The 72,089-nt window shown below is 41.4% G+C and overlaps 1 protein-coding gene across 3 annotated transcripts; it reads right to left on the bottom strand.

Moving 5' to 3' along the window:
- Positions 1-19,550: 19,550 nt before the first annotated feature.
- Positions 19,551-48,194, bottom strand: LOC147450843 (binding protein). 3 transcript variants are annotated; one of them, XM_086519852.1, is made up of 11 exons: positions 46,063-48,194; positions 45,000-45,755; positions 28,154-28,687; positions 26,899-26,990; positions 26,600-26,687; positions 26,417-26,531; positions 26,206-26,335; positions 25,940-26,114; positions 25,684-25,874; positions 24,684-25,616; positions 19,551-20,192 (listed from the first exon to the last, which is right to left on the bottom strand). In XM_086519852.1, the coding sequence occupies exons 1-10, from the start codon at positions 48,052-48,054 to the stop codon at positions 24,689-24,691; spliced, it is 5,001 nt and encodes a 1,666-aa protein (XP_086375978.1). In that variant the 5' UTR covers positions 48,055-48,194; the 3' UTR covers positions 19,551-20,192; positions 24,684-24,688. The 3 variants fall into 3 exon arrangements, with proteins under 3 accessions (XP_086375978.1, XP_086375977.1, XP_086375979.1); XM_086519851.1 differs by lacking the exon at positions 19,551-20,192 and having other exon boundaries at positions 24,485-25,616; XM_086519853.1 differs by lacking the exons at positions 19,551-20,192; positions 28,154-28,687 and having other exon boundaries at positions 24,485-25,616.
- Between the last annotated feature and the right edge of the window lie 23,895 nt (positions 48,195-72,089).

The following is a 72,089-nucleotide window of genomic DNA, read 5'->3' as shown; positions in this document are numbered from 1 at the left end:
CAAGCTCTCTCTCTCTCTCTCTCTCTCTCTCTCTCTCTCTAAGGGGTAGATATCTAAACTACCCATGTACTTGACTGCATACTGCATGTGATTGGCTAGGGGGAGAGGGGTCCAATGAGATTGAAGCATGTGAAAAAGCTAGCACTCACCCAAAGCAAGGAGGGGGGGTGCTAGGGGGATATACCCCACATACACACTGAGTTGCAAGGGCATTCTCACTTGGTGAAAGTTGAGGAACACCACCTCCTTCTCCAAGCTTGTGAGAATTGAGAGCCTACATCAACACTCTTGGCTATGGAATGCAAATCCAACCAAGAGCCATGCTTCAATGCTTAAGCTTGCCATCTTCTCCATCTCCATCACAATGCTATTATGTATGCTAACAAGAAGAGTAATGATAAGTGAGGAACTATTTCTTTCTCCTATGGAATGTTTCTTCTTTCTCTTCCCGACCCTCATTCCCCGCTAGCTCTCTCCACCTTCGAAGGTGTTTGAGGCCTTGGGATAGTTAATGCTTTCTACAAGTTAATGTTATGCTTGTGATGCATGAAGCTTTCCATCTTCATTGCATCACGTACGTCACAAGGAACACAAAGATTGTATTGTACCAAGTCTCTCTTGATGGGAGAAACTATAATACAAATGCCTATTGGAGAGGGGACCGGCTCCATATCAATCCGGTCCTCAACTATTGTCATGTTCTCTAAACTCTCTCTCTTGCAAAAGTATTGTTCATGCCAAGTTAACTAAGTACCATGTTTATGTTGCTACCATCAATTAAGTTCACCCGCTATGCTCACAAAGTAATCTCTCAAAAGTGCTTCACCTAATTTCCTAATTCCGCTACTCTCAAAGTTCATAGGCCATTTTCATTACATTGGTATCAGAGCATTTGGTTTCTCTTTTCTTGCTTAAGAAGAGAGGTCCTTAAGTAGCCTATTAATGGTTGATTTTGTAAATTATATTAGGATAAGTGGGACTGGGATCTATTATCAGTTTTGTTGAGCCCACTATGTGGGATATGGTGCACACCTCGGGAGCTTTGGACTTAATAATGGAGTCTTTTTGGACTTGCCTACGGCTTTACTGTTATTGAGCCATAAGAAGTCCGAAAGGAGCTATCCCTCGGCAACTTTGCTATGTTAGATTCACTCCACTACTCTCTATAATTAACCAATTCGAGCCGTGGGTGTAGATACTTAAGTGTCTATTTTCAAAGGCTAAGAGGAGTAGCAACTAAGGTTTTGAATCGCCAATGCATACACTAAGTAAACATATAAGTTATTAACATGGCTGACAATAACCAAGAGAGTAGAATGAACATTGACAACTTTGATTTTGCACATGAAGGTGCCAATGATGATGCCCCCATGTTTGTTAATTATCTTGTCACTAGGTTGCAACAAGCTATGGGCAACCCCACTTTGCAAGCCGAAGTTACTCAACAACTTCGTGCTTATGGGATTTCCTTTCCTCTCCAAGAGGTGAGAGAGCTTACGAGGCCTCTTGAAGAGACCCCCAAAAGAAGACTCTCTCCCATACGAGAGGAGGAATCCAAAGATCAAGAAAGCAATGAATCCCTAAATTCCTCCGAAGATGTGGCTCCACAAAGAAGGAGGACTAAAAGAACGCCAACTCGTCCCAAGAGGAAACGGTTAACCCATAGTAGTTCTCCTCGTCACTCCAAAAGGGAAGAGAGGAAACCAAGGAAGAAAAGGGCAAGAAAGAGGTCACCCTCTTCTCCTTCTTCTTCACCTTCCTCCTCTACCGATGAAAGCTATGGCTATTCTCCTAGAGAATATAAGAGGGGAGGACATCGCAAATCTTACCTTGCATGGCGAAGCCTTCATCCAAAAATTTGATGCGGCCTTTGGAGACGAGGGCTTCACGGAGTCCTCCAAGCTACGCCATGTAGCTATGCACTTCCAAGAATCGGTTTGTCAATGGTGGGCTAGCCTTTGTGGCAATTTCGAAGCCCCAAAGACATGGAAAACTCTACGAGTTTCCATCATGAAGCAATTCCTTGCAAGCGATGCGAAGGACAAAGTGCTCACCAAATGGCGGAGTTTGAGGCTTCTCTCTCATGAATCTATCCACAAATATGTGGACAAATTTTGGGATTTACATCTCAAGGCTACTGTCTTTCAAAAGATAGACTTTGCTGAGGAAAAACAACAATTCTGTGCGGGATTACCTGAAGAGATAGCCGAGTATGTCAACTCTCAACAGCCTGACTCTACCATGGTTGCTTCACGCATCAATTTCCAAAAAGGGGTTAGATAGAATGTCAAACCCATGGAAAATAAAGACAAAAGTGATGCAAAGGGAAAAATTAATGCCCAAATTTTTTCCCACAACCATTTCAACAACAACAACAACAATCGGTCAAGGAGAAAGGAGTTTACAAAGGTAAAAATAAACTCTCTCCTGAAAAGCTTGAAACTTTTCGCAAGGATCATAAATGTTTTAAGTGTGGGAAGCAAGGACATGGCTATCGTTCTTGCCCCGAAAGTAATGCTCGCAATGAGACTCCTAGAGCTTCCACTATCGAAGCTCCAAAAGAGAATACTCATTGCAAAGGATCACCTCTCTCCTATGCTTGGGGAAAGGTAAGGGAGCATGATGCTTTCATCTTGTTTGACCCTGGTTCTACTCTCAACTTCATATCAATGGAGTTGGCCACCAAGTTGGGCATTCAAGATTTTAAGATGGGAGATGTTGTAACTGCCGATGCCGCTTTCAAGGGACATCAAGCCTCCGTTACTCCCTTGATTGGGAAGTTGAGGCTTCATGTCCAAAGCTATGTCGACAAAGAAGACTTTTTTATCTCTCCTCTCTAACATGAGGATGCTATCCTAGGAATACAATGGTTCAACCGCATGGCTGCCAACATGAAGTTGCCTGAAAAGAGAATCTACTTCACCTACAGGGGAAAGAATATGTATATAGATGCTAATGAGTCTGGTCATACTATACCACTTGTAAATCCTCTTGCCCTTGATAAATCAATGAAAAGCTCAGTTTCTGCGTACATGATTTTTGTCAAAGAATGCCTAAAAGGTCCTAATGTTTCATCAAAGGTGAATGGTAGGAATCAAGAACAGCTAGACTTGTCTAACTTTCTAAAAGAATTCCAAGATGTGCTCATTGACGATATCCCTATGGACTTACCTCCAAAACGAGGGGATGATGACCATCGAATTGAGCTCCTATCAGGAAGCTCACCGCCTAACAAACCTCCCTATCGAGTTTCACAAGCTCAACAAGAGGAGATCATGAGGCAAGTAAAAGAATTGGTAGACAAAGGAATGGTGAGGCCTAGCTCCTCTCCCTTTTGCTCTCCAGTCCTTTTAGTGTGCAGAAGAAAGATGGTACATCCCGCATGTGTGTGGACTATCGCGCACTAAACCATATCACTATCAAAAACAGATTTCCCGTACCTCGGGTAGAAGATATGTTTGATAAGCTACAAGGCTCTACCTACTTCAGTAGGATTGACCTTAAAAGTGGCTACCATCAAATAAAGATAGTGAATGAAGATATCCTAAAGACCGCGTTTCGTACAATGTTTGGCCTTTATGAATATCTAGTCATGCCTTTTGGCTTGACTAATGCACCAGCTGCATTCAATCAATTAATGGAGAAAATTCTTTAGACCCTACCGCAAATTCACTGGAGTGTTCTTTGATGATATCATAATCTAGTCCAATTCCTTGGAGGAACACAAGCAACATCTTTCAAGCATTAAGGGAGAATAAGCTTTTTCTCAATCAAAAGAAAAGAGAATTTTTCCTTCAAGAGATTCAATACTTAGGTCATATTATCTCTCGAGATGGTATCCGTATGGATCCATCAAAGTTGGAGGTAATAAAAGCATGGCCTAATCCAAGGAATCTACATGAGCTAAGAAGCTTTATGGTACGTGTGCATACTATAGACGCTTCATAGCAAAATTCTCTCAAATAGCAGGACCATTACATGACTTAACAAAGAAAATCGTTAAGTATTCATGGACTGCTAAGGAGCAAAGTGCTTTTGACAAGCTCAAAGAGAAGCTTATCTCCCAACCAGTCCTTATGCTTCCGGATCTCTCAAAGCCATTTGAGGTCCAATGTGATGCTTGTGGTGATTGCCTTGGAGCAGTCTTGCTTCGAGAAGGGCATGCCATAGCATATGAGAGCCAAAGGCTCAACACAGATGAACGGGTCTTAGGCATTTATGAGAAAGAGCTGTTAGTTGTTCTACATGTCCTAGACACATGAAAGCACTATCTATTGGGGACTCCATTCATCTTACAAACAGACCATCAAAGTCTCAAGTACTTCATGAAGTACTTCATGATGCAAACAAAGCTTTTCGACAAACAAATGAGGTGGGAAAATTTTCTTTCACAATTTAATTTTCACATTGCTCACATTGCTGGTAAGCACAATCAAGTGGCTGATGCACTTTCACGACGACCAAAAGTTAATGTTGTGTCAATAGGCCCTCACAATGATCTATCTTCTGTGATAGATGAGTATGCTACTGACCCTGACTCTAAAGACATAATGTTAGCCCTTGCTTTGGGGAAGAAAGAGGAACCATTCACCTTACAGGATGGTTATCTTCTCCATGGCAATAGGCTATGTGTTACCCACTCCCTTCGTGAGAAAGTCATGTATGAATCCCATGCTCGTCCCTATGCGGGGCATAGACGCATTCAACCTACTCTTCAAGGAGTAGAGACGTACTTTTATTGGCCTACCATGAAAATGGACATACAAGAGTATGTTTCAAAATGTGTAGTATGCCAAAAGACCAAGTATGATAGAGGGAAGCAACCTGGATTACTCCAGCCATTGCCAATTCCTAATTTACCATGGGAGAGTATATCCATGGATTTTATCTTTGGATTACCAAAATCTATCCATGGAAATATGGGAATATGGACAATAGTCGACAGGTTTAGTAAGCAAGCACACTTTATCCCTGCCAAGAAGACTATTAAGGCACACCAAATGTCAACTCTCTTCATATCATAGATTTTCAAACACCATGGATTGCCAACATCCATAGTGTCAAATAGAGATCCTAAAATGACTAGTAATTTTTGGAAAGGTCTCTTCGAAAATCTAGGTACAAGATTGAATTTCTCTTCGGCCTATCACCCACAAACGGATGGCCAAAATGAGATAGCTAATCTTACGATTCTTGATCTACTAAATACCTATGTTACAAAAGTAGATCAACGCTCACAATGGGAAAAGTACTTACCTCTTGTAGAGTATGCGTATAACAAAACTATCCATACTTCTACGGGAAAAGCACCTTTTGAAATCATAGAGGGAAGACCTAAACGTCCCTTGCTACTTAAAGTACATGGGAAAATCTTCATACTCGATGAGTATAGCCGTGACCTGCAAGCATCTTTTCAAAAGATTAAGGAGGCTATATCCATCTCCCAACTAAGGCAAAAAGCTGTTGCTGCTGACAAGCACAGAAGGGCCTTAACATTCAAAGAAATGATTGGGTCTTACTTAAGTTTCCTAAGGCTCGATTGAGGCAAATGACGGGCAAAAATCCTATGGGCCATCAAAAGTATTATGCTAAACTAGCAAAAAGATACTATGATACTACGATTGAGGCAAACGACGGGCAAAAATCCTATGGGCCATCAAAAGTATTATGCTAAACTAGCAAAAAGATACTATGGTCCTTTTCAAATTTTGAAGCCAATCAATGAGGTGGCTTATCCACTCAAGTTGCCTAACCATTGGCTCATACACAATGCTTTTCATGTGAGCCTACTCAAGCCCTACAAAGGAGAGCCTCCAAATGAAACAATTATTGAAGACCCTCCCTAAATCGAAGATCAAGAAGAGGTACTACAACCCGAATCTATCCTTCGGCATGAAGACAAGGTACTACGACATGGTAAGATTATCCGACGGTATCTTATTAAGTTCAAAAATTATCCTTTTGAAGATTCTAGATGGATGCAAGGAATCCAGCTTAAGGATAGTATGAACCTTGTCAACGCTTACAATGCTACATTAGAGTAAGCAAATGTACACGTTTCTTTTAATGATCAATGTTTTGTCTTATAAGACTAATTCTCTCTTTATTGTGCACAAATTTAAGTAATATGCATACTAAGAATCATGTGTGGGATGACGACGTCTCTCAAACACCATGTAGAATTTGTCACTCTACTTGGGAAGATGAAATGGACTAAAGAGCAGACATGCTTGCGGCAGCTATATCTCCCAAGCACCAAATGGATTAGTCATCCATCTTGGAATGATGTCGTAGGTAAAAAGGGATCCTCTACCCGCTAAGACAAATTGACTAATGACTACGAATTTATCTCTTTTACCTCATAATGAGGATGACTATGATTTCAAGAGAGAGGTAATCTCATTAAAATATCTAATATCTAACCAACCCAAATGATTTTCTCATATTAAATAGATCATTTAATGTGGGATAATAAACAGGAAAAAGGGTTAGAATATAGACATGTGCTTATTGATCAACACGGGGCCAATGGTAAAGGGGCCCAAATGAGAGATGGTGTGTCAAAGAGCAAGGTTAACTAATGGAGCTTAAAAGACCTTAGGGTTAGCTTCATTAAATACCTCCAATGGTTAGTGTTAAAAGTCCTTCGACCTTAAGCAAGCTAGGGCTGCGCTTGAGGTGGGAACCCGACCTAAACTTGTCTTTGACCTTAAGCAAGCTAGGGTTGTGCTTGAGGTGGGAACCCAACCTAAACTTGCCTTTGACCTTAGGCAAGCTAGGGTTGAGCTTGAGGTGGGAACTCCACCTAAGATGCTTGTCATGCTTGATGACTAAGGTACTTAAGTACTTGTCATACTTAATGAGGAAGTTGCTTGAGAAGCTTCCTATGCATGGGGGGTAAGATGCTTGAGTCAAAAAGAGACCCTACACACTTAATGAGGAAGTTGCTTGAGAAGCTTCCTATGCATGGGGGGTAAGATGCTTGAGTCAAAAAGAGACCCTACGCACTTGATGAGGAAGTTCCTTGAAAAGCTTCCTATGCATAAAAGTCCCAAAGTTAGGGGAATCTTTGACCTAACCTTTCACTCACCCAAGGGACACCCATTTTCTAAAAGGGCACATGGGACACATGTCAGACTCTCACTAAGCTTAACCACATGGGGTGCTTAAATGCTATTGGTTGGTCTAAAGAGGGGTCCAATGAGCTTCTACTTCCATCCAACAAATACCTAGATATTTTTCAAGCTCTCTCTCTCTCTCTCTCTCTCTCTCTCTCTCTCTCTATAAGGGGTAAGGAGGACACTTGTCAAAAGACTACCCATGTACTTGACTGCATGCTGCATGATTGGCTAGGGGGAGAGGGGTCCAATGAGATTGAAGCATGTGGAAAAGCTACCACTCACCCAAAGCAAGGAGGGGGGGTGCTAGGGGGATATACTCCACACACACACACACACTCATTTGCAAGGGTATTCTCACTTGGTAAAAGTTGAGGAACACCACCTCCTTCTCCAAGCTTGTAAGAAGTGAGAGCCTACATCAACACTCTTGGCTATGGAATGCAAATCCAACCAAGAGCCATGCTTCAATACTTAAGCTTGCCATCTTCTCCATCTCCATCACTATGTTATTATGTATGCTAACAAGAAGAGTAATGATAAGTGAGGAACTATTTCTTTCTCCTATGGAATGTTTCTTCTTTCTCTTCCTGACCCTCATTCCTCGTTAGCTCTCTCCACCTTTGAATGTGGTTGAGGCCTTGGGACTGAGGCTTGGGATAGTTAATGCTTTCTACAAGTTTATGTTATGCTTGTGATGCATGAAGCTTTCCATCTTCATTGCATCACGTAGGTCACAAGGAACACAAAGATTGTATCATACCAAGTCTCTCTTGATGGGAGAAACTATAATACAAATGCCTATTGGAGGGGGGACTGGCTCCATATGAATCCGGTCCTCAACTATTGTCATGTTCTCTAAACTCTCTCTCTTGCAAAATTATTGTTCATGCCAAGTTAACTAAGTACCATGTTTATGTTTCTACCATCAATTAAGTTCACCCACTATGCTCACAAAGTAATCTCTCAAAGGTGCTTCACCTAATTTCCTAATTCCGCTACTCTCAAAGTTCATAGGCCATTTCCATTACCAAAAGTGTAGCATATTGTCTACCGGAATAATGAAACCCTAAGCACATAATAAAGACACTCTTGATATATTTCTTATAGGCCTTCCAATAAATATATGCATGGCATGTACATACATTTACCATAGTGATAGTCGTTTTTTCAGCTTCCAGTTTTGGAAGAAGAAGCTACCGCACTTCATCCTAGAAATAAAACCTATGCTCTTGGGTAGGCTACCTTCAAAAGCAACCTCAAATTTTACCCAAGGCATAAGTTTAGCAAATTTGCCTTCTCTCCTTATTATGTATAGGTATGTGCGAGATATCAATCATTCCCAAAAGTAAAAAATAAAAACCCTACAAGATATTATATTGGGCCCCCAATAAATATTTTCTCTTACCTTACGTCTAGCTATATTATAATCTTGATAAATCCACTATGTGAGAGTTAGGTATATACTATATTTAGGTGTGTGTTTTTACAAGCTTAAGTAAGCCATTTTGTATTTTTAACTATCCATAAATATGTTTTAGTTCTATTGTATATATATGTTATATCATCATATCGCGTGCATTGTTATTCTTAATTAGCTTAGTGTGACCCCACTCTAGCAAACACTACAAAAATCTTTTCACTCCCTCAAGAAATTTCCAATGCATAATTTTTCTAACCTATTACTTCTATTTTTTCCTCACAAAACTCACAATCACCTACTACTATAATTAATAATTGAGGGACACTTCTTGTCTTTTCTTTTTACATTTTTATCTTTTTAGTTCATTTATCATATTAAATTTCTTAATCTCTAGATGCCATGAATCATCATCTTAAATCCCATCATAAATCAATGCACTAGGGTTGTTTGTTTTTCCATTTTGTATATATTTTATTTTACCAACAATTCTCATCCATGCATATGTAAAGGGCACTTCAATTATCTATGTCTCGTGTCATGATGCAAGGAGGGGCTCACTTTTGGAGCCTTATGAAAGTTCAGATAAAGGGGGGGACACTAAAAGACTTTTATAGTGGGAGAAGACACATGATTTGGTTAAATTTTTTGCATCTAGTTTTTCTCCAATTTTCAGAATGACGTGGACGACAAAGTTGTGTCATATGAGCTGAAATTTATGCTCAATTTTTTTCATGATTTCTGAAAGTAAGTACAAAATTCTATTGAATTTATGGTGGATCCCAGCTTGCCTCATCATGCTTTGGTGTGTCATCCTCTACTCTCCTCACCTCCATCATCATTTCACACACACACACACACAGACACACACACACACACACACACACACACACACACACACACACACACACACACACACACTCAATCCTACAAATTTCACCTTCTCTCTCACTTTCCTCATTCCCTCCCTCCTTACTTCCATAGCTTCAAAACCATGTTTCTATGCACATATACAATCTCATCTCTCTCTATAATCACTCCCATCTTACCACTCCCTCTTCACCCTTTCCATAAATCATTAAAAATCACCAAAAATTTTCAAAGTTAACCTATGAAAATGAAAGATTTTCAGCATCAAGCACCCAATGTTTCTACTTCAATGCGACTTTGCCGACAACTATAAAAGCCACGTGGAGGACTAGATTTACTAATGACTTCATCCAAGAGTGTATATAGGTGAAATTTTTTATTTTTCATAGCTTTTCCACACTCCATAGATTGATCATACCTCTCAAAGAATTTTACCATTGTACACTCCCATGTGATACACTTTGCATGCATACTTAGCCATTTTCTTCTTTCAAGCTACTAACCTACAAACACAAATAACCATTGACCTAATCATAAAAGGCACATCACTTCAAGAGATGTACATAGTGAAAATTCTCTCTCTCTCTCTCTCTCTCTCTCTCTCTCTCTCTCTCTCTCTTTTACACACACACACACACATTTCATCTTCTACTACCATCAATAATTCCCTTCTCTTGAGTTCACATCCATGTCTTTATCAAACAAGGGAGGCTCGCCATATTTTGATAATTTAAAAAATCCTAATCTTGGTTTGTTAGATTGTAAAATAGGATTATCAATAACCTTACTGAGGGTTCTCTAATCTAAAAAAGGGTCCATTCCTTGTAATTTATCTTTCACACAATAGACCCCTAACAGTATGTGCAGTATGTGCGTGAGGAGAGACTTGGGTGTAATAACCACTTTGTGAGCTTCACATTTTGGTGTGAAAGAAGCTTTGATGCTACACATTGTATATGAGGGAGAGTTAGAGTGCACATCTCAAGTTTCTTATTGTACATGCTCTTCCATCATCAATAAAATCAAAAGGTTGGTGCACAAAGGCATAATTTGGCTTGCAACATCTCCCTCCCTCCACTTGAGCAAGTTGATTTAATGAACACAAGGGTGACTTGTATCTTTGGATTTGTGTCATTTAAGCTCGTTCTTGTGCTTTCTTCATTGTCAAATTGATCCATTGTAAGAGGGTAATATGGTGAGAGGGCTCTTGTGACCCTAATACAATGTATGTGTGAGGGCAATGACTGGCATTAAGCATGTGTTTGCATAGTCTCCGTACAAGCTCACTGATAGTGATAAAGTGCATGAACACATTTGCAAGTAAAAGACAAGTCTTGCATGAGTGGTTCTCTCTATCTCTTATTCTCTTTAGTTGGTGTGTGGTGATGCATGGTTTTTAGGACCCCTTCTGAAGATGCAATAAAGGCACAGTCAGTTGTTGGGGAGATGAGGATACTCTAGTCCAAGGGATCTCGAAAGAGAAGAAAAATCTACTTCACAACCACCAAAGAGTAAAAAGTGCCATGGACAGAAGATACGTGGGAAGGAGCTCTTATGCATGCCTACAACCTATATCTTACAGAATAGCCCATTCTAGATGTGAATTTCTAGTGAAATTTACACGAGGATGTTCGTGTGGACTCACAGCACAGCATACTCCGTTTTCACTTTTTTACCGACTGTAAATATTTTTTACCTACAGTAAATATTTTTCACCTACATGGTAAATACAAATCACTTTTTACCTACATTAACTTTTTTTACCCATGGTAAATATTTTTTACTGCACCATAAGTATTTGGTAGGTAACAGTTCACTGTTACTAGAAGCAGTGATTGGGCATCAACAATGCAGTTACAGGAGGAGAAAAGGGGAAAATCTTATGGTAAAGGTGAGTCAACAGGGATAAAGACTTTTGAGTTGAAAAGAGACATGCTGATTTTTTCAAAGAACACATGTCAAAAGAAGCCATGGTTGAGGATTTTTTGAGAATTTGATATTCAGGAGGACCCAACAAGTCCCCCCCTGACATGTGCAGAACCTCCAGTTTCAACAGCCACCTACCTGCTCTTAAATGTTGGTCAAGGCCTTATCCCCATGTGTCACAATAAAAAAAATCAGCATTTACCCTCCCCTCTCACATCACTCTAGAGAATATCTTGATGGTGACATATCAGGTGACCTCAATCTGTTGACCACCCTAAGCAAAAAGTAACCCCAATCAACGGATTTAAGCATGTTTATCCCTAATCCTAAATCCTCTCAGAAACCTATATAAGGAGGCCTTCTCTCACTCAAAAACACAACACTTCACCCACTTCACCAAGCAACGAAGCTATGACGACATTGCTCACAACGAGGAGCTATGGATGGAGCTCTACTCTCTCTCTCCCTCTCTCTCTCTCCCTCTAGTATGCTACATTACTAGCCCTAAAACCTAAATAAGGAGTCTTCTCTCATGCTCCATGGCCACCATCCTTGTCATCATTCTCTAAGGTATTGATGTGTTGCTAGTAGGATCATACCTACTTGCTGGGTTGATTGTTTTTGACAAGGGATTATGCCATCCTTGGCTTGCTTCTCTATATCCTTGTTATGTATGATAAGATGCCGTTGTATTGTTAAGCTGATGTCTTGTGTATATATATGCTACATAAGGTCCCTAAGCTTCGTTTCTATGTGTTTTGCCATATGTTTTGATGCCATCATAATGCCAGAAGTCTCACTTGCCTATGTGCACTATGTGTGAGGTCCCTAAACCTCAATTTAGGGTGGTGCCCCCTTTGTTTTGTTCTTTGCTTGTTTGCATGAGGCGTGATTTGTGGAGTGTGCACGAGTACAGAGGCCACACGATTGCACTGCTCTTTTTCCCGCTATCATGTGGATGTGTGTGCATAAGAGTATGTTGCTTGTTTCGTGTGTATTTGTTGTGTCTCCTTTTTTGTTGAAAAGGTAACTCTCTTGTATCCTAGTTCATATCTACAATTAGGGTGTTATGCCATAGCCCTAATTGAGCAGCACGGGAGCTTAGAAGATTGTCTAGAGGCGACTCTCCTTGTTACCTGCCCAAGATCGCCTCAATAGCACCCATGTTGGGTTGTTTTATAGTAGTCATGTGTTGTAAATTGACAGGCAATGATGGATCTCAACTTACATCAGAGTTGAAAATTGAAGCCTAAGGATGAGATTCAAAAAAATGCCCAGACACCTTGCCCTTAAAAAAATGGACTCCAAAAGAAAAAAATTCTAGCTAGTTTTAATCTTAAAACTGGTATTTTTACATCACAAGAGTAAATTCTTGATTCTCTTCTCAAAATAGTTTTAGGTGAGCACATTTTGGAAGCAGATGCCAAAAATAATTCCTCAAATAAGTTTACCCCCCTCATCGCTACACCTTAATGCAATCCAAAAATAAGACATCACACAACTGAAGTATCTAAATAGTAATGGCATGTTAGCAATTGCTAATCAATATTTAGCTCTTTCAAGAAGACTCCCTCAAAATTATTCAGCCCCTCACATGATCCTACAAAAAGACATAGTAGAGTCAAAGAAATCAAACAAAGATGGCATGTTGACCACTTATAGTGAAGACGGTAGTTATACCCTTCAATAATGTACTACATCAAGATGAGATGACTTGGGCAAGATGTAATATCTCGATGAGGGCATGCCCTTCTCCACGATGCATTCACTTCTCAGGGAGGTCACTTTATATAAAATCTTCATATCACGTGCATTCGAGACCTGATTTAAAACTCCCTTATCTACACAATTTTCATAAATTTAAATAACCCTTTTTTTATATCGAGGCTACAATGGATTAGAACTGGCTTAGTTATCTAAGTATACATATGATGGAACATGAACAGGCCCATCCCCTCATATTTGGATCTCAACATGGAATGTTTTGGAGCCTTTTGGCAAGAGTTGGCGTTTGCCTCCTTCCATAACACATGTTACAAGTGTCGTTGAATTGGCCATTATGCTAGGAATTTCCCTAAGGCAGTGATCGCTTGCAAACCGGTGGTTAAATCCGATTGGAGGTGTGTCTTAAGGGATGTGTAGAATCATCGATGAGGTGGTGAAGGCCAATGAAGCCCTCGGTCACAACCCCATAGTAGGAGATAATTGTGGGCATAAAGATAGACCTCCTTAGACACCTTGTTGATGTATCTAAGTCTACTACCGGTACGAATCTAATTAAAAGGAAGATGAAAAAGAAGAAGTGAGTTCCTTGCCTTTTTTCTAAGGATATGTTTATATGGGTTGTTGGCTCCATGCAAAAGCCAATAACATTTCATCCTTCAGTCGGCAAGGCTCCTTTGCATGGATTAGCTATGTGTTTTTTTCAATTTAATACAAATATCGCACATAATGTGGGAATTGCAAAAAAAAAAAAAAAATCTTTTTCTATTCAATTTAAGTAAAACCCCTTTTATGAATACCTTTCTATATGTGGAAAATGTGAGAAATTTGGGGTTAGATAATAGAATACCATTTCTATTGAAGTTACATGATATGTTACATATTTTGTTAGTAACCCCGCCCCTTCGAGATTCGCTTATTTTTCATCTTTTTACAACCATCCTTCCCTTCACCTTTGTCATACGCTAGCGAAGGCTAGCAATCCACATAAGGTGTAAAGAGGGAGAAGAGAGACCTTGCCACCATAGTGGTCATAGGGATGAAGGGTGGATCGGATAGTTATGGATAAACTTGTTTAAGAATGTGTAGACACTACATACCATCTCATTAACAGATAATTAAAGTGTCTTGAAAGGACAGAAGAACCAAGCACGTTGCTAACCATAGCTTAAATCGATGGCACTAGCACGTAATTTGCTAGGAATAAATGCTTTCAAGACACTTACTTGATTCCTATAAACACTTGCAATGCTAAAAGGTTGGACATCTCTACCAACTATGTCATGTGCCGTAGATAGACTATTTGATAAAGAGGAAGTTGAATCGGAGGGAAGCTACGACCATCAGTAGTTTGATGCTCATAATAGTTATTACCCAAATCTTGGAGGAAATTTTGTGCTCTGCCTTCGGTTTCTGGGTGCATAGTCCTGGTCGTTCTTCTTGTATACTTTTTTGGTGTATGAGGGGAGCGGCCGGGCGTGCTCTACCCGACTCCGAAAACCAAAAAAAAAATTGTGCTTGTATGTGAGTGGATGATGAACCTATTTTTTAAAAAAAGGTTCTTAGGCCAAGCATTTTGGCTATAAGATTCACAAAATTCCAAGTGATTATCATAGATCCCCTGTGTTTGTATATCTACAAAAGTAGAACCTTCAATCTATCAAGGAATTTCTAGTTTTGCATGGTAGTAAGTTGAATAAATCCTTAAAGCATGAGGAGAGAATAGTTTCTCACAAGTTCTTTTAGCCACCCATCCAAATGGACCTGACTAGATTCTTGAGTGTAGGGATCATCATACTAGGCACAAGGTATCTAATTAAGTTAAAGGACATATGAGAATGCATTTACTTGGTGATGTCATTGTGCAATTATAAAGATATCTTCCTTGTTTCTTTCTTAGGATGAGAACTCTTTTAGGGTTTGAGGGTGGTTGCCCTTATAGCCGATGTAATTATAGTCCCTGGATGATGTCATGGCTCAGCAAGAGCATGACAAGACCTTGTAAATTTTTGGGTTGTTCAATATAATTCACTCACAATTGTGAGTTTTGCTATTAAAAAAAAAAGGATGGGAACTCTTTTAGGGTTTGAGAGGGATGTCACATAGCTTGTCGAAACTACAAGTGGGAGCTCAACCAGAGCGGTAGTTTGCACACCACCCAAGGCAAACAAGGAGGAGGCCCACAACATACCTTGACATTATTATTAGCATAATTCATCATATTGCTAAATGCAATGGATTTGTAAATATTCTCAATCTTAAAATTCTTCTTCTTTTGTGGGCAATACATCCTATACGTAGAAAACGGTGTTTACTATCCTTATTGAAGGCCAACGAGAGACTTTTTTTTGCTCCCACTATTTTTGAATTATCCACTTGTGTAAAGACTTCCCATTGCCCAAGCCTATCTCAAAGGGATCTCTAATGAATGCACATACATCCAAGGAGAATGCTTGCCATTCTCTCGGTGGTGATCGCAATGTTTGTTCTACCAACAATGCCACCTACTAATGCTACAATCAATCTCGAGGAAATCACACCTTACTACGCTACATGTAAATTCCCTACAACTAAACAAGGCGAAAGGTTACATGAAAGGCTTAAACTGAGAAGGCAATCAAGTTATGTAAGGATCTAAATGAAAAGAAGGGACACATTGACAAACTAAAAACAAAAGGAATATTTCCATCCTTTCACACATGAAAAGGTAAGTCCGAGATCAATCATCATACGAAATAACAAGGTGAGGAGTGACCAAGGCTTGGTGAAGTTAGGGGGGGATAAGAGTTATGGGGAGTAATTTTTTTTTAAAGCAAAACTCACAAGTGTGAGTGAATTATATTGAACAACCCAAAAAATTACAAGGCCTTGTCATGCTCTTGTTAAGCCATGACATTATCCAGGGACCATACTTACATCGGCTATCAGGGCAGCCATCCCTACCAACCTGCCCCCTCCTCCTTGATACACAAGGTCCATAATCTTGTAATTTTGAGATCTTTTATTTATCGATGACCAAGATTAGCCCCCATTCTAGGTATTCCATCTGTTGACAACAAGGCACAAGTAATCCTAGACCAATCCTCCAAGTGTTGCTTGCGCCTGAGTGTCCATATTAGCACTTTGATTTCTTGTATAATTTTTGCGAAGCTTGCCATCTCAAAACCTCCTTCAAACACACGATGATTCCTTGTCAGATCGTCAGATACTTCTAGTTATGGGGAGTAATTTTAAGTGAGTGAATCCCATGTCATTTTTTTGTGTTTTATGTATTGTTCATTGTGTACACATAAATGGGTGGTAAGCTCAAGTGAGTGCCAATAAATCACATGTCATTTGTATACACATAATCACAAATGCCTTATATGTTAGGAAGGGTTCCACTTAAACAACAAAGTAAAAAGCTCACATTGGTATTTTAAAATAAAATAAAATGAAATAAAAATAAAATTTAGAATATAAAAAAACTCATTGACAAACTAAAATAAAAAAATCTTTAATTGTTTTCATAAAAATAGATAGGTTTAATTAAATATAAAAAATAATAAAACAAATTAATGAACTGAATTTTTTATGAGGTCTTTAAATGAAAGAACTTTTTCATACATTAAAATATTGAAAAGACAATTTTATTGAATCAATACTTCAGATAATGGGATAAACCGTTATGAATGCTCTCCTTAATCCCTTGTTCCTTGGAGGTTTTTTTTTTTTTTTTTTTATAGCAACCCATAAACTTTGTAATGTATGCCTAATTCTCGTTTTGACTTGTTTTAACAAGCTAGAAAGAAGAAGGATGAAAGGAAATTCATCTCCTATTAATCCACATACTTGAGGGCATGATTTCCTCAAGTAGAGCTTAAAAGCATTAAAGACCAAAAGAAATCATGTTTTTTTCCGAAAGCTACACTTACTATTTGAATTTTCCTTTGTTATGTCTTGGTAAAAGATATACACATAAATAAGCACACTTTTTTTAACACCTTTTCTAAAATAGAAAATTCAAAAAAAATTTAGCATGTTTTTTGTAATTGATTTTTTTTTTCAAATTTTATTTAATTTCTTCTCTTTATACTTAGATGTAGGGTTTTCAAAATTTTAAACATTAAAAATATAAATCAAGAAACGATTTAGAGGCTAACATGTTTTAACATGCCGATGTGATCTTCATCTTGTTCTTTAAAGCTTGTTCTAGAATGCCAAAAATGACTTTGAAATTTTAATTAGCGCACTGAAATACAAAAGATTTTTTCAATCATTCAGTGATACAAGAGTCAAATGTATGCCTAACTCTCTTTTTAAACTAAGGCTTGTTTTAAAAAGCCAAAAATGACCAAAGTCGTTGCATGGGCTTGGTCAAAGAGCCTTTACAAAATCTTCTACTAAATGCTCCTCAAGTGGGATCTCTCTTTTTTTTCTTTTTTCTTTTGGGTGGTGGTTTGGGGGGGGGGTTTTGGGGTTTTGTTATTCATCTATATCAAAGGATGTTAAAGAAATCTCTATACTTATATGCTATGAAGTAATAGAACTCTCTTTTTTGTAAAATTTTCAATTTTTTTCAATATGCGATAAAAAAATCCATCTTGTTAGAGAATAGTTGCATGCAAATATTTCATTGTTGGCTATCGATTGTGTTAGTGATTGCAAGAGGCACAAGGCCATATAATGAGTGCCAATTCCTTTCAACAAGCTTCACATCTCAAAATGTGCTATAATTGATCTTCAGCTTGTTGCTCTTCGTTGCCTATTTATGGAGCAAAATCTTGATAGAAGAGCAAGGCAATTTTCACATATTAGGTCAGATTAGTGATGCTAATTCGTTATAGTCTCCTTCAAATCATCCAAACCACTTTCATGTGATGATACCACTCATTGAATTTTTTGGAAAACTGAACAGTTCAACCTTTGGGTTGATGTTAAAGATTTCAATGAACGATTGATGCAAGAAAGTTCTAGAACACTAGAACCCGATAATGTTTACAAGGGCTCCTCCTATTGTGATCTTCAACCATGATACATACAATTTGAAACTGCAATAAGATATTAATTGGTTGATTGAAGACTGCTAATGTGGAGTTTGGAGCTCTAACTTGGCTCCGAAAAACAAACCTATAGTGACATCAAGCTCCCATGCATAAGTTTCTTAATGATGATACTCATGATAGAGGAAATTGAAAAGCTAAAACTCAACAGTGCCAAATTTTTATAGTAGTTGAAAAAAATAAAGTGAACGACTTCACTCACCGCCCTCGAATACAAGTTTTGAACACACGACCTCCCGCTCGCCAACCCGCTGCTCTAACCACAAGCTAGCATGGATCTCTTGTCCCCTAAGTAAATTTAACAAATCCAACGGTGTCTGCGCTTCATAGAAATATGCCTTATTTCAATGACATCAATCCTACAGCTTGGACTTCATTAAATACCCCAATGGGTTTTTTTTTTTTTTAATACCAAGTAAACAAGATGAATTAAAATAAGAAGCCAAAAAAGTTACATCAGAGTACCCAAGGAATGGGTTACTGAACTGATTACAAGAGGTTTAGAGACTAAATACACATTGTTCAAGGAGCACAGTATCTACTAGGGTCTGTTGAATATTGTGAGATACATTTCAGGCTTTACATATTGTCAATCTCAACCTGTGGTATTTATTGGACTTCATTCAATACCCCGTGGTATTTTATTGTTGAGGCTCATCCTCTAAACACCTTGTTAAGTAAAAACTAACCTAGGCCTTTTAATGAGTGGCATTCCACTCTTCTTGTAAATGTTAGTAATTTGTGGACAAGGATAAAAAAGTACTTACCTTTGACCCTACATAAATCCTTGAGTGCCTTGCTGTTAGGTGCAGCGGAATTTACCCTCTTGCTGACGCATCACAATTGTAACCCCCAGTATACAGTGTTTGCATTTCCTACGCTCAAGGCGCACGGCCCTACGCACAATGGCAAGTCCTCCAGTTCCATGGAGTGAGAGAAGCGGCCTTGGACAAAACACTAGAACACACTCAAACACCAGAGAGAATAAAATTTTCAAAGATTAGCCGATTAGTGCAAAATCACAAAGCTATGATACCAATGTCAAATGCAACAGATTGAAATGATTAACTTCTTTCCAAGGTGGTAAGGTACGTAAGGTACGATACGTATTCGGTACGTCCTGTACGTAGTACCGAATGGATAGTTGTTAGGTACGTAAAATTTGTATGTTTTTTTCCTAAAAGCCAAAAACCTACAATATGGTCTATGCTTGATTGAAAAAAAATTCACAAGTATCTAGTTCACTATTCTACAAACCAAGGCAAAGCTCTTAGCTTTCATACGAATACCAGCAAGTCATGACTCTTTGCTCGACATTCCATGAATCAACATTCAAGTGAGTCATTGACACGAACAGATACAATTCAAATATTATACACAACCTGAAATTTGAAATTTCACAACAAACTAGTTACCACAAAGAACTTGAAAGTTCATATTGATAATAATTTGTCAATTTGCACACGAAAAATCGATGGTAAATCATAAACCCATGATCATTGGTGCATCAAAATACCAAGATCATAGAATCCAAAAACCATACAAAAATAGGACATCTAATAATCCATAATCCTCGAACCTCAATAGTCAACAAAACTAGAAAGCATGCTAGCTAGTAGCAGCTACAAAGTACATACTACTGTCTACATGAGAATGAACAATCAAGAAACTCAAATATCATCATCTCACTTTGAAGATGAGGTGGCCATATGTCTCCCTTAGTCAAAACATTGCCCTCCTCGTCAAACTCTGGCTCAAGAACGGTGGGACCTCCTGAAGCACCTCCCTCTTGCTCAAATGGGTCATCCTCCTTCAAAGTCTGAATGAGACAAACTGCTTCATTCGCTCGACCACAACTACTACGCCCAGGAAGCTTGGCTCGCTGAATGCTCTCTCGTCGTGCTCTCTCTGGATCTGCAACCTCCTGGCAAAGAGGGATGTTGTGAGATCATGCTCGTGATTGAGTTACCCGCCGATCTACACTCTCCAACTCTCTATGAAGCTCTCGCACAATCTCCTCCTGCTCATCTTTGATCTGGCACTCTATCTCCTCTGCAATAGGATAGGAACCATCTTCACTTGAGTCGGATCTACCTGCACAAGAGGATAAGTAGCCAAGTATTAACTACAAACTTGAGTCTCCTAATCCTACAGCTACTAGCAATGATCTTGATTCTTTTAAAACTTACCTGCTTGGGTGACCCCAAAGCATGAAAACTACGCACGAGCTTCGTGTTCGCACGACAATACACCAACTTCTCTAATTGCATAATGCTCAAGCGGTTTCAAATCTTTGTGTGTACAAGAGAGTAGGCGCTCCAATTGCGCTCACAAGCATCAACTAAGCAATCCTATGGACAATGGACATTTACACGTTATATAGGAATCAATGAAAATCATCCAAGCGTAGTACATAATATGTACTATGTAGCCCAAGCGAGAGAATAGTAAATACATGTGAGAGAATGTGTAGTACAAGATTGCACAAATTTGAAAGACAAGCTCTTCCATAGCTTTGCCACCAAGTGAGGGGAAGCTTGGTAGCTTCCTGCCTCAAGGACACACTCCTCAAGAAAGACGGTCTCAGATTGTTCTTGTAGGCGCTCATCTCACTGTCGACCTGTAGCTGCTCATCCTCAGTAAACATGATGACGGGATACTTTGCTCGCAAGGTGCGCAAATTGTGCAAACTGCTCTCCACAAAAAGCTCTAGAGTCTTGTAGAGAGGATGGAGTATAGCAGCCATCCCATGAATGGGACGACGCATAAACGTCCATCGACTCTCCACAATAGCCAAAATGTCCTCTCGCCTACAATTCACAAGACTCCGAAGTCAAGACTTAAAAGTCAAAACAAAATAAAACATCCAATGGCAAGGAATCAAGAGCTCCGTTGACTTACTGCTCCGATGTCAAAGAGGTACATGCTGCTATGTGATGCCGCATCTGCATGAACAGATGATATCCAAGGCCAAGAGTGGACCCCTTCCATGTCTGTCACACGCAAGAGTACGTAGACAGGCTTGAGAGCCACTGCCAAGGAGTGCACCTCTGCCCAAAGCTCTCATCGAGCACTTTTCTCTTTATGTACTTTGTAGGCTCAATCAAAGCATGGTGCATCAACCACCACTTAGGGTCCAGAATTGTCTACAACAATGGATCCCTCAACCTATAAAGCCTCTTAAGTACTAGGTACATGTATAGAGAGAGAGAGAGAGAGGGTTGAGACTGGGTCACTTACCACGTGAGTAGTCCCCACGCAAGCCTCTACAGATGAAAACTATGGTGATTGTTCATTGTTGCAGAGAATACCCGCAAAAACTAGGCGCTAGAATAGATTTAAGAGCGAAGCCAAATCTGCCGACCTGCTGGGATTTTTGTCCAACCAAAAAAAAGCTCGTACAGTATGTATCCGTATGGTACGGTACCGTACAAGCGTGTCGTGCCGTGCCGTACGGATCCCTATGTGCATACGAATACTTCCTTGCTTCTTTCTTTGCTTGAATGTATGCTACTTAGCACAAATGATGGTTCCTTTTAGAGAGAGAATGAGAGGTAGAGATATGGAAAGAGAGAGAGAGAGAGAGAGAGAGAGAGAGAGAGAGGAGAATTACACACGACAGGGTCCCAACCAACCCTCTCAAGGACCTCCCACATCGTTGCCGATGTGATATTTGCTTTTGATTGCATAAATGGAATGTCCACACATGCAATACCTCATTGCAAACTCTATTGACTTGAACGGGGATTTTTGCCACGGTAACTCTTCGAAATGAAACACCTTTGGGGTTGATTTGATGCATCTTTGGATCCGTCTCGGGGAGGGTTGATGATGGCTTCCAAGGGGTAGATCTGGGGGTGAATTGCGCTTCCGATGTGAGGGGAATTAAAGGCTGAAAGCTAGTTGCAAAAACGCACCCGATCCGTCGCACAAAGCAGGGCTGGAAACGCAAATGATGATAAAGCCGATGATGGACAGCAATGCAAGCACTCGATGCAGCAAAGGAATGGCCAAGAAGAGGTTCAATGACTGCCAAAGGTCTGGGCTGCAGGCAGGGAGACTAGTGTTAGCAGATCCATCGCATTTCCAACAAGGGAAGGCGCTGAAAACTGAAAACGTACAGTTGCTAGAGCTAATCCAGCCTACGTAACTCAATAAGAAGCAAAAATGCCAAGGCTGTTGGGTGCAAAAACGCTAGATTGATCTCTAGCACTGACTGAGAATGACCCGAAACGCTCGCTAATCTGCTCCCTTTATAGGAAAAAATTTCCACCTATGAACCTTTTAGGACTTAGAAAGAGCAAACTTGGAAGACGAAGTCTTTTTTAAAAAAGAACTTCTGAAATGATTTATCAATAAGCTTGTCCAAGCAAGGTTTCTCAGTGAAACCGTTGCACATCTGCCCACCCAAGAATCCGACTGACACGGAGAATGGTTTATTGGATTCCTCTAGTCTAAAGCTACGTGCACATCATGCTAAATGCCCACCGTAATGTAACAACATCCACCAACATGCTTGTACAATTCATTTATGCAAGAGGGTTCCAAAACTAGAAAACCTAATCTAATGGATTCGTTCAAACATGCAAGACAGGAGACCACAAACGCAAGATATAGTGAAGAGGGGGCGATCAATCCCCTATGACTACCATGAGCAGAAGACCTATACAATGATCAGATGATAATGAAATGTGTACCCCCTTGACCCCATATATATGAGTGCCCAAAGTGGGCGGCCAACCCCAAATTCGGGTAGCCAAACAAGGTACAACTTGTGCTATGGGTGGCCAACCCGATGACACTAGCCGTACAAGGAAGTGCCCTAGACCTGTGTGAAGCAACAGGGTGGTGTAAATCTAACACCCACAACGCGTAAGTTGAGAGGCTACAGCCTTACCGTCAGACCAACTCTTTGGGGAAAAGTGATTGAGATTTTTAAAGACAATAGTGACCTAGACAACACCATAGCTTAGGAAACAGCAAAGTTTAAAGCAAATAAAGTGATAAACAAAGGAGATGAATTTTTGTGATCAATCACAAAGGAGGCAAGACTTCACTTGGTTGTTCTTTACCACTTTTTATGTAAAAAATTAATAATTTTTATATAAAAGATCTCTCTCTCTCTCTCTCTCTCTCTCTCTCTCTCTCTGCCTGCCAACTCTTAGCAATCAAATGCTCACAATAGGCCAATTTTTCTAAAATAAGGGCCCACAGAATACTTCAAAGATTAGAAGCTGATGATTGAAAAGTAAATGGCTACAGGTTGCATCTCATGAAATTTAAACAGTTAAAAAATCAATAGAATTAAGTAATACATTTGCAAAGAACTTTGTAGTGTGAAGTATTTGTCCATTTTGTGCTAAATAATGAAAATAGTATAAACTATTCTCAACAAGGTCTGCCATGAGAAGAAGGGGTTTTTCTTTTTTTGTGTTTGGGGTGGGGGGGGCGGGGGGGGGGCCTCGTCACTATATGGCACGGTTCTAAGCCAGAGGGGATCTAGGGCCCAAGTTTGGGGGCGTGAGACAGCTTTAATCTCGGCCGTTGGATCACGCAGTGAACTGGGGGTGAACTAGGGGTGAACTAAAGGTGAACTCGGAGCAAAAATGGCGCCCCAAGTTCACTCCTAGTTCACCTGCCTCGCGGGGTGTGGATCGAACATGAAACGTCTCGGTTGTCACACGAATGCTCTACCACCACACTAGCGCACGTCGATGTCCATGTTGGCATGACACATGATCACACCCTAGTTTAGACGCCCCTAGTTCACCCTCAATTCACCCGCCCCTAACTTATCCGCCCCTAGTTCACCGTTAGTTCACCCTCAGTTCACCCATCCCTAGTTCACTTTGTGATCCGACGGTAGAGATTAAAGCCACCTCGCGCCCCCAAATTTGGGCCCTAGATCCCCTCTGCCCTAGAACCGTGCCATATAGTGAAAAGGGGGGGGGGTGTGGACTCATTAACCAAAACTCTAAAATAGAAAGCGCAATAGTCCATATTTGGCGATATCTAATGATGACACTTCAAGAGCATTTACATAAACATCTCCTGGTGTTTCATTAACCTATGTTGGGGGAACCTATAATTATGTGATTAGCTTGATTTGTGGCAAACAGGGCACCCTCAATTAAAGAGTATCCATGACAGCTTAGAGCTATATACAAATCTGCTATTGTTGGGTCGGCCCAAGTTCGTTCACAGGGCATCCATAGGGACGAATGGCACTGCCAGAGGAAGGAGAAAGAGAGAGAAAGGCTCTGAGTACCGGCAACCTCCTCAGGTATACCCCGCATTGTAACAGAAAATCCCTTTCTATCTCTTTTTCTCTCTCTATCGGGTGCAGACAGCGACCACACAAACATGGAAAGAATAGAGCGTTCTCGTAACAGAAAAATTATACTTATGGCCCTAGATTCAAGGCCACATTTTTGTAGTAAAACATCGAAATGATGCATAAGCAACTGCCTCCGGCAGTGCCAATAAAGGGACAAAAGAGCTAGTATACACACAAGTTATAGACCCTCTGAATGTTGCCTTTTGAGAATAACAAACAGTGAGTCATCTTGAGTATAAAAGCATCACCTTGGTCATGATGAGCTTCCCGGAACATCAATGGAGCTGAAGGACTGTCTTCTTCTCACAGATTCCAAGCTGGCCATAGCCTCATCTTCATGCGACAACAAGCCGTTAGCAGGCACATCTTCCTGTTCTTCACAAGAGTTTAAAAAAGTAGCTTTCTTAACGGTGCTGGGGACAGTTGCCTGAAGTCTCGGAATTGACATCGCCTGAAGAGGGCCAGTCGGTGTGCCTCGGGCAACTTCACTTAATACAGCTGCAGCTGTGGCCTCAGCAACCACATTGGCCACTGCAGATGCCATATTTGATTGCACCTTTTGCAGTCTGTCTGCAAAGCTGCCTTCAACAGGAGCACTTGAAGTTTCGCCATCATATGCAGGACGCAAGCCATTGACAGGCGTTGAGATACCCACTACCGGGGCCGCTCCTCTTGACAAGCTACGGGGGATATGGGCAGCGTGCGAGCTCAAATCTGGTGTCTGATCCAACCACCTCACCCGTGAAGACGTTTCTGGAGATAAGAACGTTTTCCTCTTGCTGAGTAGTCCTGTGGAAGCTTTGGCTGGTCCTTGCTCAACGGACTGACCATCAGCTATACTTTTCCCTTTTGATGCTACCATATTCTCCTTGCCATCAGCAACTCTCCTGGATTTTTCCGCAGAAGGAGTCTTCTTTAATAGACTTCTTGGAGGCACAGCTGTGTTGCCATCCCTCTGGCGCAATCCTGCCGAGCCTGGCGAGAGCACTGCTGTTGCAGCTGCCACAACCTTTGCTTTAGCTTTAGCAGCCTCATGCTTTTGCATGTCATACATGATTTCTTTCTGCAATTGCTTGTCAGCTACCAATATCTCCTCAATTTCATTCTTGTACTCCTTGAGCATCACACGCATGCACTCCATCAGCATTCCTGTCAATGGACTATTCTTGCTTTCAAGCAACCTGCATCCGCCCAAAAAAAAGGGATTGAAGTGTCTTTCCTAGAATAAGCTCGTGTTATGAATTTTACCTCTTGAGCTCAATGAAGATGGGTATTGCATTTTGTACAAGGTTTCGCTTGGCCAGTTGTGACACAACCCTTCCCTTGGCTGCTGCAAAAGCTGCTGCTCCATCTTCTTCTCTTTCAAAGTTCTCCGCAGCTGCGGCTCCTCTGTTTCCCCCAATGCGCATCTCCTTGGATGCCAATATTTTGAGAGAATCCTGAAACATCATGATATGTAACTAAACACGTGGTTACAGGTCAACATACGAGACAACTTTAATACCTCTAGTACACATTGAGCAGTGGGATCTTCAAGGTTAAGCATCCCATCTGCCGCTGCAGCGAGAATATCAGCACAAAGCTTGGCTGATGTTGCAAGGACATGCTCAGGAGCCATCTGCTTTAGCAGGCATTTATATATGTGCATTCTCATCTCAATTTTTGAATAAGAATTCCCTCTGCAGGATGAACAACATAGGTAAATCAACATAGAACTGGCAATATTATGGATCCATCAGCAGAAAACTATTCACCTGTCGGGTTTCTCACCTCAGAGAGAAAAGCTCTCTCTCACTTTCCGTAACATGAAGAATATCAATATGACCAGCATGGGCGTGACAATCATTCAAAACGAAAATTGTTTCGACAAAACTGTTATATGCCAGCAAAGGAGCTTTGGCTGCAAACAGAATCTACCATGTGAGTCACAACCATGCCACATGTTTGATCTCACTTGATATTTTGAGAGTGTTGGCAATACTTTTTAGAATTGAGCTGAAAAGGAAATTGGCAAGTTGGCGAATCTTCTCTGAGTCATCAACTAAGGCCAAGAGAAAGCGGTGGAACAAAGTGCCTCTCCATTTTACATAGTCTCGCTGCATAGTCAAAAATATCATTAGCTTGGAGCCTCAGAAGCAGGCATGAATGAACAGAAAAAGGTTACCTGTAGCAATTGTGCTAGCAATACAAAACCCTGCCTTCTCACAAGCTCGCAGGAATCTCTCAAAGATTTTGTGAGTTTGTGAATGTACCTGCATGAGGACAACAAAGTAATGATTGAAAAGAATAAGTTTCTACGTCTATCTAGAAACACACACACACACACACACACACACATCATAGATGAATCCATGAGGAGCCCAGATCCATCCTTTCATTGAAGTAGAAATTGCAGACTCGTGTAGTCATCCACAAGACACTATAACCATCAATTTCATCATGGTAAGTACTACAACATCTTACCCATCAATAAGGGACGTATATCGGACACAAAAATCTGACATTGCAATCATAATGTTATTCCGAACTGGTGCAGATTCGCTTTGCTCAAACTCCTGCAACCATAAAATGTGAATTGGTTGTTTATGAAGTGGAAATACTTAGCAAGGCGCTTTTGGAGCTTTGAAGATCCACCGGAGAATAAGACCAAGATACAACCTTACAGCTACAAGCTCAGGATTCAATTCTAAATTTAGGTTTTGGTGATGGCTATTCAAATGAGCTTTTAAAGGACTTGCAGCTTTTTCAAATTTTAGCTTTAGCACCCCCCCAAAGCATTGCCTATAACTTAACTGAGTCTGGTGTCACAAGATCAATATCTCACTTTTGGGTCCACGGGAGCCCTGATTTCATTTATGGGTCTTAGCTTTTACTTTACTAGTAGATATATATAGGTCAACTGCATTGTTGTGAGACACGAAGATAGTTTATCTTGCCCAAAAAGTTTAAACCAAGCAACACAACCCCAGGAGCAGGCTTAACATGAGCTGACACCGACTTAAAAGATACTCAACTAAAAGTACACCTCATTCAAGGAACAAGATACATGCCATTCAACCAATCCATCAAGAAACTTGAGACATTGAGGAGTTTGAGTGCATCTCATTTATCAAGCAGCTTCACCTTTTATGGCAGAGCAAGGAATTGTGCTATGATTTTCAATGTGGCAGACAAGAAGCAGTTGACAAGCGGATAGATCAATCTCTACCAATGTTATCAAAGATAACTGGGATAGGGATAAAATAAGGATGTGCAAAAAAAAGTACTGTTTTAGAATGGTTTTATAAGAGTGCAAGCAGCAAATTACCCATTACTGTCTTCATCCTATAAATGTAGCACATATTATGGCCCACCAGGTATATTGTAGTTGGATTCAATAAACAAATAGTAGCAAGAATATTTTCAGCATGATGAAGTATTCATTGTTCAAATACACATATCATAAAGCAGCTAATGCATACAGAATCTTGAAATAGTCTGATGCTTGAAGTGCCCAATTGTGAGAGCTTGATGCAACTGAGGTGAAAAAAAGTGGCAAAAATTATTAATGTCTTTCATTGGTTCTGTAGAATCATCTAAATTGAAGGCAATCATTAGAGAGTTTATTGTTTTAATGCTTTAGCAAGCTGGAAATAGGACTAAAGACTAGTTGATACTAACAGAGCTTTGATTTAATGACAGTAAGCACAAAGTAGGACAATGAGAGAGGAGGGGTAACCTGCAAGAAGAGTGGAATGCAGCGCTTTGCAAGTTCATGATTTGCTAAACACATTTTCCCCAGAGTGACCCATGCTTGAGCAACTACGCCACGTGCAAGGTCCTCACTCACACATGACTCATTCTGATTGTAAAGCTTTAGACCCGCTTTCCTTGATGAAATTATTGCTTGCAATGATGTTGCCAAGTTTCCAAAGTTCAGTTTGGGACTAATCAGAACAAGAGCACCTATAGTAAAGATGGCAGGAATAATCTGGTTTGAAGTCTTTACACCAGTTGATGTTGATCGACCCTTGTTAATGTGCCTTTCACAGCTGTCAGCACCATCCTTGCTTCCACCAGATTTGGATGTACGAAGCGACAAGTGAATTTCAGTAGGTTCTGAATTGGCACATGCTGAAAGATAAGAGGTTACAACTAAGCCAGCCTTTTCCAAAAGTTCCTCCACCCAAATAGTCACAAGCCTATCTCCTTCATCCGCAGAGTTAGCTTTATGAATGCAAAGAACATGCAATGCCTTTACATGTGCTCCGACCTACATCCAAAAAGAGCAAACCTTACTCAACAACTTTTATGTACAAGAAGAAAAGTGTTAAGTAAGAATGGTGATATAGATTGCTTAAGCAGTTTCTCTAGATTCTTGTTGAGAAGCAAAGGTATCCCTAATATCCCATATGTTAATCTTTTTGCAGTTAACTAATTGGTATATGTAACTGGACGTTCATGAGTTGGCACCAACAAACAGCGGACCAGTGTGGAGGTGAATCCTCCTGGCTTTCCCAATGTTGTATCATTGTGAATAAACTTCTGTCATTGTGTCCCAGCATATGGATGATGGTCTTCTATTGTAATCCCCTACATTGTTTGGTTTGGCATCCCTGTTTCACTCCAGCAGTGGAGTGAATATGCTCAAATAACCCCTGGGGAGTACAAACCTGCCCCATGATTGTCCTGTATAAAGCCATGACTGCCCAGATCAGCTCTATAGGTACTCCCATCGCCTGTAGTCTTTACATCAGATGAGCTCTGGGAACCGTATCAAATGCTTTGCAAAAATCCACAAAGGTACATTCTCCTACCGTGTGATCTGCTTTCCTCAATAACAGCTCTAATTGTCAATATATATGATCAAGAGTAGAAAAACCCCTGCCTGGCCTGATGCCCAGATGCCTGCTCTCTCTGCCCATCTACTCCACTGCTACTCAAGAATGGATGCATACAATCTGGCTAGCGTGTGCCCCCCTCGGTCCCCCTTTTTGTTCACCCTCTATATGAAAAGTGCACACAACGAATGCATATGATGTATACATGAAAGAGAGCAAGGAAGAAAAGGACCAAGAATAGCCGCTAGGAGAGACATATGCTATGTTAACTTTGAAATAACATTTAGATAACGAAGTATATAATTTGTTCGGGACCAAATTCTCTCAAGGGCAAAAAAATTCACATGTTTCACCTACAAGATGAAATGTTTTGGCCATTTTACCCGTTTCACAGTTCAAGCCTGCTGAAACACATTTTGCAACGACGCTAACCCATCCTCCCTATATAGCCAGCCTAGCCTGCTAAGTATAGGACCCCTGACTAAACCGTTGTCGTAGGACTGTTGTCCTGACATTACTCCCCCCTTTGTCAAAGGTGGCAGCGGAAGATGCAATGAAGACAAGAACTGGCTCGTAATCCAGTGAATACCTCAACTCCGATCTAGAACACCTGCAATGCCAAACACATGAACAAGGCACACCTGTGGAGAAGAGAGATCATTGAGGTAGAGAGAGACGAGACATCTAAGAATGAAAGAGAGAGAGAGAGAGAGAGAGAGAGATCTGGGAAAGGCTCTACATGTTGATAACAATCTGCTCATACAAGTGACCAAGGGTGGTCCGGCATAGAACAGACATGCCCAATGGATAGACCCAAGGTACACACAACTGCGCCTGCTACTGACATTGCCAAGTGCTCCTGCACATGAGACCACAGGCTTGACCAACACACTAGCCAGCACCCCAAGAATGGCAGGAGAGGGACGTGACTCGAGGCAACCATCAAAGCATGGCTGCCCTCCAGGGATCGGGAATCTCTCCTCTCCATGCCCTCCTTAAGATTCCCTGAGGAAAAACGCTAGGGGTGGGAACTCTTGCTGACCATTCCAGAAACTCCAAGCTACTACGAAAGTCCAAGGAAGGGGACAACCGAGGCTACTAAGGAACTATATGTCCGATAACGAAGAACCAAAAAACTGCAACAACCACCATATACAACGATGAGCTGCAAACTGTATCTTAAGGAACTTCATCGGAACTGAGAGTGAAACTTTAATTGATCTTCAACTATCTGGAACACCACCCGAGAGAATATCACCCCTCTCTCATAGTGAATCGGGAATAAACATCCAACAAAAAGAACACACATTAATACTGAGACTGCAACTAACACGGCAAGATCGAGAGAAAATCTAGCTCCCAAGCTCTACAAGAGAAGAGCAAGGTGCTATCGAAAGCCACCAAATAGATTGTCAACCTTGTCCGCTACACATGGAACCACAAGAACAGTATGGAATTAGTCCTAGAAATTGACTCCCAAGCTTGCTCTACATCCCCCTCTGAAGGGAGAACACACGAACCATGGATAACTATTATAACTCTTCAACAGTCTGTGCGTGTATAATTGGGATCACCCAAAGGAAAGTGAATCCTAAAGGAAAATATAATACACCTATGGAACCTGGAACCAAATCTGGGAGAACCAAGAAGACACTATGAAGAATGTTCGACTTAACTGTGAGTGGTTCCTAGTCCGAGAAGGACCACTATCCACCTGTACGAGAGATAACATGCCAGTCTAAGGATAAGGGAAGTAGGTGTCTTATATGGTACAATCTCCAAGGATCAATCTAGAAGATGAGGCATAGAAACTACTGCTTGGATGCACTAGGAAGAGCAACCGTCACACCACAAATCCAAAAGACGAGGCAACCACCGAAATGGCTAAGGAAGAACATCCGCCAAGATACTAATTGTACTGTGGGCCCAAGCACATCATCCAAAGCCGCAAGAAATGGGCAAGGGAAACCAAGGATTGGAAGACACCGTGCATGGTACTCGGCTAAATGGAGCACTGGAAGTCAATTGAAGATAACAACCCAGAACCCCCCCTCTGAAAGAGAAGTATCCTCAAAAGTACGCTCTGAGGTAACAACTATCTCAACCCACGTCAGAACAGAGCAAACATTGTCATTGAAAGCTCCAGAGCTAAAGCTGAGAACTCCCCCAAAGATAGGAAGTCCCCCTCCCGCTCATCCTGGGAAAAGAGAATAAGTACCGCTAGAAAGAAATCTAAGACAACCTGGAGTGAGATTGCTTCCTTTGTAATTGGATAGCAACACCTGAATCTCATGGAACTCGAGACTCAAAGAGAATCGCATCATCAGCAAACTCGAACTGCTAAGAATAGGAAGACCTGAAAGGTCATCACCTAAGGATCATGCTTGCCAAAGAAGCCGTCGAGGTCCAAAAAGAACCTAGATACTCAAACAAACTTCTTGAGATCAAACCAAATGTGGCCGCCACTTCTCTGTATCTGCCAAGATCAACCCTATAGGTCCAATCCAATACAATATGCCAAACTACATACAAACTCAGAAGAGCACATATACTCCCATTGTTGTATTTTGCTTCCTTAAAATCTTCATCAAAACTGTTCTTTATACTTGTGCTGGAGAGAAGTTGAGAACATACACACAACTAATTGTGCCATCAATATCTAATACACAACATGACTCCAATACTCAAAGGAAGAGTGAAGGAATCAGCTCGAGGAACAAGCCCGTGAAGAACGCTAGGGCTGATTTGCAACATGCCAAAAAGTTGGGCAAAAGACTGCAAGGGAAGTACCTGCTATACTAGCAAACCGTGGCCAAATCTGCACACCTGAAGAAGGGTTGCCCCCAAGGTTGGAGCTCATCCAAATGGATGTATGGAAGAAGCATCCGAATGTTGTTAACTGCAAGAGTAGGAACTAGATATCCCCACCAACTCCCGACACTACATGCAAACATGTCATCCAAAGGATCCCGACAAATCTGTTGTCGATCATCGAGAAAACTGCCCATATAAGGTTGCAAACCTATCCAAAAACTGGTGCTGACAAGCTCACAAGAAGTCGTAAACTCCCTCACAACTGGTATGTATATAGATGAGGTATCAGATTACATTGATAGAGAGGGTGACAGAGGTGCCCAACTTGCAGGGTCATGGATCCCTTTGTTGTTGTATGCAGATGATATTGTATTGATAGCAGAATCACCAGATGGAATGCAGAGGCAGTTAGATTTATTACATAAATTCGCGGAGGACAACGGACTGTCGGTAAATTTGGGTAAAACCAAAGTTATGGTGTTTAACACCACGCCGCAGTGGGTTAGGAGATCGGCACCTACATTTGCATATGGCCAGGATACAATAGAGTACACAGATGCATACACATACCTTGGTGTGGTATTTACAAGACCGAAGTTTACTCTTAAGAAAACAGCGGATGCTAGATTGTCCAGAGCCTTTGCGGCCTTGGGAGGGTTGGAGAGGATGTGTTCACAAGTGCAGTTTCAGGAACCACGAACAAAACTTTGGCTCTTTGATACTGTGGTGGCTTCGGCTATGCTTTATGGGGTCCAGATTTGGGGACCATCTATGGATCAGGATAATTGGAAGTCAATGTAGAGACCTTTGGTATCTATGATTTCCCGAATGATTAGAGCCAAGGCCTCCGTACCACACGCGATTATCCGAGCGGAACTAGCTGCCCCTCCGATAGAAATTGAAGCTCTTACCAGATCAATGTCCTTTATACATGGTTTATGGGATACAAATAATTGCCGATATACTAGATTGGCCCTCGAATCCTCTCAACAATTAGCAATGAAAGGAGATACATCATGTTGGTATGCGCAACTGTCCTCGTGGTTTCAGAGACACGGGTTCAGTATGGAAAGATTACCCCCCTTCCAATACTCTCTTGAGGCTCCATCACTGGCAATCACACGAACAGAGATTAATAAAATCATCCGCTAGGATCTTATACAGTTGGACACTAAGAGGGACCCTACACAAGAATTGGGCACGAAGATGGCCGACTACAAAGAAAACTTCCTACAGCTATCTGAAGATGGTTTTGTGATTCGCCCGAGCTACATGGATACCCACCTGTCTCATGGTTTGAGATGTGCTATTGGTCAGATTCGTACATCCTCACACCAGCTGGAAATTGAATTTGGCAGATTTAGGGGAATCCCACCTGAGAGCAGAATTTGCAAGTTATGCGGAATGGAGCCGGAGACAGAATTACACTACATATGCCATTGCACCGTATACTATGAGATACGTGGGCGTTTCCATTGCCTGTTTAAAGAAGGCTTTGGACCTCTAGATAGAGTCATGCAATACCAAGATCAAAGGTGCTAGGCATGTACCTACTGGAACTACATCGGCACAGGGATAATCTAATGAGAAGACAAAGAGCACTACAGCCTCAGAGGCAGATCACAGATTTCTTCGGATCGAGAGAAGCAGGAATGGAAGGAGAAGCAAGAGGCCAGCAGCAAGCACAAAGGAGTACCCACATTCATACCAAAGGCACCCTCATTGACAGGGCGATTGAGCTTAGGAAATCGAGACGACCATGATCGAGATGCAGAAGCACACTTCATCGGAGGAGACTACAACAAAGGATTAGAAGTATTCTAGCCAGACACCCAGAATGCTCCTAAGAAGTTTATCTAATACTTTGTATTTAGTTTTTCGCATTTATTTTCACACTTTCACACTTTTCAGACATTGTAACGGATTCACCACTTTTGTATCAGTTTGGTCTCATAGGTCACTCTAGCCTTTTGAAGACGTTAATATAACATTTCATTTCATTTCACAACTGGTACTGACAAGTGCACAAGCAATTGTAAACTATCCCACAACTGGTACTGACAAGCTCACAAAAGGACAAAGTCACCAAATCTGTGGGGCTCCCCCTCTGGATCCAACAACCACATGCTTGCTCCGCTTGCGGGAAGGCACGGTAACATGACTCCATCTGGGAAATCCAAAGCAATCCAACACTGCTACACATCGTGAAGCCTCCATCGGGTTCCCCTTGGTGAAGAGAGGTCGGGGTAATCAAGGGTAAAGACGGGGAAGTCGTAGACCAGGATCCAAGGCCTCCACATACCCAAATCTGCCCCAAACTTGGAGAAAACCAGGAAAAAAAACAGCAAGCTTCTTCTCTCTCGATCATGTCCAAAACCGCACCGGATCGGCCACATCCAAGCATCCACGTGGTCGTATCACCATGGGGCTCTGATAACATTTCAAAGGTAGCAACGGAAGATGCAATGGAGACAAGAACTGGCTCGTGATCCGGTGGGTACCTCGACTCCAATCTAGAACACTTGCAATGCCAAACACATGAAGAAGGCACACCTATGGAGAAGAGAGATCATTGAGTTAGAGAGAGACAGGACATCTGAGAATGAGAGAGAGAGAGAGAGAGAGAGAGAGAGAGATCTGGGAAAGGCTCTCCTGCTGATAACAATCTGCTCATACAAGTGACCAAGGGTGGTCCGGCATAGAACTGAAATGCCCAATGGATAGATCCAAGGTACACACAACTGCGACTACTACTGACACTGCCAACTGCTCCTGCACACAAGACCACAGGCTCGACCAACACACTAGCTAGCACCCCAAGAATGCAAGGAGGACGTGCCTCAAGGCAACCATCAAAGCATGGCTGCCCTATAGGGATCGGGAACCTCTCCTCTCCATGCCCTCCTCAAGATGCCGTGAGGAAAGCCGTGAGGAAAAACGCGGGGGATGGGAACTCATGCTGACCATTACAAGGTGAGGGAAGTCATGCCGCCGTGTGGAGATGTGCAACATCCCCATGGCAGCCCAAACAAGGTGGTTCGAAACGTATGGTACGTGGCGGATCTATACGTATTGTATGTTGTTTCATAGAGAAAATATTTTTATGTACGTAAAACTACGTACTCTTGTAAAAAAACCTTACTTTACCAAACTTTCTAGGACATTTCCATGAAAAACAAGATTACATGCATTAGCTTTTAAAGACATTTGAAGACATCTCTGTTTATGTGCTCACAAGTGTACGGAATGGCTCGGAAACCCTCATGAAATCACTTCATGGCCTTATCTCCCCAAAAAGAAAAAAGAAAAAAATTTAACTTGTACGAATCGATCTGTACCATACGGATCGTACAATACAGTCATACGGTACGGAACGGATCTGTACGTACGCTTTGCAACAATCTTGAGCCCAAAAGAAATGCTAGAAGAGCAGGTGCTGTAACAGACTTGGACACTCCAAGTCAAGAATCAATCACCATAGCACCAAATAACCACTTCAAAACAATTCACAAATCACAATAGATTTGCACTGGCCCGGCGGAGTTCCGTGCCTAGAGATATTGGCCCCAAAGACTGACGCCCCTTTCGGTATTTCTTTATGTATTAAATCAATGTCAAAGTACAAAGAGCGGTTAGGGTTTCACTCTCAGACTCTGCGTCCAGATGCTCTGCAGAGTGAGCCCTAATCCGCGTATTAAAGATTACAAGGGATGCCCAAAAGCAGAGCCCCAAAAGCTTCCAAAAATAAAAGCGAAATTCTTTCTTTCTTTCTTTCTTTCTCTCTCTCTCTCTCTCTCTCTCTCTCTCTCTCTCTCTCTCTCTCTCTCTCTCTCTCTCTCTTGGCCCAACGTAGAGAAAAGCAGCCTAATTGCGTCGTTTGCTGGCCTACAAAAGCAGCGCAATTTCCGGAAAGGTCCGTATTGCTGCCACGTGGCATTTGCCGCCTATTTTAGGGTTTCCAGCCACTTTAGGGTTTCAGCCAGGAGTTAGGGTTAGGGTTTCCAGAAATTAGGGTTTCTGCAAATTAGGGTTTCTGGCAGAAATTAGGGTTTGCAGGAATTTTAGGGTTTTTGGCAAAAATTAGGGTTTCTACTGTCGGTAGCCACGTCATCACTTTGTGACATACCCCCTCTTGAAAGCATTGTAATCGACCGCAATTACGCCTACAAAACAGACAGAAGCCATAAACCGTCTTAGCAGACACTCATTGTTAGTATCTACGTACTAGGAACACACATCTAGCACATGTACCAAATCGACAATCACATCACACGACATCACATGACATTCAACATTCATTCGGATCTTAGACCATGATTTATCGGCAATGTAGCTAGCAATCGCATCTAGGTCCAATCGGGACCTCACCGATGTCCGATTGACTAACCCCTATTGCAACCATGTCTATTCGAGATCAATCAAACCAAAATGCTGCAATCATTTCGTCTATCAGTTCCTGCACTTAGAAGAAGTCAAGAACAAATCAGTACCATAATCTGGAATTCCATTTCGTAAAATCATACACAGAATACTGTCAGCTTTCAGTATCCCTGAAGCTCAAAGAGACATCAATGACTCCAGTATCTAAATCAAGGCATCTGTTGACAAAGGAGCGGAGTGACTCCCCTCTTGTGCATCCCACTACACCAGATCTCCTGCCAAGCTGAATTCTGGGTTCCATTTGGAGTAAACTATGCTAAACCAAAAGCATCGAGGTAAAGTTTCACAATCTAAGGAGTATCTGTTAGGTCCTCCTCCTCCATCCACTTCGCATCCAATGCTGGATAGTTCTTGAACTTAACCAAGAACCGCCTTCGGACTTTACCTTTATTCTTCGTATCCTTATGTGCCAAAATCTGTTCAGGAACAAGGATCTCCTCGTCTTCTTCCACTTCGGGTTGCTCACCAGGCTCCCCATCATCATGCACATCACCCTTAAAAGGTTTCAAGAGACTCCCATGGAATGTACTGTGAATCCTCCAAGTATTTGGCAGTTTCAATCGGAAGGAGACATCATTTATCTTTTCAGTGATCTAGAAAGGTCCGTAGTATCGCATACTAAGCTTTGGAAAAAGCCTCTCCTTTCCTTTTTCTTTTTGAGGCATGCCTTCTCAAAACGTAAGAGCACCCAATCATCCTCCTTCAATTTCAAGTCGCAACAATGGCGATCCGCTGCCTTTTTTTGTCGTTCTTGAGACTTCTGCAAAGTCTCACGAACCTTGGCAAAAGCCGTATCCAAATCTCATGTATATTCATCCGCTTCAAAAATCTTATCTTTCGTGCTTAGGAAGGGTGGAACCTTCGCAGCACCTTCAACAATCTCAAATGGCGCCTTCCCCGTCGAAGAGTGTATCGTGTTATTGTAGGCAAATTCCACCAGAGGTAAGTACTTTTCCATTGAGTCTTCTGATCTGAGATATAAGACTTCAATAAATCCAGAACCACTGAATTTGCAATCTCAGATTGCCCATCAGTCTGCGGGTGGAACGATAACGAGAACTGCAACCGCGTGCCAATGTTCTCCCAAATTGCCTTCTAAAACAAACTCGTAAATCTAGGGTCTCTGTCTCAGACAATCGTCTCAGGCATGCCATTTAATCGGAAGATCTGGGCCACAAACAGTCTCGCTAAGTGATCCGGCTTGACTGTTTTCTTCACTGAAATGAAATGAGCCTGTTTGCTAAATCTGTCAATAACAGTCCAGATACCATCGTGACCACTCTGTGTTCTCGGAAGATCAAAAATGAAATCCATTGCAATACTTTCCCAGGGGCGGGTGGGTATGGGTAAAGGCTGTAACAATCCCGATTCCCTGTGCCTTATGCTTATCAAACTTGACCTTCTGGCATATTAAGCAACTATGCACAAACTCTTCCACATCCTTTTTGAGTCTCGACCAAAAGAAGTATCTCTCTACCCCCTTCATGGTGGTAGCAATGCCGCGGTGACCCGTAAAAGGTGGACAGTGGCATTCAGTCATAACCTTTTCCCTCAACGGCTGTGTAACGCACAACATGGTTTTTCTCATCAAGTAGCCTTCCCGAATGGAGTATCCTGCTACTGTCTCCCTATCCCGTTTCCGTGTGAAAATATCTGCAAAATCTATATCTATGGCATACTGATCGACCATATCCTCGAAGCTCCTATGATGTATCACGGAAATAGCCAAAACCAACGGCTTCCGAGACAAAGCATCTGCCACCACATTCTTTTGTCCCTGCACGTGGACAATCTTGAAGTGAAACTGTGACAAGATGTTCACCCACCATCTGCTTTTCCGAAAGCTGCTTCTGTGACAAGAAGTAGCGCACCCTCTAATGGTCTGTAAAGACAGTAAATCCGCTCTGAATAGGTAATGCCGCCACTGAGTAAGAGCATGGATAACCGCCAAAAGCTCTTTCTCATAAATCTGTGTTGTCATCTCCGGCCTAGAGAACAATCGGCTCTCGTAAGCAATGACATGGCCTTCTTGCATTAAGACCGCACCCAGACTACGACCACAAGCATCACAGTATACTTCAAATGACTTCTGCAAATCCGGCAAAGTCAAAACTGGTCATGTAGTCAATTTCTCTTTCAATGTCTGAAAGGCAGTCACCTCTGTGGATCGCCACGAGAAAGAGACTCCTTTCTGTGTCAAGATATGCAAAGGGGAAGCAACCTCTGCAAACTTTCGTATGAACAACCTGTAGTACGAACACAGTCCCAAGAAGCTTCTAACTTCATGAACATTCTTCAAATCGGGCCAATCACGTAGTCTCTATCTTGGCCAGATCCATTTGCACTCCTGCTGCTGAGACAATGTGTCCCAAAAAGTGTATCTCTGGTAGGAAAAATTCACTTTTCTTTGCATTAATCACTAACTTGTGATCTCGTAATGCCTGAAAGACCTGAAACAGATGATCTTTGTGTTTTGCCTCATTCTTGGAGAAAACAATGATGTCGTCAAGGAAAGTGCCAACAAATAGCCTGTACTCTCGAAAAATCATGTCCATCATCCGGTTAAATGTCGCAAGAGCATTGGTTAAGCCAAAAGGCATCACCAAAAACTCAAATAACCCAAAAGTAGTCCGAAAGGCTGTCTTGTAGACGTCTCCCGGCGCGATTCAGAGCTGATGATATCCACTCTTCAGGTCAATCTTGCTAAAGCACGAGGATTCCTGTAACCTGTCGAGTATATCATCAATCCTAGGAATCGGAAATCTGTTCTTGATGGTGATTTTGTTGAGAGCTCTATAATTGATGCATATTCTCCAAATCCGTCTTTCTTCAAAACCAACAACGTTGGAGAGCAATACGATGAAGTACTAGGCTGGACAAGACCCTTTCCAAGAGGTCTTTCACTTGGTTCATAATCTCTTCATTCTGTGCTCGGCTCACATGGTAAGGTGGCCGGTTCGGTGGTGTGCTTCCAGGTATCAGATCAATGGTATGATCTTCAGGACGAGCAGGTGGTAACTCGCTTGGTAGGCCTTCTGAGAAGCAATCGGCGTGAGAGTGGAGAAAATCTTGGCGTTCTTTATCAAGTTTAGACATATTTGTCCTATCCTTATCGCTCAATTCTTTCATAAAGATCGAGTAAACAAACAGACTAGATTTCATTAATTTTGAAATGGCCGAAGCCGATACAATAGGGACAGACTCACCCTTTAGTTTAATATCAAGTACAATTGTTCTGCCCTTTTCTGTAGTCAAAGTCGCTTTCCTCGCCCGATAATCGACCACGACGTTGTTCTTGTGGTACCAGGGAATCCCTGAGAGAGCGTCACAACCCTCCAAAGGCATTATGAAGAAGTCCTCATGCCCCAAATACCCCTGACAACGCAACCGAAGTTTGCCAATGACAGGTGTAATGGCTACATCCCTGCCAGGTGCCGCTAGAACTGCCTCCGATTGGGAGTCCCATCCGATTGGGAGTGATCTCGAGCCGCGCCGCCAATTCCGATGAAATGAAGTTGGCCTTGGCTCCTCCATCAAAGAAGATCAGGGCCTCTTGATCTTTCACTTTGCCCCAAGCTCGGCAAAGTTCTATACTCTCGTCCATGGTGTCGGGATCGGTACCCACACAATCTGAAACCAGTCCTGTTTTCATCTTGCCTTTTCGTCCACGTTCCTCAGCTCTCCCGAACTCTCAAGCCTATCGTCGTCCTTATCATTCTGTTCTTTCTGTGCCTTTTTAGGGCACTTCGCAGAGATATGTCCATGTTCCCCGCATCCAAACCACTTCCCCTCCTTGATGAATCGAGCTCGCTCTTGAGGAGTAAGCTTGGGTCGTGCATCCTTTTTCTCTCTTTCATTCCCAGAAGTCTATTCGGGTGGTTGTGTCATGGCCTCATCTATGGGGTAAGTCAGACTGCCAGAGTGAATGGCAAAGCTCCGCTTCGCATGACTCATCAACTCCTGAATAGAAGCTGACTTCTGCTCCAAGCAGTGATCTCGGATCTCTGTAGGTAGACCCAAGGTGAACCGCTCGATTTGTTCTCTGAAGGAGATCTTCTTGAATGAAGAGGCGGGTAGAAAAGAGCTCCACAATCTCTCACAATAAGCATTTATTGTATCTTTCTTGGTCATCCGAAGATGGTTCCAAGCAGCTCGCATATCTCGTTCATACTCTTGCGTCAACCAAGAAGAAATAAAAAGCTTCTTAAATTTCAGCCATTTAACTCGCGCAGTCTTGTTTAAAAGAAGCGTGGACCACCAAGTGTGACCATTCCTCTTAAAATAAGAGGCAGCTCTCCGAATCTTGGAGTGCTCTGAGTAGCGTCCTCCCGCGAAAGCAATGTCAAACTGTTGTATAAAAGATAAAGCCTTCGAAGCATCTGAGTATCCTGAAAAAGTATCAAATTTGATCGACTGTCCACCTTCCTTACACTCTCGGACTTTCTTGCTTTTATCTTCCAAAAAGTCATACTGGTTGGCTTTATAAAAATTATTCTTGTTCGCATAAAAGTTTCCATCATCGAAATCTAAGTTGTCTGTAGACGAGTCTCAGTAGAACTGTCAGTCTCTGGGCGAGATTTAGCCTTCTTTGCCTTTTTCTTGCCCTTTCCGAAGCGTTGTTTCTTGCTTCGCTTTTTACCTTTTCCGTCTTCTTCGCTCGAATCTGAAGAGCTAGAAGAAGAAGAAGAAGAATTGGGTACTCCTTCAAAGTGAACACGCTTCTTCTGTTTCTTTGCTTTGTCAAATGTCGATTGACGACCCAAATAACAAGGGAAGTCAGTACCTTTCTTTTGCTTTTTGTCGTGCTTTTTGGCTTTCCTTTGCGCATCAAAAAGCTGAGCAATCCATGCATCAACCACCTCTTCTAGTTCCTTCTCTGAATATTTCTTGTGAGCAGAAGGTTTCTTGAGAGCGGGTTTCGGGGGTGGTGTAGTGGTTTTCTGCCACTGCTCGTGCACTTCCTGAAAAGAAGTCTTGCTCATATATTTTGCAAATTTTGGGTCCTTCGCAAAATTGAGCATCGTCTTGGTTGCATCGTTGATCAATTGACGACGCTCCATCTCTCGTCGCTCCGCCTAAGTAGGCCGAGGCGGGCCATACTCTCTGCCGGAATCTTCGTTGTGATCCCTGCCCGCATCTCCAGATGCAGAGGGAGTCGACTGATCCTTGCCTGAAGCCATAGGTGCTATGGAAAAAAATGGGGATCGGATTTCCCGTAGAAGAGAAATCGGCCGTGCTCTAATACCACTGTAACAGACTTGGACACTCCAAGTCAAGAATCAATCACCATAGCACCAAATAACCACTTCAAAACAATTCACAGATCACAATAGATTTGCACTGGCCCGACGGAGTTCCGTGCCTAGAGATATTGGCCCCAAAGACTGGCGCCCCTTTCGGTATTTCTGTATGTATCAATTCAATGTCAAAGTACAAAGAGCGGTTAGGGTTTCACTCTCAGACTCTGCGTCCAGATGCTCTGCAGAGTGAGCCCTAAACCGCGTATTTAAAGATCACAAGGGATGCCCAAAAGCAGAGCCCCAAAAGCTTCCAAAAATAAAAGCAAAAATCTCAATCTCTCTCTCTCTCTCTCTCTCTCTCTCTCTCTCTCTCTCTCTCTCTCTCAAGAGAGTAAAACTTAAAGCAATCAATTTTTTCTCTCTCTTGGCCCAGCATAGAGAAAAGCAGCCTAATTGTGTCGCTTGCTGGCCTAGAAAAGCAACGCAATTTCCGGAAAGGTCCGTACTGCTGCCACATGGCATTTGCCGCTTGTTTTAGGGTTTCCAGCCACTTTAGGGTTTCAGCCAGCAGTTAGGGTTAGGGTTTCCAAAAATTAGGGTTTCTGCAAATTAGGGTTTCTGGCAGAAATTAGGGTTTTTGCTGTCGGTAGCCACGTCTCACTTTGTGACAGGTGCCCCAAAAACGCTAAGCTGGCTGCTATCTCTGCCGTCCAATGGCCTCATCTGGCTACCGACTGGGCACCCAAGGGAGGCCCCCTGCTGGGGCTGATTTGTATGCCTCAAGAGGTGAACCCCCCGCTTGCCTATATAGGACATCCAGAGATCTGTCCGACCAAGCTCAGCCCCCACGACCTAGAAATAGGAGAGAAAATATGGAAAAAATAGGGACATTGGGGGGAAAATACCTAGGGCACCAGGGGCCTGCAAGGCCATGGAACCAAGCCTAAAACATGGCTAGACACGACCGTAGACGACCTGTGAGGTCCAACAACAATAGGTGGACTCGACTTCAAGATGACAAATTTATTTAATCATGTGTTGAATGGGATGCGAATAAAATGTGAGGGTGATATCAACCATTGTTTAGGTAAAGACTTTGCAAACTACTAGTGACATGTGGTCAAAGCTGAGCAAATATTCTCCATCAAGATTGAAGCCCAGACTTCCATGTAGTCATTTTTTATGCAGACAAAGGTCATTCATGATCAACTATGGTCTATCAAAAGTGCATTGACTATTACTTAGATAGCTACCTTGCAGTGTTGCCAAGAAACACGTTTCTTCACTCATGAAACCTATGAAACGTTTCTGTATGAGTATGGACGTTTCAAAGGTAAAGTCAAGGCTCGTAAGTTTTCGCGCGTCAAGCTATAGCGTTGATTTTTTTATGTCATGAAATCCTCAATGCCATGAATGTAGCTTCTGTCTTGCTTCTAATGATGAAAGTTATTCATATTCTCCCTCTTTTTCATGTCTCAGCTTATACCACTTAAACTTACGTACATTTCTTTAGTTTGCACGAAACTTGTGTTTTGGCTTTTCTTTCTCGGACGAAACCGTTTCGAAACTTTTGAAACTCATTTCAAACGAAACGTTTCGAAACTCCGTGGCAACTATGCTACCTTGGTACTTACAAAGTTGCCTGGCCCTGAGGAGTACGAGATGGTGGCAAAGGAATTATATAATAACAAACGTTTTGTCCCTTTGAAACGAAACGAAACTCAAAAGTCGAAATACTTAAAACGTTTCTAAACAAACATAAAACAAGGTGACAAAACAACTATTTGAAGATTTATAGAAAACCTTAGGTCTACTTTTAGAATGTCTTAATTGGCATGTTTCTAGCAAAAAGTAAGTGTTAGGTTTTTTAGAAAGCTTAGGCTACCAATAGAATGTTATAATTGGCCATATTTCTAACAAAAAAGCAAGTGTTTCTTCTCTGTTTGCATGTGAGAGCTACAACACAGAGGCATCAAGACTCATGAAGAATCTCCTTCTCTCTCTCTCACTTTTTTTATTGCACATAAACCACATGTTATTTGGCTTGCTGTTAACATTTATAATGCAAATTTCAGCTTATTTATAATGCAATGCCCTTGAATGTGATCACATATGTAGCAACCATTGTCAGTGCTCCACTCTAGGTATTATATATTCTACAGCCTCACGAAACCAATTTGTTTCATTTGGCATCTTCGAAACAAAATGAAATGAAACATATCGAAACGATAAATGATGAAACACACAAAATATTTGTTGTTACTATGAGGCATAATGCTTACAAATCACAAAGGAAAACCTTGGTTTTGATGATCTCAGCTCTTTTCTCATTCAAGAGGAAGTAATCTTTTGAGTCTCCCAAAGCAAGGTTCGAGTTTCAAAAAGTGATGAATCAGCACATGTTAAATTGGAAACTAAAAATATGTCTTAGAGCCATTGTTACAATTGTGATGAGGACAACAGTGACAGCGATTCTACCGAGGACTCGCCGAGTCCGATGGTATGGTGCAAACCGGGTGCCACAACATGCTTTAGCCAAAGAGAGGCACATGAGCGGGAGAGAGGGGCAAGTAGGGCTCCCAATACTTGATTTGGACCCATGTGTCGTAGTTCAAAGCACATTGCATCTGGCAAGGAACCAACGTTACATGACACATAAAAAAACAGTATGGATATTGTGAACACAATCCATTGTTGTTGGCAGGATTATGGACAGGGTGTGTTCCCTAAAACCGTCTCCAAGTTAGCATTTGGTAAACCATTGTTATCTTCTCAAAAGGTATTACAATCCATAGTATCATCATTATCTGAAAGGCGCTATTGTGAAATGATATATCGACCCAAACTTATCACTAATGTGAAATGATACTATCGACCCAAACTTATCAGCCAAACGTTAAGTATCATATTTCTAGTAAGGGTATATAGGAAATGGGTACAAAAGCCGCAGTGAAATAGTTGCTGAAGTGCTATTGTTAAGCTCTACCTATTGCTTTTATTAATGCAACGGGCTCTCTATTTTACAGATTCTATTTAAATTGATTGGCCAATCTAACAAGACATTAAACTAAGATAGCTTTTAAAAAAAGTTCTTGTTGTTTTATCGCCTCAAAAAACGAAGTATTATTTAGCTTTGCACTAATCTAGAGCTTGGCTACTTAGATGTGTGTAACCCACTTCCTTACAGCCATCAGACGCATGCACCCACACCTACATGAAGAGAAAAAAGACACATGATCAAAAAATCTACCTCAGTAGGATCCATGCTGAAACCCTCCAAGCGTTCAAGCAGCTCTGCAGCCAGGTCAGCAGCTGCATCTGGAGGTAGTTCAACTGCTACATTGGAGATAGCCTGTAAAAGGTGGACTCTATCTGCAGCCCAATCAGCAAAATGTACAACAGAATTAACTTTCTTCCCTGATGGTAGCCCTCCTGGAACTGGCATGGATTCTTCTCTCTCAAGTAACTGCCAATGTGTCCGTAAAAATTCCCAACCTACAGCCTTTGGGACAAATGCTGAAACTTCAGCAAGAAGCAGCCAAGCACCAGCTGGTGCTGTCCAGCATGTTTGGGATGAGGTCCCTTCCTTGTTGCATGAACACCAAAGTGTTCTTGATGACGTTATGATGTTTTGCAATGCAAGGGCAATGCCAGCTCGAAGTTTCTTTTTCTTTCCCAGACATGTGACCACACGCTTAATGCAAGCTGCGACAGCACTGTCCTCAGCCATTCCTTTAAGCACTACTAGAACTCCAGGGGGCATCCGCTTTTCGAGCTCCTGTTCTGAGCTGAGCTTCAGAATAGTTCTATCCATATGTAATGAGTTCAGTATGCCACCTCCCAAAAACTTTGATGATGCAACTGCAGCAACACGATCCACTACCAGTTCCTCAAAAACGTTCAGACATTCTTCATGGATGCTGGACTCATTGTCAAGTACCAATGGCATTACTGACTGATACCATTCCCCCACAACTTTAGTATCAGCAGGAAACTTCCGCATCACCTACACCCATAAATAACAAGTGTTCAAGTTACTACAAGGAATGCATAAGCCCTGTACTCATTATATATAAAGGAAAAAAAGACCCATTGTTCAAACTGTGACACTAGTACTACTTAACCACTGGCACTGGCTCTAATATTACAGAACCTGCAATTTCATGGACTAGCCTTGAATGTGTCAAAATCTGTGGCTTCAAGACTCAAGTACCCTGCCCAAAAACGCTTATTGGCAACAACAAATAAGCCTAAAAGTTCCTTATAGATGAGCATACTCCAAGAATAAAAACATTTCAGGGCTAGAAATTCACCTCAGATAATGCTCCCATAGCAGCTTTCCTTATGCTCACCATGGGATCCGCGCATGCACTTCCCATTGCTTCTAGCATGGTCTCATCAGGTGGCCTGCCTAGCAAGGAAGCAGATTTTGTCATCAAAAGCAAGGTGGCTTTTCTTACTGCAACTTTATCATCAAAGCACCGCCTTCTCAACAAGGAACCTAGGTCCCCATGACCAGCTCCAGGAGTTAAGGGAGAGGCCCCTGGCCCCACTAGGCTAGGTTCTGGTGAAGGAGTCTGCCCTCCCAAGTTAGGGCTTGAGTGACCTGGAGTATGCCAATCATTAAGTAGGGCTGCCTTGCGAAGAGAGGACTCTGCTTCCTTGTTGCGTGGTGGTGCCATGGTTCCAAAACCTAGTAGAGATTGAAGAACAGCTCGATTCCGGATATCCGAAGAGAGTTTCTCTAAGACTTGAGCTAAGTTGTTAAGCGCACGAGCTCTGATTGCTGGTATCTTGTCTGAACAGCGGTGAAGAAGGGCCTCCAGGCATGCAGTCCCCCACCAGATTTTAGTGTCTGGGCTTCCACATGCCTCTGGAGATGGTGTGTGCACAGAATTTCTACCTTTGTTGCCATCTTCTATTTGCACCGTTTCCTCTTCCATAGGCACGTTTTCCTCTTCTGAGAAAAATTCTTCGTCGGGACAGTCTTCCTCTTTGTCCAATCCCAATGGATCTGGGACAAGTAGCGATTGGGCAAGGTCAACAGCAAAAAGGCGATGGCGAGGCTTTCCACGAGAGAGCTTAGCGACAAAACGGCCAAATTTCCTCTGGTCTGGAACAGCCAGTATCTTCACTATTGCCAAAACAGATTCCACAGCAAGGGCCCTTGGTTCTGTTTTTTCTGGAGCTTTCATAGCAAGGTAACGAGGTAGTGCGCCAATTACAGATCTTAAACCTGGGTTAGGCTGTCTTTTCAGTTGAATGGTTATGAAACTCAAGGTCTGCTCACGAATCTGACCTTGCTGATAAGGGTTACCTCCCGCACGAGTGAGGAGAATACTGGGAGCGAGCAATTTGAAAGATATGACTGCTGTGTCCATAGGATTTCCATGGCTAGGGTCAAGAAGGTTTTTCAAAATGTCCAAGCATAGGCTGCATGTTGTGAGCAGAGGAGAAGACACATGATGTTGTGCTGTTCTCTTCGCTCTAGACTCTCCTCCTGCATCTGCAATCTGCATTTCGCTTACTAGATGTGGTAGCTCAATTAGAAACTCAATCAAACTCTTTAAACTCTCTTGATGGTCTTTGAAATGAAAAACTCGAAGAGTCCCTTGCAATCTCTTGAGAAGATGCAGGACATCATCCAAAGCTGCTTGTGGAGAGACTGGGTGGTTTTTTTGGGCTTCTGGCAAAAAACAGTCATCATCATAGCCGGATTCTTGAGACTCTAATGATTTATCTGATCCATTTTTCCCTTTCCTTTTGCCTCCTCGCCCTTTGCCTTTCGTTTTTCCAGTCCCAGCACCAGAGGCTGAGCCGTCCTGTTCTGGTGTAGCAGATGCCTTGCAAGCATGGCGCATACATCGTAGCAGAGAGTTGAAAGCAACTTGACTAAAAAGGCTGTAGAGTGGGCAACCAGGGGCAAGCATGAACCCCAAGTAGACATCTGCCGAAAGAATACCTAGCTTTCCACCTGTCTCCATGGATCCTATTAGACCTTGGATGACAGAGGCAAGTGAAATGTCCTGCCTAGCAAGCTCCTCCCACATCTCTGCACCAGAAACAACCGAGGTCTGGAAGCCTGCATTGCTGCATCCCGGATTCCACGTATTATCCTTGAGTCTCTGAGAGGCGCATTGAGACTTGCCGATGGCGCCAAACACATCATGAAGCTCGATAAGGGTTTCCTCAGGCAAAGAGGAGGCTTCTGTGCTGGGCATTCCATCCCGTCCACTTGGACATGATCTGGCTGCAAGAGCAAAAACCGAAAAAGCACGCGACAGAGAGCTTTCCTCGTCCTCCATTGCAGCTCGCAGAAGCGGAAATGACGATGCAAGCAGAGCGGAGGGAAACTTTCAAACACTTCAAAAAGGAGCTCCTACAACCTTTTCCGGCCAACGAGATCTGGCTGGGAGGTTTGAGTTATGGTAGACCGATCGGCCGTCCTCCCCACTGCCTTCACCTCTCGCAATCTGTATTCAAACTTGGACTCGCCTCCCCTTTTAGGTGGATGGCCAATATTCGGATGGGGACCGTCAGCGAATCTCGGTTGTCGATCTGTCAAAATTGAGAAGGGCTCCTACATGCAAACAAGGGAGATCGAGGGGGATTGCTTGTAGCAGAGTAAGCTCATGAGGGTGAGAGAGTGGGAGAGCGGAAGGAGCTCTTCAATCATGGTGCGTATGCAATTGGCTAAATGACAGCTCAATAAGGAGAAGGCCAATGCGAGGAACGCAAGTAGTAGATTTTTCAAGAGCAAAGAGGCGCCTTCAAATATAATGGAGACGCAAGAGGAAGAGGAGGCTCCATCATCGCATGCAACCTCACAAGTGTGTGTGTGTGTGTGTGTGTGTGTGTGTGTGTGTGTGTGTGTGTGTGTGTGTGTAAGTGAGAGAGAAGAAGAAGAAGAAGAAGAGAGTTTTAACATCGTAGGAAACTATCCCAAGAGACCTTAAAGATCTAGCCGATGAGGAGTTGAACTCAAGACCTGTTATTAGGAGAGGTAAGTTTTAATGTTATTGTTTAATTAATTGATGGAAGCTTTTTGAAATGAAACTCATATGGTTCTATGTGATGTAGGCCCTCAAAAACCGAATGGTCATGATTGTGGATGGTATATCATGATTTGTATGCGAAAGCTAAGCTGATCGACAGAGGATTGGTTAGTTGTCTGGTTAGTTGTCCACCATGAGCTTGGGTAAGCTTGTTATCTTTATGAGATACATGTGCATTTTTGGGACGTGGACAACTTATAATTACAAAATTTGTGTCATTGAAATCTTTCTAAAAAGTGGTTTACATATGACGATGTGAACAATTTGAAAATCTCCCTTCATGAATGGGTGACATCTGCAATTTATAATGTGCCAATAGAAACACACTAGCCGTGTGGTTTTCACACAAATCTCAAAGAAGTGTCGAAGATAGTTTTGGACGTTTGATGCCAATGCGGTTATGGTTCCCAGAAACGTGGTGTGCTTTTATGGATTTTGGAACATAGTGTAGATATGGTTATGGTTGTTGTTGTCGTCTACTTGTGGTTACGGTTACGGTTACGGTTTTTGGAAATGCAGTGTGCTTTCTTTATAGTTTTTGGAAAAACCCTATTGTATGGTTACGATTATGCAAAAATGCATTTATGGCCATGGTGTGGTATTTCAGAAATGATTGTTGTATAGCTATTGTTATGTGAAAATGCGATCATGGTTATGGTTTCACGTTTGCACAAGATACAAAAATTCTTATGGTTTTTGTAAACGTCGTGTGCTCTTAGGTTTTTGGGGAAATGGATCTTTGTATGGTTATTATTTGAAGCTAATGCAACATGACTTTTGAAAGTCAACGAGTGCTAGCTCAGTTGATAGAGCAAGAGCCTCTTGTCTTGGGTTCAAACCTCCTTGGCAACTCGTGTGACATGAAACCCTTAGAGGCTGTTCCCATGGTCCATATGATGGGTTGGCCACCCTTAACCGGCTAGGATGCTCCACCTCACGGAGTCGGGTGTGTGAGTTGTAATTTCAAGTTCCTACTCTCTCTTTAAAAAAAGAAAAAAAACATGACTTTTGAAAAATGGTCATGGTTTTCATTTTCATAAAAGTAGTTTGCTTTTATGTTTTCTCAAAAAATGTTTATTGTATGGTTATTTTTGTAAATGTGGCGTGCTCTTAGGTTTCTCAAAAAATGGATTGTTGTGTGGCTATGTTTTGAAACAAAACATGATTAAGGTTTTGGTTTTTGTAAACGCGGTTGTTATCTTTGTGGTTATGGTTATGGTTATGGTTATGGTTATGGTTATTCGTAAATGAGGCGTGCTTTGTAGTTTTTTCAAAAAAGGTTTATTGAATAGTTATGGTTATGCAAAAATGCATTTATGGCCATGGTTGTGGTATTTCCGAAACAATTAATGTATGGTTAATCTTAGATGAAAATGCAATCATGGTTACGATCTTTAGTTTGCAAAACCACGGTCATACTTATGGTTATGCTTGTAGTTTAGTTTTTGTTAGCGGGTTATTGCAATCAGATGTAATGGAATTGGCCTATTAACTTGAGAGTAGCGGAAATTAATGAGAGTACTTTTGAGAAATTACTTTGTGAGCATAGTGGGTGATCATAATTGAAGAGAACAACATAAGCATAGCAATTAGTTAACTTGGCATGAACAATACTTTTGCAAGAGAGAGGATTTAGAGAACATGACAACAGTCGAGGACCGGATTTATGTGGAGCCGGTCCCCCCTCTAATGGGCATTTGTATTATGATTTCTCCCATCAAGAGAGACTTGTTACAATACAATCTTTGTGTTCCTTGTGACCTAGGTGATACAATGAAGATGGAAAGCTTCTTGCATCACGAGCATAACATAAACTTTGAGGAAAGCAATAACTATCACAAGCCTCAGTCCCAAGACCTCAAATGCCTTCGAAGGTGGAGAGAGCTAGTAGGGAACGAGGGTAGGGAAGAGGAAGAAGAAACATTTTATAGGAGAAAAATAATTCGTTCATCACTTATCATCACTCTTCTCGCTAGCATACATAATAGCATAGTAATAAAGATGGAGAAGATGGCAAGCTTAAGCATTGAAGCATGGCTCTTGGTTGGATTTGCACTCCATAGCCAAGAGTGTTGGTGTAGGCTCTCAACCTCTCTACTTGCTTGGAGAAGGAGAGGGAGCTCTTGTACTTTGCACTTCACACAATGAGAGTGTGTGTGTGTGTGTGTGTGTGTGTGTGTGTGTGTGTGTGTGTGTGTGTGTGTGTGTGTGTGTGTGTGTGGGAGAGTATACCCCCTAAGCAATCCCTCTACTTGCTTTGGTCGACCCCCCCCCTGTAGCTCATGCTTGAAGCTCATTGGACCCCTCCATGCCTAGCCAATCATAAGCAGAAGTCATACCAAGCAACAAGGGTAGCCTTGGGACAAGTGTTCCCCTTTTCGCTTTGAGAGAGAGGACTTGATAAATGCAAAATCAATTAATTAAATATCCTAAATTATCATTGGACCCCTTGGGTGGCCAACCAATACGCTTCAGTCACACCATGAGGGCAACATGAGGAAGAACTTGACAAGTGTCCCTTTTGCTTTCTTTGTACCAAGCATGCCTTGTGTGAGTGTGTGTGTGTGTGTGTGTGTGTGTGTGTGTGTGTGTGTGTTTTCTCTCATCCCCCCTCTTGTAGGACTCGCCCCCTCCTTGTAGGGATTGAATCTTGACTTTTGCACACCTCAAGCCACTCAACCTTGGGCTTAGTTCTCACCACAAGCTTGGCCCTTAAGCCCCTCAAGGTTGGGCTGGGTTCTCACCTCAAGTAAAGCCCTAGCATCTCAAGCATGACAAGCACCTCAAGCATCTCAATTATCAAGCACCTCAAGCATCTCAAGCACCTTAGTCATCAAGCACGACAAGCATCTCAAGCACCTTAAGCTTGGGCCGCATTCCCACCTCACGATCAGCCCTAGCATCAAAGGACTTTTACACTAATTATTGGAGGTCTTCAATGAAGCTAAACCTAGGGTCTTATGTTCCATTGGTTAGCCTTGCTCTTTGATAGACCATCTCTCGTTTGGACCCCTTTACCATTGGCCCCGTGTTGGGATAGATCTATAAGTACATGTCTATATCTTAACCCTTGTTCCCGTTTGTTCTCCCACATTAAATGATCAGTTTAATATGACCAAATCATTTGGGTTGGTTAGATATTAGATTTTATGACATTACCTCTCTCTTGAAATCATAGTCGTCCTCGACTATGAGGTAGAAGAGATAAAGCCTTAATCATTAGTCAATCTTACTTAGTGGGTAGAGGATCCCTTTTTACCTACAACATCTTTCCAAGATGGATGACTAATCTATTTGGCGCTTGGGAGACATAGCTGTTGCAAGCATGTCTGCTCTTTAGTTCATTTCATTCTTCCAAAGTAAAGTGACAAATTCTACTTCGTGTTTTCAAGAGAGACGTCGTCATCACAAACATGATTTTAAGCATGCATACTATTTAAATTTGTGCACAATTAAAAAGAGAACTAGTCTTATAAGACCAAAACATGGGTCATTTAAAAGAAATTTATACATTTGCTTACTCTATGTAGCATTGTAAGCATTGACAAGGTTCATACTATCCTTAAGTTGTATTCCTTGCATCCATCTAGCATCTTCAAAAGGATAATTTTTTAACTTAATAAGATACCGTCAAATAATCTTACCATGTCGTAGTACCTCGTCTTCATGCCGAAGGATAGCTTCGGGTTGTAGCACCTCTTCTTGGTCTTCAACTTCGGGAGGGTATTCAATAAGTGGTTCACTTGGTGACTCTCCTTTGTAGTGCTTAAGTAGGCTCACATGAAAATCATTGTGTATGATCCAATGGTTGGGCAACTTGAGTTGGTAAGTTGTCTCATTGATGGGCTTCAAGATTTGGAAAGGACCATAGTATCTTTTTGCTAGCTTAGCATAATACTTTTGATGGCCCTTGGGATTTATGCCCGTGGTTTGCCTTAGTCGAGCCTTAGGAAACTTAAGTAAGACCCAATCATTTTCTTTGAATGCTAAGGACCTTCTGTGCTTGTCAGCAGTAGCTTTTTGCCTTTGTTGAGAGATGGATATAGCCTCCTTAATCTTTTGAAAATATTCTTATAGGTCACGGTTATACTCGTCGGCAACAAAGATCTTCCCATGTACTTTGAGTAGCAAGGGACTTTTCGGTCTTCCCTCAATGATCTGAAAAGGTGCTTTTTCCATAAAAGTATGTATAGTATTATTGTAGGCATACTCTACAAGAGGTAAGTACTTTTCTCATTGTGAGCGTTGATCTACTTCGGTAACACAAGTCTTGAGTACATTGAGTATCGTAAGATTGTCTATCTCACTTTGGCCATCCGTTTGTGGGTGATAGACCGAAGAGAAATTCAATCTTGTTTCCAAATTTTCAAAGAGATCTTTCCAGAAATTATTGGTCATTCTAGGATCTCTATCTGACACGATGGATGTTGGTAATCCATGGTGTTTGAAAATCTGTGATATGAAGAGAGTTGCCATTTGGTGTACCTTAATAGTCTTTTTGATAGGAATAAAGTGTGCTTGCTTGCTAAACCTCTCAACTATTGTCCATATTCCCGTATTCCCATGGATAGACTTGGGTAATCCAAAGATCAAATCCATGGATATACTCTCCCATGGTGAATTTCGGATAGGCAATGGCTGGTAATCCAGGTTGCTTCCCTCTATCATACTTGGTCTTTTGGCATACTACACATTTTGAAACATACTCTTGTATGTCCACTTTCATGTGAGGCCAATAGAAATACCTCTCTACTCCTCGAAGAGTAGCTTGAATACCTCTATGTCCCGCATAAGGAAGAGCATGGGATTCATACATAACTATCTCACACGAAGGGAATGGGTAACACATAGCCTATTGCCGTGTAGATGATAACCATCCTGCAAGGTGAATGGTTCCTCTTTCTTTCCCAAAGCAAGGGCTGACATTATGTCGCTAAAGTCAGGTTCAATAACATACTCATTTGTCATAGAGGATAGATTATTGTGAGTAGCTATAGACACTGCATTAACTTTTGGTCGTTGTGAAAGTGCATCGGCCACTTGATTGTGCTTACCAGCAATGTGAGAAATATGGAAATTAAACTGCGAAAGAAAATTTGCCCACCTCATTTGTTTGTCGAAAAGCTTGGTTTGCATCATAAAATACTTGAGACTTTGGTGGTCAATTCTTAGAATAAATAGAGTCCCCAATAAGTAGTGCTTCCATGTGTCTAGAGCATGTAGAACAACTACAATCTCTTTATCAAAAATGCCCAAGACTCGTTCATCGGTATTGAGCCTTCAGCTCTTATATGCTATGGCATGCCCTTCTTGAAGCAAAACTGCTCCAAGGCAATCACCACAAGCATCACATTGGACCTCAAGTGGCTTTGAGAGATCTGGAAGCATGAGGATTGGTTGGGAGGTAAGCTTTTCTTTGAGCTTATCAAAAGAATTTTGCTCCTTTGCAGTCCATACATACTTAATGTTCTTCTTAGTTAAGTCATGGATGTCCTGCTATTTGAGAGAATTGCTATGAAGCATCTATATTATGCACACATACCAATAAAGCTTTGTAGCTCATGTAGATTCCTTGGATTAGGCCATGCTTTTATTACCTCTGACTTTGATGGATCCATACGGATACCATCTTGAGAGATAATATGACCTAGGTATTGAATCTCTTGAAGGAAAAATTCGCTTTTCTTTTGGTTGAAAAAAAACTTATTTTCCCTCAATGCTTGAAAAATCACTTGGAGATGTTGCTTATGTTCCTCCAAAGCTTTGGAGATGATGATATCATCAAAGAACACTCCAGTGAATTAGCGATAAGGTCTAAAAAATTTATCCATTAGATGATTGAACGTAGTTGGCACATTAGTCAAGCCAAAAGGCATGACTAGATATTTAGACCAAACGTTGTGCGAAACGCGGTCTTTAGTATATCTTCATCCACTATCCCTATTTGACGACAACGACTTTGAAGGTCAATCCTACTGAAATAGGTAGAGCCTTGTAGCTTATCAAACATATCTTCTACCTGCGAGGCACGGGAAATCTATTTTCAATACTGATATGGTTTAGTGCTTGATAGTCCACACACATATGGTATGTACCATCTTTCTTTTGCACTAAAAGGACTGGAGAACAACAGGGAGAGGAACTAGGCCTCACCATCCCTTTGTCTACCAATTCCTGTACTAGCCTCCTGATCTCCTCTTGTTGAGCTTGTGAGACTCGATAAGGAGGCTTGTTAGGTGGTGAGCTTCCTGGAAGGAGCTCAATGCGATGGTCATCATCCCCTCGTTTTGGAGGTAAGTCCATAGGGATATCATCAATGAACACATCTTGGAATCCTTTTAAAAAATTAGACAAGTCTAACTCTTCTTGATTACTACCATTTACATTTGATGATACATTAGGATCTTTTAGAGACTCTTTGACAAAAATCATGTAGGCAGAAAGTGAGCTCTTCATTGACTTATCAAAAGCAGGAGGATTTACAAGTGGAATAATGCGACCACGCTCACTAGCATCTGTATACATGTTCTTTTCCCTGTAGGTGAAGTAGATTCTCCTTTCAGGGAACTTCATATTGGCAGCCATTCAATCAAACCATGGCACCCCTAGGATAACATCCTCATGTTGGAGAGGAGAGATGAAAAAGTCTTCTTTGTCTACATAGCTTTGGACATGAAGCCTCAACTTCCCAATCAAGGGAGTAACGGAGGCTTGCTGTCCCTTGAAAGCTGTGTCAGCCGTTACAATATCTCCCATCTCGAAAGCCAACTTGGTGGCCAACTCCGTTGATATGAAGTTGTGAGTAGAGCTAGGGTCAAAGAAGATGAAGGCATCTGATGAGTACACGGATGCGTGCGTGCATGCACGGTGCGATGCATGCGGGGAAGGGGGAAGAGCACAAGCCGGTGTGGGTGGAGCAACCTCACAAGACTAAAGATGAGGAGCTCCTTATTCTCATATGTAATGAAGAATAAGGATATGTACACACATGCATGGGCGGCTAGACATTGGACGTCCGAGCGGGTAAAAGGCGTAGCACCTTTACCCCAACAATCTCCCACTTAAAGGCGATGCGTTGATAAGTGATGCCTACTAGCTAAACTACTAGTATGTACAAGAAACTAGGTGAGAGACTCTCTCAACCTACGCCCACTAGCTTACTTTGTTGATCTACACACAGTCGTATCGGCTCTGGTGGCGAGTGTGCGTACCCACACTAGAGCCTGCATGCAGACAACTCTGTATGGTCTGCAAAGCTCCACGAAGTGTCATGCTAGTGTCAACCACCTCACGGTAGGAAATCCCTGATGTCAATGCTCCCACTACACCTGCTAGGTCGGGCCTTGATAGTAACAAGTCGAACATGAGACACCTGAATGCTGACGAAATTTGCGCAAGGCTAGCTGTACTCGCCTCCCCTACACTATCTGCAATCACTGCATCCTTAGGGCTACCCATCGCATATGGATGTATCAATACTGACACTGGGAAGCTACATCCCTCTCATCCATAGGCAAAACTATGCATCCTGGCACCAACTTATCAGCCTCTAACATGAGCATGTAAAAAAACTCCATATTTGCCAACTCTATCTGTGTCTCTAGGGAGCATACTTGCTCTACCGCTGCCTGCACAAAATTTGACAACACCTGCTGTGTTTCACTAAAGCACTGCCGCTCTATCTCTGTCTCTACGGAGTCTACTAGCACGTCCTGCACAACTATATGCTCTGTCTCCTGAGCATGATGGAGATCACTAGCAAAAAAGACACGTCTCGTCTCTCGCTCAAATCATGCTAGCAACAAAATTGAGACTACGTCGTCTCGAACCTCAGACACATGCGTAGGATATACCAGGCCGTTGCGGGCTCCTTTGGCAATCACTAGTGAACCACAATGTATCTGAAAAGACTGCTCTCTAAGCACTACCCAGCAACCAAAAGCTGCCAACTGTCTCACTGAGATCAAGCTCTATCTCAGCTGAGGAATGTAGCGCACATGTCGTAGCGTGTATGACGCACCTCTGGGCAATGACAAACAAACATCTCCTGCCCCCTCTATGTCAAACGCCAAACCATCGGCCAAGTGCACACAACCAAGTCTCCCATTAAAAAATGTGCTAAACCACTCACGACATGGTGTGACGTGGAAAATTGCATCGCTATCTAGTACCCACTGTGGAGAAAGTGTGCTAACCATAGACAAATCTGCAAGAGGTACACTAGAGGCAAGCGTGACATCACCGTCATTGGCATAGAGTGCCACTGGAACTGCCTCTCTATTATGTGTCAAAATTGTATCTGCACTACACATACATCTCCGCTGCTATCTCATACGTCTAAAACAACAACGTCTAACGTGCCATGTGTGACCGCAGTGCCAACAACGCAAGTATCGACAAGTACGAGACCACCGTCTCTCAATGTCACACATGTTTGCTGCCATAAGTGAATGCCAAAATGGCAACAAAGTGGGAGATCACTTGACCACTACGCTAATCAAGCATTAACCAACTAGTAGCTCAATAGTGGAAACTTGTAACCTGCATGCTATAGTCTCACGCTCGGAATATGCGTCGGTGTGAGAACATTAGGCAAAATCAAAGGAGACCTGTAACCACTACGAGCATACTATAAATTAATGGCTAAGAGCCAAAGTATGGCGATAAATTTGGAAAAATCTGACAGGATCTCCCTTGTAAACCGAGCAAAACCTCCAGTACAATCTCAACCATAAACCATGCCAAACTGGGAACAAAGTGGGAGGTAACTCGACCACTACACAATGCTCAAAAGCATGATCAATCGCATCAAGTCTGATGCTAACATATGCCTAAAAGCAGCTCCACAATCTACAAACTCTGCAAGTATAAACTGGGACAAACTACTCAACTAAATGTAAAGCGCATAACCATATACGCAAGTAGAGAACAAGCTAGCTCAAAATGCATCCCACGAGAGAAACTGCATGTAAAATATCTACAAAAACCTGTCAAACCTGTGACTGTCTATTTGTAGCCACAGAAGCATACACAATCACAATCCTCACTCCTACAAGAGTGGATACAAGAACACCAAACCGTGTCCAAACTGACAAAACTTGTCAAAATCTGTCAAAGTGAGAGTAAGCACTCAGTCACTGTCAAAGTGGGAATATATCGACCAATGTAGAAGATGGCATAACACTGCAAAATTTTATGGTGAGAAGTCAGGGAAAACCAAACAGAATTTCTTTTGCAAAATGAGTCAAAACTCAAAAACCGCAAGCCAAAAGACTGCAGATAACTGCCAGAGTGGGAGTCAACTTGACCACTACACCATCAGAGAGCAAACTGTGAATACGTGCAAACCATGGCGAGAATTTGGGAAAAATCCGGCAGAGTTTCCCCTGAAAATTGAGTAAAAACTCAAAAAATCTCACCAAATTGCATGAAAACTAGACACACAGTGTCTTTCAGTAAATAGATCCACAAATGGTCTACATACGCTGCCAACAGCCTGGCAAACTGGCTCACTCCTGACCGAGTGGCTCTATGGACGTGTACCTGTCCAAAAACACCTGTAAATCTGCTACTTGCGAGCTATACCTAGCTCAAGTTGTATCCACATAAGCATACATAGCCTGAAATTGCACCAAACTGTGCGAAAAATGCTCTCTAGTGCTCCACACAAGCTGCTCGCAATTTGTAAGCAAAACCGCTGACGAGCTGGCAACTACTACCTCATCGATCGGTAAACACGTCAATCGAAAAAATCGTTCAAGAGCTGTGTGTGCTCAAGGAAGAAATCTGCTCTCGAATGGTCCGTCAAAGCCGTATCTGTCGGTATGTGCCGTCGAAACTAGAGATGACCGTCGAAGTTGTAAAGCCCGGGATGGCCATCGGAGCCGTCTTCCACTGTCGGGCGAAAGTGCCAATGCTATGGCTACCTGTGCTCAAAGTCGAGAAAATGCTCAATGATGGCTTCCGCGTCGAGCAAAAGCGCGCTAGTCAAATAGCCGCAAATCGGTGTCGAAACCGATGCGCCAAGCCGAGCTGTCAATGCTCGAGGTTGTAGGTGATGCTAGAAGACCAAACTCGGGCTGATGCCAAATAACACCGAGCTTACTTGCCTGCACATAGCCAGTGTGTTCTCACATAGTTCGCTTTCTCATCTCCTTTCACTCTCCAAGCGGTTGTGTACCAAATTGTCTTGAAAAACACAGTCTCTGTGTTTTGGATTTTCGACCCACCTGCACTCTGAATCAGAAAACAATTTCTTCTACAAAGTTGTAGATCTTGATGAGATCTACATTTTGATTAAAAGTTTTGAAATCGGAGCTTCCTAGCTCAAGTTCTAGCCAAAATACTGAACAACTGTCAACCTGCCAAACCTGAGCGACCTGCTTCTCAGTGTCCCCAGCTCACAGAAAACTTGATCTCTCTCTCTCCTTTTGCCTGGTGGAGTGTAAGCTCCTGTTACCTTGATCTCTAAAATCTACTTATTGAATCAGTGTCGAACCGCCTCCAATCCGATGCCGCCAAGCACCGAACTCCATCACCACTGAGAGATCGCCGCCGCCGCCTAGCCGTAGCTCTGATACATATGATGAGTGCACGTGTGCGCGTGCATTGTGCAGTATGTGCGGGAAAGGGAGAAGAGCACAAGCCAGTGTGGGTGGAGCAGTCTCACAAGACTAAAGATGAGGAGCTCCTTATTCTCATATGTAATGAAGAATAAGGGTATGTACACAAGTGGAGGGTGACCGGACACTGGATGTCCGGGAGAGAAAAAGGCGTAGTGCCTTTATCCCAACAACATCATGCTCTCTTACCTTTCCCCAAGCATAGGAAAGTGATGATCCTTTGCAATGAACATCCGCTTTTGGAGCTTCAATGGTGGAAGCCTAGGAGTCTCATTGCGAGCATTCTTCTTGGGGCAAGAACGATAGCCATGTCCTTGCTCCTCACACTTGAAACACTTATGGTCCTTACAAAAAACTTGTAACTCTTCAGGAGAGAGTTTTTTTTGCCTTTGTAAACTCCCTTCTCCTTGGAGCGATTGTTGTTGTTGTTGGAAGTGCCTTGGGAAGAATTTTGAGCATTGATTTTCCCCTTCGCATCATTTTTGTCTTTGTTTTCCATGGGCTTGACATTTCGTCTAGCCCCTTGATGAAAATTGATGTGTGAAGCAACCATGGTGTGATGGATTACTTCAGTGATAGAACCATGCAGTTGCAAGTTGATGCATTCGGCCATCTCTTCAGGCAATCCCGCACAGAATTGTTGCTTTTGCTCGACAAAGCCTATATTTTGAAAGGCAGTAGCCTTGAGATGTAAATCCCAAAACTTGTCTACATACTTGTGGATAGACTCATGAGAGAGAAGATTCAAGTTGCGCCATTCGGTAAGCACTTTGTCCTTTGCATCGCTTGCAAGGAATTTCTTCATGATGGAAACTCCTACAGTTTTTCATGTCTTTGGGGTTTCGTCATCGCCATGAAGGCTAGCCCACCATTGACAAGCTGATTTTTGGAAGTGCATAGCTACATGGAGTAGCTTGGAGGACTCTGTGAAGCCCTCATCTCCAAAGGCCGCATCAAATCACTGGATGAAGGCCAACACTTTGTCGGTAGCACCAAAGGTGTCATCATAGGTGGAAAAAGAGATACTCTTTCCTCCCTCTTTGAACTTCTTTAGCTTTTGTGACCTTTACCATGCAAGGTAGGATTTGCGATGTCCTCCCCTCTTGTATTCTCTAGGAGAATAGCCATAGCTTTTGTCTGAACAGAAGGAAGGTGAAGAAGAAGAAGAAGAGAATGACCTGTTTCTAGCCCTTTTCTTCCTTTGTTTCCTTTCTTCCCTTTTGGAATGACGAGGAGAAGGACTGTGTGTTGATCTTTCCTCTTAGGAGGAGTGGGTGATCGTCTAGACCGCTGTCTTCGTGGAGCCACATCTTCAGAGGAACTTAAAGTTTCATTGCTTTCTTGCTCTTTAAATTCCTCGTCTTGAATAGGGAGAGAGTCTTCTTTTGGGGGCCTCTTGGACAGGAGGGGAAATCCCATAAGCACGAAATTGTTGAGTAACTTCGGCCTGCAAAGCAGGGTTGCCCATAGCTTGTTGCAACCTAATTACAAGATAAATCACAAACATGGGGGCATCATCATTAGCACCTTCATGTGCAAAATCAAAGCTATCAATGTTCATTCTACTCTCTTGGTTATTGTCAGCATGTTAACAAAATTTGTGTACGTACTTAGTGTATGCTTTGGCAAGTCAAAACCTTAGTTGCAACTCCTCTTAGCCTTTGAAAATTGGCTCTTAAGTATCTACACCCATGGCTTGAGGTGGTTAATTATAGAGAGTAGTGGAGTAGGCCTAACGTAGCAGAATTGCCGAGGGCTAGCTCCTTTCAGACTTCTTATGGCTCAATAATGGTAAAGCCGCAGGCAAGTCTAAAAAGACTCCATTATTATGTCCAAATCTCCCAAGGTGTGCACCATATCTTACATAGTGGGCTCAACAAAACCGATAATAGATCCCAGTTCCACTCACCCTAAAATAATTAACAAAATCAACCATTTATAGGCTACTTAAGGACCTCTCTTCTTAAACAAGAAAAGAGAAATTAAATGCTCTGATACCAATGTAATGGAATTGGCCTATTAACTTGAGAGTAGCGGAAATTAATGGAAGTACTTTTGAGAAATTACTTTGTGAGCACAACCGGTGATTATAATTGAAGATAGCAACATAAACATAGCAATTAGTTAACTTGGCATGAACAATACTTTTGCAAGAGAGAGAATTTAGAGAACATGACAACAATTGAGGATCGGATTTATGTGCAGCCGGGTTTCCCCCTCTAATAGGCATTTTTATTATGATTTCTCTCATCAAGAGAGACTTGTTACAATACAATCTTTGTGTTCCCTGTACCTAGGTGATACAATGAAGATGGAAAGCTTCATGCATCACGAGCATAAGGCTTAGCATAATACTTTTGATGGCCCGTAGGATTTTTGCCCGTGGTTTGCCTCAATCAAGCCTTAGGAAACTTAAGTAAGACCCAATCATTTTCTTTGAATGCTAAGGCCCTTCTGTGCTTGTCAGCAATAGCTTTTTGCCTTTGTTGAGAGATGGATATAGCCTCCTTAATCTTTTGAAAAGATTCTTGTAGGTCACGGCTATACTCATCGGCAGCGAAGATCTTCCCATGTACTTTGAGTAGCAAGGGACTTTTAGGTCTTCCCTCAATGATTTGAAAAGACGCTTTTTCCATAAAAGTATGTACAGTATTATTGTAGGCATACTCTACAAGAGGTAAGTACTTTTCTCATTGTGAGCGTTGATCTACTTCGGTAACATAAGTCTTGAGTAGATCGAGTATCGTAAGATTGGCTATCTCACTTTGGCCATCCATTTGTGGGTGATAGACCGAAGAGAAATTCAATCTTGCTCCTAGATTTTCAAAGAGACCTTTCTAGAAATTACTAGTTCTACGATCTCTATCTGACACGATGGATGTTGGTAATCCATGGTGTTTGAAAATGTGTGATATGAAGAGAGTTGCCATTTGGTGTGCCTTAATAGTCTTTTTGATAGGAATAAAGTGTGCTTGCTTGCTAAACATGTCGACTATTGTCCATATTCCCGTACTCCCATGGATAGACTTGGGTAATCCAAAGATCAAATCCATGGATATACTCTCCCATGGTGAATTTGGGATAGGCAATGGCTGGTAATCCAGGTTGCTTCCCTCTATCATACTTGGTCTTTTGGCATACTACACATTTTGAAACATACTCTTGTATTTCCACTTTCATGTTAGGCCAATAGAAATACGTCTCTACTCCTCGAAGAGTAGGTTGAATACCTCTATGTCCCGCATAGGGAGGAGCATGGAATTCATACATAACTATCTCACACGAAGGGAATGGGTAACACATAGTCTATTGCCATGTAGATGATAACCATCCTGCAAGGTGAATGGTTCCTCTTTCTTTCCCAAAGCAAGGGCTGACATTATGTCTCTAAAGTCAGGGTCAATAGCATACTCATCTATCATAGAGGATAGATTATTGTGAGTAGCTATAGACACTGCATTAACTTTTGGTCATCGTGAAAGTGCATCGGCCAATTGATTGTGCTTACCAGCAATGTGAGCAATATGGAAATTAAATTGCAAAAGAAAATCTGCCCACCTCATTTGTTTGTCGGAAAGCTTGGTTTGCGTCATGAAAATACTTGAGACTTTGGTGGTCGGTTCATAGAATAAATGGAGTCCCCAATAAGTAGTGCTTCCATGTGTCTAGAGCATGTAGAACAACTACAATCTCTTTATCATAAATGCCCAAGACTCGTTCATCAGTATTGAGCCTTCAGCTCTTATATGCTATGGCATGCCCTTCTTGAAGCAAAACTGCTCCAAGGCAATCACCACAAGCATCACATTGGACCTCAAGTGGCTTTGAGAGATCTGGAAGCATGAGGACTGGTTGGGAGGTAAGCTTTTCTTTGAGCTTATCAAAAGCATTTTTCTCCTTTGCAGTCCATACATACTTAATGTTCTTCTTAGTTAAGTCATGGATGTCTTGCTATTTGAGAGAATTGCTATGAAGCATCTATAGTATGCACACATACCAATAAAGCTTCGTAGCTTATGTAGATTCCTTGGATTAGGCCATGCTTTTATTACCTCTAACTTTGATGGATCCATACGGACACCATCTTGAGAGATAATATGATCTAGATATTGAATCTCTTGAAGGAAAAATTCACTTTTCTTTTGGTTGAGAAAAAGCTTATTTTCCCTCAATGCTTGAAAAATCACTTGGAGATGTTGCTTATGTTCCTCCAAAGCCTTGGAGATGATGATATCATCAAAGAACACTCCAGTGAATTTGCCATAAGGTCTAAAAATTTTCTCCATTAGATGATTGAACGTAGTTGACGCATTAATCAAGCCAAAAGGCATGACTAGATATTTAGACCAAATGTTGTGCGAAACGCGGTCTTTAATATATCTTCATCCACTATCCTTATTTGATAATAGCCACTTTTAAGGTCAATCCTATTGAAGTAGGTAGAACCTTGTAGCTTATCAAACATATCTTCTACCCGCGAGGCACGGGAAATCTATTTTCAATACTAATATGGTTTAGTGCTTGATAGTCCACACACATATGGTATGTACGATCTTTCTTTTGCACTAAAAGGACTGGAGAAAAAAAGGGAGAGGAAATAGGCCTCACCATGCCTTTGTTTACCAATTCCTGTACTTGCCTCATGATCTCCTCTCTGTTGAGCTTGTGAGACTCGATAAGGAGGCTTGTTAGGCGGTGAGCTTCTTGGAAGGAGCTCAATGCAATGGTCATCATCCCCTTGTTTTGGAGGTAAGTCCATACGGATATCATCAATGAATACATATTGGAATCGTTTTAAAAAATTAGACGTAAATGAAAGACCAAGACACAAGGAATACAATTCAATTCTTGGAGTAGAATTTTGATTTATCATACTAAGAGAAAAGCTAGTTACAAGGTGCTGCTGAGTAGCCGCTCATAATTGTACGTACAAAAGCTCTTTAAAACCTTTGATAATGTTACAATGTGTGTACAAATCGAGGTTTTGAGCTTTATACTTAGGGCCTTTCATATGGCAGTGGCCAGCTTACAAGGCTTTTGGGCTTAAGTTAAAAGAATACATCTCTGAATATACAGAATCCGGTCCCAAAATTATTATGCCTCTTTTACAAGGCTTTTCGAGAAAAAGATATAGATTACATCAAAATTGTGGGCCCGGAGAAGGTGTGGTCGGTTGCTTTTCAACTGCATCTGCCAAACTACCCTCCTTCCTAGCCGTTGCACATCCTCACACAAGCCTTGTCAACTGCTCTTCAGTAGTCGAACTGCTGCTTTTCTAGTGTCTTTGTGATTTGTGTGAACTTGGCGGCTTGAGTACTGTGTCAGCTTGTACTGATAGATCTTTGAAAGGGTTGTTCAATATGGCACTTTGATAGGCTATGTGCCTTGGCTGCAAATCTTTGGTAAGGGGATTGAAGATAGTGGATTCCATCTCAAAAAACCATGTCATAAATGCCTCCTCAAATGTTTGCATGATTCTTGCATACATCCCCATGAGAATGTTTCTGCTGGGGGGTTCAATTTTTAGGTTCCATGCAATTCCTTCGGTGACTTCTAGGAACATTTGCCAAGGATGCTCTATTGGATCAATATTTTTGAAGGCATGTATACATGTGATAATCATTTTTTCTATCTTTGAGCTATGGCACAAACAATGATCTTGTGGAGCTCATGTAGATATTGAGATCTTGATGTGGCAAGGTAAGACGTACAAACTTTAATCATCAATTTGAATTATGTTAAACTATGTGTTTGTATATTGGATTGTCAACTACGCTTTTTTTATTGTCTTTTTGGTTTTGCAAAAACAGATCCAAATGCCCTTGCAGTGTGAGGAGACATGCGATCTAAAGTAGCACACTCATGTGCTACCATATCTTTTAGTTTTATGTATCTATTGGAGATGATACAATTCTCCCATTTTGTACCCAAACATTCTACTTAGTGTTAATAAGTCATTTTAGTTTGGGGCGTTCGTCTATTTTTGTAGTGTATATAGCCTTTTATACTATAAACAAAACTTTTTACCTTCGACATTGGCAATTTCTTGTGTATAATGAATTTATATCAATGAAACACAAATTCTCTTCAAATTTTGTGTCATCTCAATGTTTTCATGTTGAGTTGGTGTTGATGATCAATTTGTTATTCTTTTTAAACAGTCAAATTTGTTTACAATGGTGAATTGGGTGGCAAGGTCAAGAGGTCCTACCACCGCAAATTTTTTTTACCTACAAGCATCGATATATGCATTGGGTTATATGGCTATGCAACATCAATATTGCAGTCAATAGGCGTCGATATTTGCATCAATACATGAAAATATTGACACAAAGTAAGACAAAAACTTTTTTTCATTTTGAACATTTGTACATTTGCTTACTCTAGGGAAGCATTGACAAGGTTTAGTTTATCCTTTAACTGTATGCCTTGCATCCATCTAGCATCTTCAAAAGGATAATTTTTAAACTTAATAAGATACTGTCGGATAGTCTTACTGCCTCTTAATACCTTGTCTTCATGTTGGAGAATGGACTCGGGCTGCAACACCTCTTCTTGGTCCTCGATCTCCGGTGGGTCTTCAATAGTTGGTTCTCTACGTGGCTCTCCTTTGTAAGGCTTTAGTAGGCTCACATGAAAAGCATTGTGTATGAGCCAATGGTTGGGCAACTTGAGTTTATACGCCATCTCATTAATTGGTCTAAGAATCTGGAAGGGACCATAGTACCTTTTTACTAATTTCGTATAGTACTTTTGGTGTCTCGTAGGATTCTTGCCCGTCGTGTACCTTAATCGAGCCTTGGGAAATTTAAGTAAGGCCCAATCATTTTCTATAAAGGCTTGGGCTCTCCTGTGCTTATCAACAGCAACCTTTTGCCTTTGATGTGAGATAGAGATAACATCCTTAATCTTTTGGAAAGATTCTTGTAGGTCTCAGCTATACTCCTCTGCAAAAACGAAGATCTTCCCGTGTATCTTAAGTAGCAAGGGACTTTTTGATCTTCCCTCAATTACCTCGAAAGGTGCTTTTCTTGTGGAAGTATGTACAGTGTTATTGTAGGCATACTCCACTAAGGGTAAGTACTTCTCCCATTGGGACCTTTGATCTACTTTCGTTACATAGGATTTTAGTAGATCAAGAATTGTTAGGTTAGCTATTTCACTTTGGTCGTCCGTTTGCGGATGATAGGCCAAAGAGAAGTTTAGCCTTGTCCCTAAATTCTCAAAGAGACCCTTCCAAAAATTACTGGTCATTCTAGGATCTCTATCCGACACTACGGACATCAGCAAGCCATTGATAGCCGTTTTTCGGCTCTCCATAATTGCCATACTAAGTTACTCCACCCTACCAAATTCACCCAAACGCTATGGCTATCCCTACCATTTCACTGTACATAGGCGTGTGTGAGTTAGAGGGCTTTTCCCATATCTTCTTAAAAACCCTCAGCTAGCTAGTCACTGGGCTAGTTGAGCCAAAAAAATAAAAGTATTTTATGGCCTCTTTGTGTGTAAATATTTCATTGTATATATGGCCTAAATAGAGGGATTTTTTATAATATTTTGGTATTTTATTTAAATATTTCTACTTAGGTGTGTGTTTTATTAAACCTATGTACACCTTCTTTCATCCTCTTACACCATAATTATATTTTTTGCCAATATTGTACATACTCTAACCTCATATTTTTCCTTTATACAAATCAGTCCCACATTTTCACCCTCACCCTCGTGAAAACAAAAAATTGATTTCTACTCATTGGTTACTTTTATTATATTATTTACTTGCATACCTTTTCCTCTTTCACCCAAAATAATTCAAGGAGGGACCATATCATATGATTCCAATATCTTTCCATATCCATAACTCCTCCATATTTTTATTATTATTTTTACTCATTATTCTAACACCATGTGCTCATTGAGCTAAAGTCCATGAATAGTCCATACACTAGTCCCACCATGTATATATTTCTTTATTCACCAATAATCCTCCTCCATGCATGGGTCAAGGGCAACTTGGATGCTTTGTATTATAATATGACAAAGGAGGGGCTCACTCTTGGATGCATTGTACAAATTCAACAAAAGAGGGGGCCACTAAAAGACTTTTGCAGGCATAAAAAACAGGCTTTTTGGTGAGAATTTTGGCACCTATCTCCACTCCGAATTTGGAGTGGTGGCCAAAAGAGAAAATGTAGCCCACACTCTGAATAATCACCTCAAATTTTTTCATGATTTTTGGAGCTACCAGCGGTGAGCTATGATTTTTTGAGTGGACCCCAGTCTGCCCACTTTTCTCACTAGTAGCCCTTAGTCTTCTCTCACCCTTCCACACACCTACTCACTCTTACACATCCCTCCCTCTCCTTCCCTCACTCAAACCTGCAATTTCCATGGCTTCTCCCACCCTCTTCACCATTACCCTTCTCTCTCATCCCTATAGTTCTTTTATGAACCTCTACATACATACACCCTCTCCATGTCTCTCTCTATTGCTTCTATGTTACAATTTCATTTACCTCTCCTAAAAATATCTAAAATTCAGCATATTAACCATGATAACTTCTGCAAAGTGAGGATTTTTCATCAACAAATCCTCTTTTCATCGTGGTGGTCAACCGTGGCGGTGGCGTAAAGACGCAAAGAAGAAGAAGAAGACCAGCGGTCATTTTTTCCACAATCTACACAAGGGTGAGTTCAAGCTTCTTCAAAGCTTCACCATCTCAATGATTCTCTTTTAATTCACCCCTCTTCCTTCATCAAATCAACTCATCCTACCCATTGTAAATGTATCACTAACAATTCTAGTGATTATTACCACTAACAACTAACTTCTCTTGTAAAAATGCACCCACACTATCAACATATGGAGTAGGCAACCGCACAAGTAAACCAAATTCACTCACTCCCATGGAAGTTTCTCTCCTTTCACCACATCAATAATTCTCTTACTTGAGCCCACATCCATGTGACTCAAGAGATAAGAGAGACCCCATTCTCATTTAAAATTCATAAAAATTCATAATCCTTGATCTTTCCTAATAAAATTGATTAGGCTTAATCCTAATCAAGGCTTCTAAAACCTATAAATAGAGCCCATTCCTCCTTGTAAAAGACATCACTATACCATTGCACACTAGATTGAGCGTAGCACACGCCAGTTCTATCTTGGTTGTAAAGAGAGAGTAAGCTTTCTATACACCATCACTTTGGCGCATAGAAAAGCTTGAGCTAGTTTGAGTGAGTGCGAGTAGAAGATATTCTTCCTACCATTGTTGTATCTACCCCAACATCAATGAATTGGTAGTTTTGGGTGCAATTCATGTCCAAAGGCTCATGCTTCTCCTCCAATTTGGCTTGGCAAACTCATTCAGCTTCATAAGGTGACTTGTTTCATTGAAGGTTGTTGTTTTGTTGCTTGTGTTGGCTATTGTTTGGCTACCATTGTAAGAGGGTGGATGGTGAGAGGGCTCCCATAACCCTAAGACAATGTGCTAGTGATGCTATAACCAAATCTTGTCACTTGATTCCGCAAGCTCTAAGTTCCTTTTTGTGCAAAATATAAAGTTGAAGCTAAGTTGTACACCATCTCTCTCTCTCTCTCTCTCTCTCTCTCTCTCTCTCTCTCTCTCTCTCTCTCTCTCTCTCTCGTGTTTTAGTGTGTGAGAGTGTTCCATTGGTGTTAGGGTTAGTGTAAATTCCTTGCTTGTTTGTGGGTTGCTCTAACGATTCTCCTCTTTTGCGTCCTAGTTCGCTCTTAAACTAGGTGGTGCCCCTTGTGTAGTTTGGATTTGGCTGTGGGTTTGTTGTTTTGGTTTGTGTTGTGTTGTGCCCCAGCCCCATTGAGCAGCACGGGAGCCTTGAAGGGTGTCTAGAGGTTGCTCTTCTTGTTGCCCGCCCCGGACCGCCTCACCATGGTACTTGAAGATTTGTGATATGAAGAGGGTTGCCATTTGATGGGCTTTGGTAGTCTTTTTGACAGGTATAAAATGAGCTTGTTTGCTGAGCCTGTCTTCTATCATCCATTTTCCTGTATTCCCATGGATAGACTTAGGCAATCCAAAGATAAAATCCATGGATATGCTCTCCCATGGTGAATTAGGGATTGGCAATGGTTGAAGCAATCGAGGTTGCTTCCCTCTATCAAACTTCATCTTTTGGCATACCACACATTTAGAAACATACTCTTGTATGTTTGCTTTTATGGTAGGCCAATAGAAATATGTTTCAATCCCTTTTAGGGTAGACCAAATCCCTGTATGCCTTGCATAAGGAGGAGCATGAGATTCATACTTTCTCACGTAGTGAGTTGGTAACAAATATTCTATTACCATAGAGAAGATAATTATCTTGTAAAGTAAATGGTTCCTCTTTCTTCCCTAGTGCAAGGGCTGAAATCACATCTCTAAAATCGGGATCAATAGCATACTCATCTATCATAGAGGATAGATCATTGTGAGTTGCTATGGAAACCACATTCACTCTCGGCCGTCTTGAGAGTGCATTGGCTACTTGATTATGCTTGCCAGAAATGTGAGCAATATGAAAATGAAATTGCGAAAGGAAATTTTCCCACCTCATTTGTTTTTCGGAGAACTTGGTATGTGTCACGAGGTACTTAAGGCTTTGGTGATCCATTTGCAGAATGAAAGGAGTGCCCAATAAATAGTGCTTCCATGAGTCTAAGGCATGTAGAACTGCAAGGAGTTCCTTTTCATATATGCCTAGAGCTTGCTCAATAGGGTTGAGCCTTTGACTTTCATAGGCTATGGCGTGCCCTTCTTAGAGCAAAACAGCTCTAAGGCAATCACCACAAGCGTCACATTGTACCTCAAATGGCTTTGAGAGATCCGGCAGTGTAAACACAGATTGAGAGATAAGCTTTTCAAAAGCATTGTTCTCCTTGGCAGACCATGTATACCTAACGTTTTTCTTTGTTAGTCATGTAATGGTCCCGCGATTTGTGAGAACTTTTCTATGAAACGTCTATAGTATGCACACATACCTATAAAGCTTCTTAGTTCATGAAGATTCCTTGGTTTAAGCTATCCTTTTATTACCTCTAACTTTGATGGATCCATTTGGATGCCTTCTTGAGAGATAATGTGGCCTTCATTTTAATCATTTTCAAATCTTCCAACTCATCCAAGTGAAGCCTGCCAAGATTTGCAAGGTGTAATGCAAAGGGGCTTAGCTCTTACCATGTGGCAGCCCCTTTGCAATGCACATTAGAGACAGTAAATATGATATTTTATGCTCCTTTTATATATACATGTTGCAAAATCTATTTGGCTTAAATATGAAATTGTTATGAAACAAGCCTTAATTAAGAAGGGAGTTAGACATATATTTGATGTGAAGTATTGATTATTTTAAAAAAAACATCAATATATATTATGTAAAAGAGTCCTTCACTTAATTAGAGCCTCATATGGGTCCATGTCATGAAATCTTTTCCAATTGAAACATAGACATACAATCTGTATAAATATATATTTTTTCATTGGATATACATACATACATATATATATATATATATATATATAGCATTTGAAACTGAGACCTACTACATTTCATTGTGAACAGATTGCAACCATCTTTTGGAAATGGTGCTCACTACTTTTTCTCTAAAACCCACCTACTTATTATATTCCTTCAAAAAATTTCAATAATTTAATAAAAGTAAAGTTTCTAAGCCAAAACTTGTCTATCAACCATTGATCTCACCACTCTACTATTCGTGTAGCAACAAAACTTGTCTACCAACCATTGATCTCACCACTCTACTCTATGATGACATGGAGGATGTCATATAATCAACAACAATCTCTACACAATCAAAGTTATTATCAATTGGAAAAACTATGAGGAAAAGATCAATGGAAGCAAGGTGATGGATAAATACTAGTTGCATATTTCAAAGCAATCAGAAAAATTCACCAAACACTTTAGTAATAATTATATTACTGGTATGAAAAGATTATATTAGGATCCTCTGTTAGAGACATGCCAACGTCTATAAGGAATTCACTTTTTATTTTTCTCTTTTAATTTGATTAAAAAATCTTTGTCAATCAAAATCTAAGCACTTTTTCCTTATAAACAACACTCTGCATCTTTTAAACAATGTGAAAAGTCACATTGGCATTCTAAAACAATTTAACATTTGTCATCTTGTAATTGGACATTCAAGAGTCTTGAGACACTAAAGTATTCTATTTGCTACCAAATCTTTAAGTTTATTCTATGCCGTTAAATATACAATTTTGAGGTTTTGTTCATTTTGGAGCTAGGCAATGACGTAAAAAATATTGAGGGTTTTTCTCTATGTCAAAACGAATCCTATATGAATAGAATCATGAAAAGTTTGCAGTTTAAAATTCGATCAAGTTTTATTTTTTCTCAAAAATCTAGTTAAAAGGCTATAAATTCTCCAAAAAATATCTCATGTTAAGAAGTCATTTCTAATGGGTAATAACAATTGAGAAAAGAAATTTTATCTCAAAGCATAATTCCTTGTCTACTATATAAATATAAATTTAAAAAATTACACTTTTCAAAATACCGATTATGATGTTTTGGAATGGTCTTTCAAAGCTCTTATCAAAGAATCGATCTCGTTTTAGCACAAAGCTATAATCTAAAGTGATTCTATAGGTTATA

Source organism: Adiantum capillus-veneris, chromosome 9 (genome assembly GCF_014529385.1).
Source record: "Adiantum capillus-veneris isolate H3 chromosome 9, ASM1452938v2, whole genome shotgun sequence".
NCBI classification, from domain to species: Eukaryota; Viridiplantae; Streptophyta; class Polypodiopsida; order Polypodiales; family Pteridaceae; genus Adiantum; species Adiantum capillus-veneris.
Note: the sequence above shows the minus strand (reverse complement) of the source record. Positions and strands in the feature narration are given on the sequence as shown.

Bases quoted from the DNA above. Each gene is read 5' to 3' on its own strand.
- LOC147450843 (XM_086519852.1), bottom strand. From the start codon at position 48,054: ATGGAGGACGAGGAAAGCTCTCTGTCGCGTGCTTTTTCGGTTTTTGCT. The intron at 26,532-26,599 runs GTAACCTTTTTC...TTGACTATGCAG, and splicing joins TGCTAGCACAATTGCTACAG to CGAGACTATGTAAAATGGAG. The intron at 26,336-26,416 runs GTATTGCCAACA...TTCTGTTTGCAG, and splicing joins TTTCAGCTCAATTCTAAAAA to CCAAAGCTCCTTTGCTGGCA.